Source organism: Oncorhynchus masou, chromosome 25 (genome assembly GCF_036934945.1).
Source record: "Oncorhynchus masou masou isolate Uvic2021 chromosome 25, UVic_Omas_1.1, whole genome shotgun sequence".
NCBI lineage: Eukaryota > Metazoa > Chordata > Actinopteri > Salmoniformes > Salmonidae > Oncorhynchus > Oncorhynchus masou.
The window spans coordinates 30,571,093-30,632,040 of record NC_088236.1 but is presented as its reverse complement, the minus strand read 5'-3'; the positions used below and the strand labels follow the sequence as shown (position 1 = coordinate 30,632,040).

At 33.3% G+C, this 60,948-nt stretch overlaps 1 protein-coding gene across 2 annotated transcripts; it reads right to left on the bottom strand.

Moving 5' to 3' along the window:
• Positions 1-778: 778 nt before the first annotated feature.
• Positions 779-8,554, bottom strand: LOC135514095 (ubiquitin-conjugating enzyme E2 D4). Of its 2 annotated transcripts, XM_064937293.1 has the most exons (8): positions 8,314-8,554; positions 5,331-5,389; positions 4,752-4,815; positions 4,509-4,540; positions 4,326-4,403; positions 4,121-4,226; positions 3,193-3,286; positions 779-2,183 (listed from the first exon to the last, which is right to left on the bottom strand). In XM_064937293.1, exons 4-8 carry the CDS (start codon positions 4,515-4,517, stop codon positions 2,138-2,140), a joined length of 333 nt encoding a protein of 110 aa, XP_064793365.1. In that variant the 5' UTR covers positions 4,518-4,540; positions 4,752-4,815; positions 5,331-5,389; positions 8,314-8,554; the 3' UTR covers positions 779-2,137. The 2 variants fall into 2 exon arrangements, with proteins under 2 accessions (XP_064793365.1, XP_064793363.1); XM_064937291.1 differs by lacking the exon at positions 5,331-5,389.
• Between the last annotated feature and the right edge of the window lie 52,394 nt (positions 8,555-60,948).

Sequence of the window (60,948 nt, the reverse complement as noted above, 5' to 3'; positions counted from 1 at the left end):
TAATTTAAATACTATGAGGGTGGTTGATTAAGCAAGGGGATTCAGGTTGTGGCTAATGAAGATTGGATGCAAATTGGGATGGTCACAGCTCTATGTCCATATATGGAGTTTTGGTAATGGCCTCATTCCAATGTGTGTCTGGGCCCATACGGTGTTCCTGCTTCAGGGGGTGCATTGCAATGTGTGGCATTCCTGTTCAGGGCCACATTTCAATATGAGCTCTGTACCCATATATGGAGTTCCTGTTCGAAGTCTACATTCCAATACAGAAGACAATGCCCATGTATGGAAGTTCCTGAAGTTTCTTCTGAATCTTAAAACTCCTCTTGAAATCGATGTATTAACACGTCAACGGCCAAATGTCTTATACTCCCTCCCCCCCAATACTTTTTATTCGCTTTCCCCGGCAAGACAGTTATACTTTATTTTTAACCAATCTATGGGGCAACACAGATGCAGTCTAAATAATCCAGCACCTGCACAGGATTATGTTGACGTTGAATTTGATATCACTAATGGCAAACTACAATCAAGCTTGCAGAATACTAGGTTACTAATGCATTGCACACGTACACTGTTGCAGACCCTCTGGAAAAATAAAGCAAAAGTAAGGTTCCAATGATGAGAACATCTCAAGACATCTGCTAAAACAAATATGCAGCTGCCAAGATCCAGGTTAGAGCTTATGTTACAGTTCATGTTACAATGTAAGATGTAAAAGGCACGGGAAACGTGTGAAACACCTTGTGAAACTTCACAATAAACCATGACAAATACATCTGAATTTAGTCAAACTAAAAACAAAACTAAATGTTTAATGAAAAACTGTTGCAGATTTATGAATAAAGGAAGTCTTTAAACTCCCATCTAATGGGGATTAAAAAAAATAATTTTAAACCAATGGCATATCCAAAACATTAGCATGTGCAGTCTCTCGAAGCATCAACAAAACCTGTTTGAAAACATTCACATCAGTGTTGTACAGTAAAACAATTTGATAAATTGTGAAGGGGAAAGCTAATGAATGACCCATTCAGACATCCAAAAACACAACTTCTGGATTAAAGCAGTAACTCACTGTGCAAAACAGGTCTGCTCATTTCTCTCACTACAGTGCCATTTCAGACAGGTGAGTTGGATATATACCTGAGCTACTGTATTTAGAAAGTGGCATTGTATGGCTGGGAGGAGTTAATCTCAGAGATGAGCTTTACCAGGGTTTAAGTGTCTTTACAGTTGGATGTTATATGGCAAGATGCTAGCCCTGGATGGATCTAGGACAAGGAAAAGGACATAGATGACAAGTGATAAAAGTAGTGGCAGTTTCAGAACTTTTTCCCTGGTCGCTTTCCCATGAGCAGATACCAGTCCAGCTCACCTTGATTGCACCTCTATCCAGGCTCTTCAAAGACCACCTGTCACTGCATTTGGGACCTTTCCAAATGCATTGAGTGAAAACAAAATTGGCTCAGGGGGAAGCAAAATTACTTATCTTACATTATGTCTGGGTTTGAGACCAACCCGAGACCTTATTTCAAGACTTTGTGGGCAATAGAACTACGCTGCTGGATATAGCCATGCACCATTGTGCTGAGCACTCCACCTCAATTTCACAGCTAACATCTGAGAAGAGGTTATTACAATAATACAGCAAGGCCACTGAATACATGAACAAGACATCCAGAGGGACAAAGAAAGTACCTTTGAAAGGAGGGAGAACCAAGCCGCTAACGAGTCCCCTTCAAATTCAAACCCAATGTTTCAGCATTCAGTAGAACACAATCATTATGATAATAACAACAGTGATCATAATAAGAGTATGAATAGTAACACTGATAATAGTCACAATAGAAGTAGTAATAGTTAAAGTCTGGGTGTGGTGGTTTGGAACATGAGGAGGTTCCAGTATTCCATAAGGGAGTGCTTTCAGGAGTTCCTCAGCAGATCCATACAAGTCATGAAGAACAGCAAATGGCAGCAGCTCAGCACTTAGCAGCCAGGTTGCACTGTCCCTTATTTTATCGCTTCCTTCTCCAACCCAAGTGTCTAGTTATGTTTCCCCTCTTGTTCCTTTGCCTTGGGTTAATATTGAACATGTTTATTTTCTTCTTTTAGTGTTTTAATTTAACAGGCATTTTCACATTGCATACTTCTGTGTCCATTCTCTTGCTAGTCTGTTGTACCTGTAAAACAAAATGGAAGGTTTGCACGATACCAGAAAAAAACCCAGCACACCTGTATTCTTGAATATTCCACAAATAATTTAATGCATCATTAACCAGGTTTCCATACCTTTTTTGGAAAGTAGATTTAAAAAAAAAAAAATTAAACCCAAGGCAGGCCTGATGGAACAGCCCCCAAAAATAAAACACATTCCAAATGTCAACAAAACACAAGACAAGGAGAGATCTGTCTAAAATTAATTATGCGAAAAGACGATGGTAATGCCTTTATGTGCAAATATTGATATAATAACCATCATCTTGAAGTAAACTTGGAGTCATAATATGTGTGGTCCTCCCACTACAACTCAGAAAAGCATGCAGTTCATGACGCTACAGATTAAATAAATTATAATGAACTTCACAGGGTGGTGAAAGTGCACGGTAATGAGTGATGATGCTCCTTTCCAAAAATATAGAGGATCTTATTCTGGTGACATGATGATCAATGCTTGGCTGCTCTTTTGTCCATAATCTCATGAAGGCTATCCTCCCCACACCGTATCTGCAAATTGTTGGCTAGAGCGCACGTGCCAAGACCAGCGTGGGCACACTCGCAATGTAACGCAACATTTTCTGACAAAAACATCAGTAGGGTTGAAAATGCAATGGAAACCCATTTAACTTGTGTTTTTTATTTAGTACATTATTCAGGTAATTTTATCTATCCACAACAGGTCAATTTGATGGAAACATCTTTGTTGGGAAAATTCATTGTTTTTAATGCAGATTTTAAAATATTCATATGATAATCTGTCACAAGTTGGATGGAAACCTATCTACTCATACCAATGTTATGGTGAAAAGACCTTCACCAGGGTTGACTGAAACATTGGGAGGAAATGAATGTCTATTGACCAAAACTTTGAAATTAAAGATATTTAATTATTTGTGGACTAGGCTCTATTCAAGAATACCAGTATGCTGGAGTTTCAAAGCAAGGGAATCAAATACTGTATGGCACACTCACTTTTCCCTGTCAGCTTTGTAGGTGTGTGCAATCTCTGGTACAAGCGGGTCATCTGGGTTCGGATCGCAAAGCAGAGAGCAGATTGACAAGAGAACTAATAAGGAATGGAAAATAAAAACAATCAACTTCGGATAGCTGCATCTAAACCCCCTCCAGCTGCAGACATACATGACAACAGTCAACAAAAAATATCCAATATATTTTATTATCCAAAAAGTAAACCAATTAACCATGCATGTTCTTTAAGGGGAATGATAAGCCTTTAATACACCTACCAACAGCTCACATCCATATTGCTATGACAACCATTACTGTTGACCACCTCTGAGAGCCATAAAGTGGCACATGATGATTGCCCTTTTCAAGTCAAAAATGATACATTTATTATTCTGACAACTATTTGAAGTAGAAAATAAAATGGATTTCTGAATTTGATCCCTAGTTGAGACATTGACAAGGTCAAACAATTGTTTCTTTAAAATGTTAGACCAAATCTTAAAAATATAAAATTACTGCTTTTTAACAAACCACCTAAATTTGTATGCTTAGTTTTAAAATAGGACAGAAGGATAATATTCTGTCTGGCTGTCATATGAAAACCAATGGTCCTCTGCATTATATTTAAATGTATTGTCCATTAATAATATGACTATATAGTTATATTGCATGTAATGACAGGAAATATTAAAATCAAATCAGATTTTATTTGTCACATACACATGGTTAGCAGATGTTAATGCGAGTATAGCGAAATGCTTGTGCTTCTAGTTACGACAATGCAGTAATAACCAACGAGTAATCTAACCTTACAATTCCACAACTACTACCTTATACACACACACACAAGTGTAAAGGGATAAAGAATATGTACATAAAGTTACATTCCAACCCCATGTCAGATCTTACACCAATATTCACAGTAGCTTACCTTTTGATACAGTGAGTGCAGGCGACCATTGCGATCTCAATATATCCAGACAAATACTTCCATTGCTGTTGATATTAGGGTGGTAGATCTTTGTCGTGAACGCAACCTGCAATTTAATTAAGTATTTTATAAACCAGCACTTACTTCTAGCACTATGAATTGTGTTTCCTAATGTCAACTGATCTTATGTGATTTTTTTACTCACCTTTGGTGGTTTGAAGGGGTAATCTGTAGGGAAGTGAATAGTCAAGAAGAACACTCCTCCCTGATAAGGACTGTCATTCTAAAATAAAATAAAAACATGTTTAGAAAGAGGATAAGAATACCCTTAAAGTTTATTAATGCTAAGCTATGTGCTAATAAGAGAAAGGGAAGTTAAATCACATACCGGACCCATTATTGTTGCCTGCCAGTGAAACACTAAATAAAATTACAAATGGGTTACAATTAATACCGAACAATGCAATGTCACAGCCTCGCCCATCAAAAGTTGCCTAAAATTTATGTATTGTGTATCTGTGCAAATCACAATACTGAATGTCTGACAGACTGTTCTAAAAAAAAAAACATTCCGACATGGCAAATATGACATTAATATAAAGCATTTATTCCCTAGCTCATCCCTACTTACAATCATCTCCAACTGGTCCCGCTGAGCATTGTGCAGGTGGATCCCTCTGCAAATCTGTCAGTTCCTAAAGAGATATTAGAATAATAATAAATAAAAAGCAGTGTCTAAAATTCACCTTTGTATGCTTACTTACAGGCTCTAATCAAGTGCAAATAAAAGGTATTAGGTGAACAATGGGTAAGTGAAGAAATAAAAAGTTTAAAAAAGTGAAAAACAGTAGCGAGGCTATATACAGTAGCGAGGCTATATACAGACACTGCTTAGTCAGGCTGATTGAGGTAGCATGTACATGTAGATATGGTTAAAGTGACTATGCATATATAATGAACAGAGAGTAGCAGTAGCGTAAAAGAGGGTATAACTCATTGCTATACATTTTATAAACAGATTGCATAGGGAGTCACATCTGGGTCATATTCACTAGTGCACACCGTTGCTTTGCAACAAATTCCTTATTGCACAAGTTCAGGTAGTCCCTCCCAGTTCCAGTCTATTTGTAGTGAATATAACCCTGATTCAGACACTGAGCAACAATGTGACAAAACTGACATTCAGATAGGGAAAAATAAATAGGCTAACCCTATATCAGTTTGATGACGGTTGTCTGGTTGAGCACGGAGTTGGGGTGAAGGGTGTCACTGCCAAATTAACAACCAAAGCCTCTCCTCAACTTTGACATTTAGGCTTACATGACCAGTTTTACTCAGACTGGTCTCAGACTAGACGTAATATAGTAAATGTAATTCTGGGACACTAATTAGTCTAATACAGCGCATTCGGAAAGTATTCATACCCCTCGACTTTTCCACATTTTGGTACGTTACAGCCTTATTCTAAAAATGTGTGTCCGCCCCTCCCATCAATCTACACACAATAGCCCACAACAACAAAGCAAAAAACAGGTTTTTAGAATTGTTAAAAGAAATACAACTGAAATATCACATGTAAAGTATTCAGACCCTTCACTCAGCACTTTGTTGAAGCACCTTTGGCAGCGATTAAAGACCTGAGAATGACGCTACAAGCATGGCACACCTGTATTTGGGGAGTTTCTCCCACTCTTCTCTGCAGATCCTCTAGCTCTGTCAGGTTGGATGGGGAGCGTTGCAGCACAACCATTTTCTGGTCTCTCCAGAGATGTTCGATCGGGTTCAAGCCTGGGCTCTAGCTGGGCCACTCAAGGACATTCAGTGACTTGTCCCGAAGCCACTCCTGTTTTGTCTTGGCTGAGTGCTTAGGGTAGTTGTCTTGTTGGAAGGTGAACCTTCACCCAGTCTGAGGTCCTGAGCACTCTGGAGCAGGTTCTCTGTACTCTGTTCATCTTTGCCTTGATCCTGACTAGTCTACCAATCCCTTCCGCTGAAAAACATCCCCACGTCATGATGCTGCCACCACGATGTTTCACCCTAATGATGGTGCCAGGTTTCCTCTAGACGTGGAGCTTGGCATTCAGGATAAAGTTTTCAATCTTGGTTTCATCAGACCAGAGAATCTTGTTTCTCATGGTCAGAATCTTTAGGTGCCTTTAGGCAAACTTCAAGTGGGCTTTCATGTGCCTTTTACTGAGGACTGGCTTATGTCTGGCCACTAACATAAAGGCCTGATTTGTGGAGTGCTGCAGAGACGGTTGTCCTTCTGGAAGGTCCTCTCATCTCCACAGAGGAAGTCTGACAGAGCGCCAGAGTGACCATCGGGTTCTTGGTCACCTCCCCGACCTAGGCCCTTCTCCCCAATTGCTCAATTTGGCTGGGCGGCCAGCTCTAGGAAGAGTCTTGGTGGTTCCAAACCTCTTCCATTTAAGAATGATAGAGGCAACTGTGCAGACATTTTTTTGTACCCTCCCCCAGATCTGTCCCTCGACACAATCTTGTCTCTGAGCTCTACGGACAATTCCTTCGACATCATGGCTTGGTTTTTGCAGTGACATGCACTGTCAACTGTGGGACCTTATATAGACAGATGTGTGTGCCTTTTAAAATCATGTCAAATCAATTGAATTTACCACAGGTGGATTCCAATCAAGTTGTAGAAACATCTCAAGGCTGATCATTAGAAACAGGATGCACTTAAACTCAATTTCGAGCTTCATGGCGAAGGGTCTGAATACTTATGCAAATAAAGTATTTCTGTTCTATATTTTTAATAAATTCACAAACATTTGGTCACTGTCATTATGGGGTATTGTGTCTAGATTGCTTTTTTAAAAGATGCACATTTTAGTATAAGGCTGTAATGTAACAACATGTGGAACAGTCAAAGGGTCTGAATACTTTCCGAAGGCACTGTATGTTACGTTTGAAATGGCTACATAAGACAGAAGGTGGTTGGTTGGGGTGGATGGGTGAGCATATAACGCCAGCATCTAGCAACCGAAAGGTTGCGTGTTCAAATCTCATTACGGAAAACATTAGCATTATAACTAATTAGCAACTAAACTTTTGGCTACTTTGCAACTACTTAACATGTTATGTAATCCTTCCCCTATAACCTAACCCCTAGCTAACACTAGCCACAACAAATTGGAATTCTTAACATTACATACATTTTGCAAATTTGTACAAAATGGCTGGACATCCACAAATGAATACAAACAATACAAACGGTAACACATACTAACTGGAGTCTCTCGGGCTTCATTTCACATCTATCCCCGAGTCCAGGTTGGTTTCACTACACAGGCCCTGACTTAATTGTACCATACTGTGAAGTTGTTACACCATGCCAAGTATCCCTACTCAACTTTTAATACATTGACAATACAGACAAAATACAAACAGACCACCGTTGTTTCAACTGTTCACCAAAATGACATATTTGAACTGTTATGGTCCACTAGCCGTGTACCATTTGAGGTAATATAGTATGACATAACTTATTGTTGTACATAAAGTAGTACACTTTCTCAATATTCTAGTTAGCTAACATTTTATGAAAACGCTGTCCATTCTGTTATAAATACACTTGCTTGCCACAGCGCCCCATTTGCTATTCCATATATGGCAACATTGGGGTTAAGCATTTGGCAACAAGCAAACAGCTGTCATATGTCACGCGTGCGCATTACCTTCCAGCACACTCATTCATTCAAGATGGCAAAAGATAGGTACCATTAGCAAGCTAACGTTAGCTTCAAAATTGTACTTTCTCACCCGGGTCGCCAGACACAAAAACATGACTAACTTGCTTATTTATTTTACACTCACAAGGTGGTCATATTACTTGCACCCCAACCACATGCCGCTAGGTAGGTACAGGCCCGTTACATTAGTTAGCTGCTAACGTTAAGTGACAGCTAACTAGCAAGCAAAAAAATAATGTCCTGTTAAGCTAACAGCTTAGCATAGGCAGCATGAAATGCGTCAATTGCAAAAGGCCACCATTGGTTTCTCGTCTTTGTCTGTCTATCTGCCAAGTATTTTCAAGGGGAGCACAAATAAGTGCTTGTTACATGAAATGTGGCAAACGATTTTGGAGAACCATACTTATTGTAAACATAGCTAACAATTTAGCGGACTAGTTGCAACGCAAGATGGCAGGAAGAAATAAGCAAACAAAAACTCACCTTTTGAATTCTTTTCAACGCCATTGCTAGTTTAATTAGATATGGGTCTATAATACACTTGGCACAGATACCTTGGGTTAAATTACGATGTTTTTCAAACTAGTCACGTTGTGTGTATATAAATAATGTAACAATCGTGGTGTTTTCGAATAAAACTGCAGTTTCCACGGTAGAAGGTTGCGGTTTTGTTAGGTTTCTCACCCCCCTCTCTCCTTCCACTCACTAGCAGCATCTGCTGCTGGAGAGCATTTCCAGAATATCGCGAGACAAGGAATTAATTGGGCAGCTGACAATTTTTTGTTATTTTGATTGAAATTAATTTAGGCCTAAGTACCCTATCTCCTGACAATGAAGGCAGTTACACATGACCATCGATTAATTGATTGTAATACTTTTGTTAGAAAGAACATTTATATCCATTTGATAATTTTGTAAATTATTGATTCGTAATTTATTTTGGTCAGGCGTGGTGCAGATTATTATTGTGCATAATTAGCTGGATAAGAAGAACCAAACATTAATTTAATTGTTTTCGAAGTTGTTATCCTGTTTGGACCACTATGCCAAAGACATTCAACATCAAGCCTATTCCAACAAGACTCTGATCCCCTTCCAACAAGACTCTGACTCTAAAATGTGGATGAGGTGGGTACAACATTTTCAAATTAATTTTAATGGAGGGCTCAAACAAAATAACCATACTAAGCATACATTTACAGGGGAAATCGTTTAGCAAGCAGGCGCACACACAACAACTTAATAAACCACACCTCTGTCCACAAGATGTCCCTGTTTACTTCAGGGATAATCAGGGCCAGCTGATTTAAGGGCCTCTTTTATTTTTTATTTTTTTATTTCACCTTTATTTAACCAGGTAGGCTAGTTGAGAACAAGTTCTCATTTACAACTGCGACCTGGCCAAGATAAAGCAAAGCAGTGCGACACAAACAACAACACAGAGTTACACATGGAATAAACAAACATACAGTCAATAATACAATAGAAAACATCTATATACAGTGTGTGCAAATGAGGTAGGCCAATATAGAAATTAAACACTGGAGTGATGGATGTGCAAAAAATGAGTGTGCCAGTAGAGATACTGTGGTGCAATGGAGCAAAAATAAATAACAGTATGGCGATGAGGTAGTTGGATGGGCTATTGACAGATGGACTATGTACAGGTGCAGTGATCTGTGAGCTGCTCTGACAGCTGATGCTTAAAGCTAGTGAGGGAGATATGAGTCTCCAGCTTCAGTGATTTTTGCAGTTCGTTCCAGGCATTGGCAGCAGAGAACTGGAAGGAAAGACGGCCGAAGGAGGAATCGGCTTTGTGGGTGACCAGTGAAATATACCTGCTGGAGCGCGTGCTACGGTGGGTGCTGCTATGACCAGTGAGCTGAGATAAGGCGGTGCTTTACCTAGTGAAGACTTATAGATGACCTTGGGCCAGTGTGTTTGGCGACAAATATGAAGCGAGGGCCAGCCAACGAGAGCATACAGGTCGCAGTGGTGGGTAGTATATGGGGCTATGGTGACAAAACGGATGCCACTGTGATAGACTGCATCCAATTTTCTGAGTAGAGTGTTGGAGGCTATATTGTAAATGACATTGCCGAAGTCAAGGATTGGTAGGATAGTCAGTTTTACGAGGGTATGTTTGGCAGCATGAGTGAAGGATGCTTTGTTGCGAAATAGGAAGCCGATTCTAGATTTAATTTTGGATTGGAGATGCTTAATGTGAGTCTGGAAGGAGAGTTTACAGTCTAACCAGACACCTAGGTATTTGTAGTTGTCCACATATTCTAAGTCAGAACCGTCCAGAGCAGTGAAGCTGGACGGGCGGGCAGGTGTGGGCAGTGATCGGTTGAAGAGCATGCATTTAGTTTTACTTACATTTAAGAGCAGTTGAAGGTGATGGAACGAGAGCTGTGTGGCATTGAAGCTCATCTGGAAGTTAGTTAACACAGTGTCCAAAGAATGGCCAGAAGTATACAGAATGGTATCGTCTGAGTAGAGGTGGATCGGAGAATCACCAGCAGCAAGAGCGACATTATTGATGTATACAGAGAAAAGAGTCAGCCCGAGAATTGAACCCTGTGTCACCCCCATAGAGACTGTCAGAGGTCCAGAAAACAGGCCCTCCGATTTGACACACTGAACTCTGTCTGAAAAGTAGTTGGTGAACCAGGCGAGGCAGTCATTTGAGAAACCAAGGCTCTTGAGTCTGCCGATAAGAAAGTGGTGATTGACAGAGTCGAAAACCTTGGCCAGGTCGATGAATACAGCTGCACAGTATTGTCTCTTATCGATGTCAGTTATGATATCGTTTAGGACCTTGAGCGTGGCTGAGGTGCACCCATGACCAGCTCGGAAACCAGATTGTATAGCGGAGAAAGTACGGTGGGATTCGAAATGGTCTGTGATCTGTTTGTTAACTTGGCTTTTGAAGACCTTAGAAAGGCAGGGTAGGATAGATATAGGCCTATAGCAGTTTGGGTCTAGAGTCTCACACCCTTTGAAGAGGGGTTGCAACAATTGTGGCAGATAATTTTCGAAAGAGAGGGTCCAGATTGTCTAGCCCGGCTGATTTGTAGGCGTCCAGATTTTGCAGCTCATTCAGAATATCAGCTATCTGGATTTGGGGGAAGGAGAAATGGGGGAGGCTTTGGCAAGTTGCTGTGGGGGGTAAAGGGCTGTTCACCGGGGTAGGGGTAGCCAGGTGGAAAGCAAGGCCAGCTGTAGAAAAATGCTTATTGAAATTCTCAATTATCGTCGATTTATCGGTGGTGACAGTGTTTCCTAGCCTCAGCGCAGGGCAGCTGGGAGGAGGTGCACTTATTCTCCAAGGAATTTACAGTGTCCCAGAACTTTTTGGAGTTTGTGCTACTGGATGCAAATTTCTTTTGAAAAGCTAGCTTTTGCTTTCCTCACTGCCTGTGTATATTGATTCTTAACTTCCCTGAAAAGTTACATATCGCGGGGGCTATTCTATGCTAATGCAGTACGCCACAGAATGTTTTCGTGCTGGTCAAGGGCAGTCAGGTCTGGAGTGAACCAAAGGCTATATCTGTTCCTGGTTCTATGTTTATGAATGGGTCATGCTTATTTAAGATGGTAAGGAAAGCACTACAGTTAACACAGTAAACACACATCTGACGGTTCATGCACACCAATAACATAACTGTACTCATAGCTTGAGCTTATCAGTTTGTCAACAATATTTGTTGGGAGAAAGAAACATATTTGTGGATCCAAAGTTTGTATGAATAAAAAAAATAAAATAAAATGTATAAACACCTTGAATTTATAGTTTTTCGATATAGCTCCATTTCCTATTTTATGGTGGATCTATATTCGCCATGCATTCTTGAGTAGAATAGATTCAGATGTGCATGCATTCTATACTGAACAAAAATATAAACGCAACATACAGCAACTTCAATGATTTTACCGGCTTACAGTTCATATAAGGAAATCAGTCAATTGAAATGGATTATCTTGGCAAAGGAGAAATGCTCACTAACAGGGATGTAAACAAATGTATGCAGGAAATTGGAGAGAAATAACCTTTGTGTGTATGGAACATTTCTGGGATCTTTTATTTCAACTCATGAAACATGGGATCAACACTTAACATGTTGTTTTTATATTTTTGTTCAGTGTATTATGTTTCTTTGGTATTATACAAAACAGCAGTTATGTAAGTTGTTAGGGTTTTGATGAAATGTGCAAATCATTTAGCCAATAGGCTACACTATATAGTCACGCACACTCAATTGCAGAAACCACATACATTTGCTTTATATTAGATTCTCTATATAGCTTTGTCAAGTACCATGGTGATAGACCAAGGGATTGTTCAGTCAATATCCAATCATTGTAAAGGCGTATTCATCTGTGAGTCAGCTGCATGCTCCAATTTCTGCACAGCCTTGTCTTGCAAAGCCCCATGAGTTTCCCTTTATATGTCTTAAACAAGGGTGAAAAAAGAGCTCTCATTATTTTAGTGAGTATCTATGAATGGGTGGCAGTGTTTATTCTTCTTAAATGACTGATTCAATGTCAGGTTGAGGATCCTATCGTCAATGTGACACTGAGAAGGACCATTTTCCTTTGGAAAGCTAGAGATTCCTTCAGATAATATCTTATTGTTTGCTCATCTCTGGGCACTCAATGACCCAACTGTCCTCGGGGCCTGCCTGTAATCAGATTCAGCCAGCCCAGCAGTAGAGGTGGCAGTTCCGGGCCTTGTGCAGCAGGGGCCTCGTGCGCTGACTCTGCCTACTTGCAAAGGACATTTATCAGCATGGAGTGGATTCCCCAACATTCTCTGTTGGCCTCAAGCCTCAGCTTGAAAGCTTCCCACAGTCATTCCACCACTGTCTCCTTAAATTTCAATGTGCACTGTTTGGCTACTTTGGGCTTTTAAACCAAGATAATGTGGGTGACTACCACTAGAGCAGGGGTATCGAACTCATTTTGCCTGGTGGCCGCACTCGTTCTTCAACGAGGTCCGGAGGGCTACACTGAAAATTGGTTATATTTCCTTGCTGTCAAAATTTGAACAAAATAATCCTCTATCAATCGTTTTGGGAATTTTTGATGCTCCCTGACTGTCTAGTGATTATTAGCGAGCTGAACACTCAAGAAACTGTATGAATATAGGTCCATTGGCGGTGCACAGTGATTATTAGCGAGATGGGCAGTCAAGAAACTTTGTTTTTTGTCATTTTAAAGTATATTGATTTTTTTATTTTTTTTATTTTAGGGCCATATGTTTAACACACCTGCACTAGAGAGCCCTAAGCTATCGTACCATCCAGCAATAATAGCCATCAAAGACTGTCTGTCATGGTGATATGGTAGAGAACTAACCTTCTAGATAGAGAACAAGATGTAGTTTCCTTGTTTCTTGGGTAACCCATTACCATCGGTTAGGGAAATCCCCACCTATCCCCTGCAGTGGGGAGTTTTTAGTTACACCATTGGCGTCCCCAGGATTTAAAGGGATGTATATGTCTTGCAGTGGATGCCCAGGGACAAGTATGATATGGGTGAGGTGTTGGGGTGGGGGGGTTGGCTGACCTCTGTCTCAACTGAAGACATTGGAGTATAGTGGTGTAATTAGAGATCATGGACAAGGCAGTGTGTTTCTTATGAGATGTCTCTCTCAAACCAAGAATCTTCATCAGAGGATTTCTGTCTCACTGTCAGAAACTAAGGGCTCTTGTCATTTCTTAACTTATACCCAAGCTACATTTTAACATGTTCCTTTGTTGAGCTAGTCTCCACCATCAATCCTAGGCAAACCTGCTGTGACAAGCCACTGGACATAGACGTCAGTTCAACGTCTAGTTTTGATTTACATTTGGTTGAGTTGTAAACTAAAGTGAATTCAACATGTAATCAACATAACATTTCACCATGTCATTGGATTTAGGTTAAAAGTTTGGTGAAAAAAAAATACCAAATGCCCTTACGTTTTAGACTTTTTGCGAATCCAATTAGTTTTCCACCTAGATTTTTTTAATGACGTGGAAACAACATTGATTCAATCCTTTTTTGCCCAGTGGGAATGCACATGTTCACAATCATTTTCACAATAATTTTAAATGGGTCCTGCTGATGTCTAAATTATCCAATAAAAGCTCAAAAAAGTTAAAGCTGAGCACAGCCTCTGAGAGCCCGTAGAGGTGCTCTACCTTCTCCCATTCCATGGCTGTTCTCAGTTTTTAATGGAACAAAGATCCAGTGTTCCAACTTACAGATAGATATGTGTACACTCCCTGTATCAATGTTCCTGATTTGATTATACACTCACGATTGTGTGGAGCCAATTGTCATGTTTGCAGTGAAGTCAGCATCTCTGGGCACAATCCCATGCTTCTTTAACTAGACTATTGATAAAGGCGCATTATGTGCAGTGCAATCACTGTTTCATGGCCCATTTCCTTGACTCTGATTTGATTTTGTTTGTCAACGTTTAGGTTGCAGCCGATGGCTCTTTGACCCAGTCTAAAGAAGGTCTGAATCCGTCCACAACTATTCCTCATGACAGTGTGTGGGCCCTCATGTGGATGATGTTTACCATAACCTACCAATCTGACATACCAAATCCCTCTCAGACTGACTAAACCCCCTGCTCTATAAAGGTTCTGACAGCTAGACCAGACTGACTCGCAAGAGTTCCCTGGTAACTTACCACACAAGCATTTATTTAGCCTGGTTCTGGCCTCAATAAGCCAATAGCCAGCTATGGAACCGCCTGGAATCAGACCAACAGTCAATCCATACACAGTTTCTTTGACCAAGCAGGTATATTAATAAGACCATGGGATATGATACCACACATTAGTGTGAAGTATGGAAAATGAAAATGACAAAAAAATGGTTCTACTACTAAGCTAACATGTGGAATTGTTTTAAGATGGTCATACCAATGATCATTTAGCTATTTGATGTAGAATTTTAGGACCACTTTAGGTATACAAAAAAACTATTAACAAATTAATTTGCCCTTACTGCTATTAGCCCATAGAAACGCATTGAATAACAGATTCATACATGGAAAAACAGATCAAAATTCTGTTTGTTTTTAGGTGTCTGTCCTATCTCCGAAAGATATAAGAAAATCATGGAATTATAATTATACATTTTTTACCCATATTTAACCAATTTGTTTTTGGCACTAAACTACTTCCATATACTGTATATTTCCATTCATTTTTTTAACTGGTACCGGGCTACCTTCAGATGAGTCTTGTGGAGCTTGTGGGCTTCCTAGAGTAAAACAACTGACATGTACAGTACCAGTAAAAAGTTTGGACACAATCATTCAAGGGTTTTTCTTTATTTTTTATTTTTTCTACATTGTAGAATAATAGTGAAGACATCAAAACTATGAAATAATACATATGGAATCATGTATTAACCAAAAAAGTGTTAAACAAATCAAAATATATTTTTTGATTGTAGATTCTTCAAAGTAGCAATCCTGTGCCTTGATGACAGACTTGCACACTCTTGGCATTCTCTCAACCAGCATCATGAGGTAGTCACCTGGAATGCATTTCAATTAACAGGTGTGCCTTGTTAAAAGTACATTTGTGGAATTTCTTTCCTTCTTAACTTAATGCATTTGAGCCAATCAGTAGTGTTGTGGCAAGTTAGGGGTGGTATACAGAAGATAGCCCTATTTGGTAAAAGACCAAGTCCATATTATGGCAAGAACAGCTCAAATACACAAAGAGAAACGACAGTCCATCAATACTTTAAGACATGAAGGTTAGTCAATCCAACCACTGTGTCTTTGTGAGATGCAGAGTAGGTGAATGGATGATCTCTGCATGTGTGGTTTCCACCGTGAAGCAGGGAGGAGGTGTGATGGTGTAGGGTGCTTTGCTGGTGACACTGTCAGTGATTTATTTAGAATTCAAGACACACTTAACCAGCATGGCTACCACAGCATTCTGCATCGATACACCATCCCATCTGGTTTGAGCTTAGTGGCACTATGATTTTGTTTTTAAACAAGACAATGACCCAACACACCTCCAGGCTGTGTAAGGGCAATTTGACCAAGAAGGAGAGTGATGGAGTGCTGCATCAGATGACCTGACCTCCACAATCACCCGACCTCAACCCAATGGAGATGGTTTGGGATGAGTTGGACCGCAGAGTGAAGGAAAAGAAGCCCAACAACTGCTCAGCATATGTGGGAACTCCTTCAAGACTGTTGGAAAAGCATTCCAGGTGACTACCTCATGATATATATATATATATAATATATATATATATAATATTATTATTTCTATATATATATATATATTCTGGACTTTGATATTTCATTCTTTTTGCTTTTTGGATTCTGTGTGTATTCTTTTGTATTGCTAGGTATAATTATTTCACTGTTGGAGCTGGAAACACAAGCATTTCACTGCACCTGTGATAACATCTGTAAATCTGTATACATGACCAATAAACTTTGATTTGATTTATATTGTTTGTTGCCACATGCCATGCTACATAGCCACTGTTCATGTAGCCTGCTCTTGCTTTGGCCTAACATGCCGTGTGCTATCACACCCCATCGTTCTGCCATTTGTTGTTAACTGCTGCTATACCTATTCATATGCTTATTGCATTTGCATATTGATATTTCAATTGGTTCTCATCTGTTATACTAATTAACAGACAGTGAATTATGCCTGTTTGCATTTATTGCCTGTTATTATTTATATCCTTTGGTTCTCCTCTGTAGAAAAAAACATACTTCATACAAACATACTCTACAGAGCTCCCGGCTGGTCCATCTGATTCAAGACAGTTTCATGTCAACTGTCTGTCAATCATTCCATGCCATATACAGTCCTGGCCAAAAATATTGGCACCCTTGCACTTTTTTCAAGTAACTCACAATTTCCCCCCAAAATAAGTTGATATTAAACAAGATATTTGGTCTCCACAATTCTTTATTTCACTTTTAATATTACAGAACCTTTGTTTTTGATCCAGATCTTAATATATTAATTTAAATCTGAAAATAAATAGAAATGGCATTGACAAAATGATTGACACCCAAAACTTAATATTTGGTAGCACCACCTTTGTTCAAAAGTACTAAAATCAAGCGCTTCCTATAGCCATCGATGAGCTTCCTGTACCTCTGTGCTGGCAGTGTGGCCCACTCCTTTTGTGCAAATTGCTCAAGTTCACTGAGATTTGAAGGGTGCCTTCTCCCAACTGCTGTATTCAGATATCTCCACAAGTTTTCAATGGGATTTAGATCTGAACTCATTCCTGGTTGCTTTTTGAAGTGTGTTTAGGGTTATTGTCCTGCTGGAAGACCCATGACCTTCGACGGAGACCCATCTTTCTGACACTGGGTCCGACAATGCTCTCCAAAATGTCTTGGTATTCTCCTGATTTCATGATGCCATGCACACATTCAGTGCCAGAGTCGGCAACACTGAACCTCCTCCATGTTTGACTTTAGGGAAGGTGTTCTTTTCATTGAAGACTTCATTTTCTTTTCTGTTAACAGAGATGGTGTGCTTTACCAAAAAGCTCTAATTTGGCCTCATCTCTCCACATGACATTCTCCCAGAAGGATTTTGCATGTTCATGTATGTGTTGGCAAATTGCAGTTGGGCTTTCTTGTGTCTTTCTCTCAGCAGTGGGGTCCTCCTGGGTCTCCTGCCATGGCAGTTGACCGAGGTGCTTTCTCCACCGTTCAAACAATCCTTAGCTGCAATCTTCCATCAAGTTTTCTCTTGTGGCCACGTCCATGGAGGTTGGCTACAGTGGCATGGGCCTTAAACTTCTTGATAACATTACGTACGGCAGAAACATAAACATCAAGGCCTCTGGAGATGGACATGTAGCCTTGAGGTGGTCCATGCTTGGCAACAATCTTGTGTCTGACTTTGACATCCTCAGATAATTCTCTGGTTTTCTTTCTTTTCTCCATGCTCAATTCGGTACACACAGTGACACAAAACTGGTTGAAGTAGTGATTTTTCTATGGTAGGCACCTGCAACTCACCACAGGTGAGTTCAAATCGAAAGTAATGGAGAATCACCTGCTTGAAATTGAATTGTTTCTCACGACTTCTAGATGGTGCCAATAATATTCTCTGGGCCATTTTAGGATTTCTTTGTCGAATAAGCTAAGATTCAGATATTTTTTTTAAACATTTTGTTTTGTTTTGTTCCCCTGCACACCGAAGACATACATATGTGGACACCAAAATATATGTTTAAATTTCAACAGGTGTATGGAAGAAATTGTGCATTATTTGAAAAAAGTGCAAGGGTGCCAATATATTTGGCCACAACTGTCATTTCCATTACCCGAAAAATGTATAAAGACTCTTAAACTGAAGTACATTTCTGCCTCCCCCTGGTCTCTAATCAGATTCCCAGAGTAGATGGGCATCATGATAATCCTCACCTTAAACTTTCAGTTACAGGATATCAGCTACATGACCAAAAGTATGTGGATACCTGCTCGTCGAACATATCATTCCAAAATCATGGACATTAATATAGAGTTGGTCCCCACTTTGCTGCTATATCAGCCTCCACCCTTCTGGGAAGGCTTTCCACTAGATGTTGGAACATTGCTGCAGGGACATGCTTCCATTCAGCCACAAGAACATAAATGAGGTCGGGCACTCGTAATGGGCGATTGGGCCTGGCTCGCAGTAGGTGTTACAATTTATCCCAAAGCTTTTCGATGGGGTTGAGGTCAGTGCTCTGTGCAGGCCAGTCAAGTTCTTCCACACCGATCTTGACAAAACATTTCTGTAAGGACATCACTTTTTGCACGGGGGCATTGTCATGCTGAAACAGGAAAAGGCCTTCCCCACACTGTTGCCACAAAGTTGGAATCACAGAATCATCTAGAATGTCATTGTATGCTGTAGCGTTAAGATTTCCCTTCACTGGAACTAAGAGGCCTAGCCCGAACCATGAAAACAGCCCCAGACCATTATTTCTCATCCACCAAACTTTACAGTTGGCACTGTGCATTGGGGCAGGTAGCGTTGTCCTGGCATCTGCCAAAGCCAGATTCGTTCGGCGGACAGCCAGATAGTGAAGTATGATTCATCACTCCTTTCCACTGCTCCAGAGTCCAAAGGCGGCGAGCTTTACACCACTTCAACGATGCTTGGCATTGCGCATGGTGATCTTAGGCTTGAGTACAGCTGCTTGGCTATGGAAACCCATTTCATGAAACTCCTGACAAACAATTATTGTGCTGATGTTGCTTCCAGAGGCAGTTTGCAACAGAGGACAGAATTTTTACACACTACGCGTTTCAGCATTTGGCGGTCCCGTTCTGTGAGCTTGTGTGCTCTACCACTTTGGGCTGAGCCCTTGTTGCTCCACTTCACAATAACAGAACTTACAGTTGACCTGTGCAGCTCTAGCAGGGCAGACATTTGACAAACTGACTTGTTGGAAAAGTGGCATCTGATGATGGTGTCACGTTGAAAGTCACTGAGCTCTTCAGTAAGGTCATTCTACTGCCAATGTTTGTCTATGGAGAATGCATGGTCGTGTGCTCGAACTTTTCAACAAAAAAAATGTATTTACACCTGTCAGCAACAGGTGTGGCTGAAATAGCCAAATCCAATCATTTGAAGGGGTGTCCACATACTTTTGTATATATAGTGTATTTTCTTCTAAACATTTTCATGGTGCAGTATAAAGGTCTACAGTAGCTACTCCTTATCTTAGTCATTGGAAATTCCAACCAACTAGTGCAGGACTAAGCATTGGCCTGCATGGTTTTGTTTTGTTGTGTGAGGGGCATGTTCAGATTTGCAAAACTTGTTACGATAAAGTGGTGTAAACATTTATTACCTTAGGGTTTCCCGAGTGGCGCAACTGCATCTCAGTGTTAGGCATCACTACAGACCCTGGTTCAATTCCAGGCTATATCACAACCAGCTGTGATTGGGATTCCCAAAGGGCGACGCACAATTGGCCCTGTGTTAGGGTTTGGCCGGGGTAGGCCGTCATTGTAAATAAGAATTTGTTCTAAACTGACTTGCCTAGTTAAATTGATTTTAAAAATATATAAAAGGGACTTTCTCATTAAATGGCATTATTGTCTTTAACAGTTACCAAAGTGAACTCTGAAAGTGAACTCTGTTGTGTTCAATTAGCTTAATTGGTGAGGGGGCATCTAATTTAGAAGCAGGGATCCTTGCCCAATAATGCCTCATTTATTTATTGATTTACATGATTAACAAAGTTAAAAGCTCAGGATCCCAGACATGCCATTTATAGACACAGCTCAGGGCTGAGACCCGCTATCGGCCACTGGTATTTTCAATTTCAGTGGGAGTGATCCACCAGTAGGAGAGGGGGTAGATAATTTACTTTGGGGATTCCAATATGGAAATATGTTAAAGGCCCAGTTCAGTCAAACATGTGATTTCCTGTGTTTTATATACACTGAGTGTACAAAACATTAAGAAATGCTCTTTCCATGGCAATGACTGACCAGGTGAAAGCTACAGTGCATTTGGAAAATATTCAGACTCCTTCACTTTTTTCACATTTTGTTACATTACAGCCTTGTTCTAAAATTGATGAGAATTTTTTTATTTAATCAATCTACACACAATACACCATAATGACAAAGTGAAAGCAGGTTTTTAGAAATGTTTTCAAATGTATAAAAAATGCAAAACAGAATTACCTTATTCACATAAGCATTCAGACCCTTTGCTATGAGACTCGAAATTGAGCTCCGTTTCATGTTTCCATTGATCATGCTTGAGATATTTCTAGAGTTTGATTGGAGTCCACCTGTGGTAAATTCAATTGATTGGACATGATTCAGAAATGCACACACCTGTCTATATAAAGTCCCACAGTTGGCAGTGCATGTCAATGCAAAAACCAAGCAATGAGGTTGAAGGAATTGTCCCTTGAGCCCTGAGACAGGATTGTGTCGAGCCACAGCTGTGGCGAAGGGTACCAAAAAACGTCTGCAGCATTGAAGGTCCCCAAGAACACAAAGGCACCTAAAGGACACTCAAACCATGAGAAACAAGATTCTCTGGTCTGATGAAACCAAGTTGGAGCTTTTTGGCCTGAATGCCAATCGTCACGTTAGGAGGAAACCTGGTACCATCCCTACGGTGAAGCATAGTGGCGGCAGCATCATGCTGTTGCGAGTGCTCAGGACCTCAGACTTGGGCGAAGGTCCACCTTCCAAAAGGACAACGACCCTAAGCAGACAGGCAAGACAACGCAGGAGTGGCTTCGGGACAAGTCTCTGAATGTCCTTGAGTGGCCCAGCCAGAACCTGGACTTGAACCCGATCAAACATCTCTGGAGAGACCTAAAAATAGCTGTGCAGCGATGCTCCCCATCCAACCTGACAGAAATTGAGAGGATCTGCAGAGAAGAATGGGAGAAACTCCCCAAATACAGGTGTACCATGCTTGTAGCGTCATACCCAAGAAGACTCTAGGCTGTAATCGCTGCCAAAGGTGCTTCATCAAAGTACTGAGTAAAGGGTCTGAATACTTATGTAAATTTGATAATCCAGTTTTGTATTTTTAATAGATTTACAAAAATGTCAACCTGTTTCTGCTTTGTTATTATGAGGTATTGCGTGTAGAACGATTAGGGGGAAAAAGATTTAATCAATTTTAGCATAAGGCTGTAATGCAACAAAATGTAGGATAGGTGAAGGGGTCTGAATTTTTTCTGAATGCACTGTATGATGTCCCTTGTTAAATCCACTTCAATCAGTGTAGATGAAGAGGAGGGGACAGGTTAAAGAAGGATTTTTAAGCCTTGAGACATGAATTGTTTATGCGCCATTCAGAGGGTGAATGGGCAAGACAAAATATTTAGTACCTTTTGAACAGGGTATGGTAGTAGATGCCAGGCACACCCATTTGTGTCAAGAATGCTGCTGGGTTGTTCACACTCAACAGTTTCCCGTGTATATCAAGAATGGTCCACCACCCAAAGTACATTCAGCCAACTTGACACAACAGTGGGAAGCATTGGAGTCAACATGGGCCAGCATCCTTTCGACAACTTGTAGAGTCCATGTCCTGACTAATTCAGGCTCTTCTGGGGGCAAAAGAGGGCGTACAACTCAATATTAAGAAGATGTCCCTAATGTTAAGTATACTCAGTGTATATTACCACACTATGAAGTTGGAATAAATTGTTAAAATTACAATGCATTTGTCTTGCATCTCAACAAACCACAGCACAGCATCACCACATAAGTGCATTCCTACAGTTGAAGTTAGAAGTTTACATACACCTTAGCCAAATACATTTAAACTCAGTTTTTCACAATTCCTGACATTTAATCCTAGTAAAAATTCACTGTCTTAGGTCAGTTAGGATCACCACTTTATTTTAAGAATGTGAAATGTCCGAATAATAGTAGGGAGGATTTATTTCAGCTTTTATTTCTTTCATCACATTCCCAGTGGGTCAAAAGTTTACATACACTCAAAATGGCTTAAGGACAACAAAGTCAAGGTATTGGAGTGGTCATCACAAAGCCCTGACCTCAATCCTATGGAAAATGTGTGGGCAGAACTGAAAAAACATGTGCGAGCAAGGAGGCCTCCAAACCTGACTCAGTTACACCAGCTCTGTCAGGAGGAATGGGCCAAAATACAACCAACTTATTGTGGCAAGCTTGTGGAAGGCTACCCAAAACGTTTGACCCAAGTTAAACAATTTAAAGGCAATGCTACCAAGTACTAATTGAGTGTAACCTTCTGACCCACTGGGAATGTGATGAAAGAACTAAAAGCTGAAATAAATCCTTCTCTCTACTATTATTCTGACATTTCACAATCTTAAAATAAAGTGTGATCCTAACTAACCTAAGACAGAGAATGTTTACTTTAAGTGTCAGCAATTGAAATAAACTGAGTTTAAATGTATTTTTGGTTAAGGTGTTGGTAAACTTCCGACTTCAAATGTATGTACAACACCCCTGTAACTGACTAATATAAAGTAAAGGTATAACACCTCTGTAACTGACTAATATAAAGTAAAGGTATAACACCTCTGTAATGGACTAATATAAAGTAAAGGTATAACACCTCTAACTGACTAATATAAAGTATAGGTATAACACCTCTGTAACTGACTAATATAAAGTACAGGTATAACACCTCTGTAACTGACTAATATAAAGTAAATGTATAACATCTCTGTAACTGACTAATATAAAGTAATTGTATAACACCTCTGTAACTGACTAATATAAAGTAAAGGTATAACACCTCTAACTGACTAATATAAAGTATAGGTATAACACCTCTGTAACTGACTAATATAAAGTACAGGTATAACACCTCTGTAACTGACTAATATAAAGTAAATGTATAACATCTCTGTAACTGACTAATATAAAGTAAAGGTATAACATCTCTGTAACTGACTAATATAAAGGAAAGGTATAACACCTCTGTAACTGACTAATATAAAGTAAAGGTATAACACCTCTGTAACTGACTAATATAAAGTAAAGGTATAACACCTCTGTAACTGACTAATATAAAGTAAAGGTATAACATCTCTGTAACTGACTAATATAAAGTAAAGGTATAACATCTCTGTAACTGACTAATATAAAGTAAAGGTATAACATCTCTGTAACTGACTAATATAAAGTAAAGGTATAACATCTCTGTAACTGACTAATATAAAGTAAAGGTATAACACCTCTGTAACTGACTAATATAAAGTAAAGGTATAACATCTCTGTAACTGACTAATATAAAGTAAATGTATAACACCTCTGTAACTGACTAATATAAAGTAAAGGTATTCTGTATAACACCTCTGTAACTGACTAATATAAAGTAAAGGTATAACATCTCTGTAACTGACTAATATAAAGTAAAGGTATAACATCTCTGTAACTGACTAATATAAAGTAAAGGTATAACATCTCTGTAACTGACTAATATAAAGTAAAGGTATAACATCTCTGTAACTGACTAATATAAAGTAAAGGTATAACACCTCTGTAACTGACTAATATAAAGTAAAGGTATAACATCTCTGTAACTGACTAATATAAAGTAAATGTATAACACCTCTGTAACTGACTAATATAAAGTAAAGGTATTCTGTATAACACCTCTGTAACTGACTAATATAAAGTAAAGGTATAACACCTCTGTAACTGACTAATATAAAGTAAAGGTATTCTGTATAACACCTCTGTAACTGACTAATATAAAGTAAAGGTATAACACCTCTGTAACTGACTAATATAAAGTAAAGGTATAACATCTCTGTAACTGACTAATATAAAGTAAATGTATAACACCTCTGTAACTGACTAATATAAAGTAAAGGTATTCTGTATAACACCCCTGTAACTGACTAATATAAAGTAAAGGTATAACATCTCTGTAACTGACTAATATAAAGTAAATGTATAACACCTCTGTAACTGACTAATATAAAGTAAAGGTATAACACCTCTGTAACTGACTAATATAAAGTAAAGGTATTCTGTATAACACCTCTGTAACTGACTAATATAAAGTACAGGTATTCTGTATAACACCTCTGTAACTGACTAATATAAAGTAAAGGTATAACACCTCTGTAACTGAATAATATAAAGTAAAGGTATAACACCTCTGTAACTGACTAATATAAAGTAAATGTATAACACCTCTGTAACTGACTAATATAAAGTAAAGGTATTCTGTATAACACCTCTGTAACGGACTAATATAAAGTAAATGTATAACACCTCTGTAACTGACTAATATAAAGTAAAGGTATAACACCTCTGTAACTGACTAATATAAAGTAAAGGTATAACACCTCTGTAACTGACTAATATAAAGTACAGGTATAACACCTCTGTAACTGACTACTATAAAGTAAATGTATAACACCTCTGTAACTGACTAATATAAAGTACAGGTATTCTGTATAACACCTCTGTAACTGACTAATATAAAGTAAAGGTATAACACCTCTGTAACTGACTAATATAAAGTAAAGGTATAACACCTCTGTAACTGACTAATATAAAGTAAAGGTATAACACCTCTGTAACTGACTAATATAAAGTAAAGGTATAACATCTCTGTAACTGATTAATATAAAGTAAAGGTATAACACCCCTGTAACTGATTAATATAAAGTAAAGGTATAACACCCCTGTAACTGATTAATATAAAGTAAAGGTATAACACCCCTGTAACTGATTAATATAAAGTAAAGGTATAACACCTCTGTAACTGACTAATATAAAGTAAAGGTATAACACCTCTGTAACTGACTAATATAAAGTACAATTCTGTATAACACCTCTGTAACTGACTAATATAAAGTAAATGTATAACACCTCTGTAACTGACTAATATAAAGTAAAGGTATAACACCTCTGTAACTGACTAATATAAAGTAAAGGTATAACATCTCTGTAACTGACTAATATAAAGTAAATGTATAACACCTCTGTAACTGACTAATATAAAGTAAAGGTATAACACCTCTGTAACTGACTAATATAAAGTAAAGGTATTCTGTATAACACCTCTGTAACTGACTAATATAAAGTACAGGTATTCTGTATAACACCTCTGTAACTGACTAATATAAAGTAAAGGTATAACACCTCTGTAACTGAATAATATAAAGTAAAGGTATAACACCTCTGTAACTGACTAATATAAAGTAAATGTATAACACCTCTGTAACTGACTAATATAAAGTAAAGGTATTCTGTATAACACCTCTGTAACTGACTAATATAAAGTAAAGGTATAACACCTCTGTAACTGACTAATATAAAGTAAAGGTATAACACCTCTGTAACTGACTAATATAAAGTAAAGGTATAACACCTCTGTAACTGACTAATATAAAGTAAAGGTATAACACCTCTGTAACTGACTAATATAAAGTAAAGGTATAACACCTCTGTAACTGACTAATATAAAGTAAAGGTATTCTGTATAACACCTCTGTAACTGACTAATATAAAGTAAATGTATAACACCTCTGTAACTGACTAATATAAAGTAAAGGTATAACATCTCTGTAACTGACTAATATAAAGTAAAGGTATAACACCTCTGTAACTGACTAATATAAAGTAAAGGTATAACATCTCTGTAACTGATTAATATAAAGTAAAGGTATAACACCCCTGTAACTGATTAATATAAAGTAAAGGTATAACACCTCTAACTGATTAATATAAAGTAAAGGTATAACACCCCTGTAACTGATTAATATAAAGTAAAGGTATAACACCTCTGTAACTGACTAATATAAAGTAAAGGTATAACACCTCTGTAACTGACTAATATAAAGTACAGGTATTCTGTATAACACCTCTGTAACTGACTAATATAAAGTAAATGTATAACATCTCTGTAACTGACTAATATAAAGTAAAGGTATAACACCTCTGTAACTGACTAATATAAAGTAAATGTATAACATCGCTGTAACTGACTAATATAAAGTAAAGGTATAACACCTCTGTAACTGACTAATATAAAGTAAAGGTATAACACCTCTGTAACTGACTAATATAAAGTACAGGTATAACACCTCTGTAACTGACTAATATAAAGTACAGGTATAACATCTCTGTAACTGACTAATATAAAGTAAATGTATAACATCTCTGTAACTGACTAATATAAAGTACAGGTATAACACCTCTGTAACTGACTAATATAAAGTAAATGTATAACACCTCTGTAACTGACTAATATAAAGTAAAGGTATAACACCTCTGTAACTGACTAATTTAAAGTACAGGTATAACACCTCTGTAACTGACTAATATAAAGTAAATGTATAACACCTCTGTAACTGACTAATATAAAGTAAAGGTATAACACCTCTGTAACTGACTAATATAAAGTAAAGGTATAACACCTCTGTAACTGACTAATATAAAGTACAGGTATAACACCTCTGTAACTGACTAATATAAAGTAAAGGTATAACATCTCTGTAACTGATTAATATAAAGTAAAGGTATAACACCCCTGTAACTGATTAATATAAAGTAAAGGTATAACACCTCTAACTGATTAATATAAAGTAAAGGTATAACACCCCTGTAACTGATTAATATAAAGTAAAGGTATAACACCTCTGTAACTGACTAATATAAAGTAAATGTATAACATCTCTGTAACTGACTAATATAAAGTACAGGTATAACACCTCTGTAACTGACTAATATAAAGTAAATGTATAACACCTCTGTAACTGACTAATATAAAGTAAAGGTATAACACCTCTGTAACTGACTAATATAAAGTACAGGTATAACACCTCTGTAACTGACTAATATAAAGTACAGGTATAACACCTCTGTAACTGACTAATATAAAGTAAAGGTATAACACCTCTGTAACTGACTAATATAAAGTAAAGGTATAACATCTCTGTAACTGACTAATATAAAGTAAAGGTATAACATCTCTGTAACTGACTAATATAAAGTAAAGGTATAACACCTCTGTAACTGACTAATATAAAGTAAAGGTATAACATCTCTGTAACTGACTAATATAAAGTAAATGTATAACACCTCTGTAACTGACTAATATAAAGTAAAGGTATTCTGTATAACACCTCTGTAACTGACTAATATAAAGTAAAGGTATAACATCTCTGTAACTGACTAATATAAAGTAAAGGTATAACATCTCTGTAACTGACTAATATAAAGTAAAGGTATAACATCTCTGTAACTGACTAATATAAAGTAAAGGTATAACATCTCTGTAACTGACTAATATAAAGTAAAGGTATAACACCTCTGTAACTGACTAATATAAAGTAAAGGTATAACATCTCTGTAACTGACTAATATAAAGTAAATGTATAACACCTCTGTAACTGACTAATATAAAGTAAAGGTATTCTGTATAACACCTCTGTAACTGACTAATATAAAGTAAAGGTATAACACCTCTGTAACTGACTAATATAAAGTAAAGGTATTCTGTATAACACCTCTGTAACTGACTAATATAAAGTAAAGGTATAACACCTCTGTAACTGACTAATATAAAGTAAAGGTATAACATCTCTGTAACTGACTAATATAAAGTAAATGTATAACACCTCTGTAACTGACTAATATAAAGTAAAGGTATTCTGTATAACACCCCTGTAACTGACTAATATAAAGTAAAGGTATAACATCTCTGTAACTGACTAATATAAAGTAAATGTATAACACCTCTGTAACTGACTAATATAAAGTAAAGGTATAACACCTCTGTAACTGACTAATATAAAGTAAAGGTATTCTGTATAACACCTCTGTAACTGACTAATATAAAGTACAGGTATTCTGTATAACACCTCTGTAACTGACTAATATAAAGTAAAGGTATAACACCTCTGTAACTGAATAATATAAAGTAAAGGTATAACACCTCTGTAACTGACTAATATAAAGTAAATGTATAACACCTCTGTAACTGACTAATATAAAGTAAAGGTAGTCTGTATAACACCTCTGTAACTGACTAATATAAAGTAAATGTATAACACCTCTGTAACTGACTAATATAAAGTAAAGGTATAACACCTCTGTAACTGACTAATATAAAGTAAAGGTATAACACCTCTGTAACTGACTAATATAAAGTAAAGGTATAACACCTCTGTAACTGACTAATATAAAGTAAACGTATAACACCTCTGTAACTGACTAATATAAAGTAAAGGTATTCTGTATAACACCTCTGTAACTGACTAATATAAAGTAAATGTATAACACCTCTGTAACTGACTAATATAAAGTAAAGGTATAACATCTCTGTAACTGACTAATATAAAGTAAAGGTATAACACCTCTGTAACTGACTAATATAAAGTAAAGGTATAACATCTCTGTAACTGATTAATATAAAGTAAAGGTATAACACCCCTGTAACTGATTAATATAAAGTAAAGGTATAACACCTCTAACTGATTAATATAAAGTAAAGGTATAACACCCCTGTAACTGATTAATATAAAGTAAAGGTATAACACCTCTGTAACTGACTAATATAAAGTAAAGGTATAACACCTCTGTAACTGACTAATATAAAGTACAGGTATTCTGTATAACACCTCTGTAACTGACTAATATAAAGTAAATGTATAACATCTCTGTAACTGACTAATATAAAGTAAAGGTATAACACCTCTGTAACTGACTAATATAAAGTAAATGTATAACATCGCTGTAACTGACTAATATAAAGTAAAGGTATAACACCTCTGTAACTGACTAATATAAAGTAAAGGTATAACACCTCTGTAACTGACTAATATAAAGTACAGGTATAACACCTCTGTAACTGACTAATATAAAGTACAGGTATAACATCTCTGTAACTGACTAATATAAAGTAAATGTATAACATCTCTGTAACTGACTAATATAAAGTACAGGTATAACACCTCTGTAACTGACTAATATAAAGTAAATGTATAACACCTCTGTAACTGACTAATATAAAGTAAAGGTATAACACCTCTGTAACTGACTAATTTAAAGTACAGGTATAACACCTCTGTAACTGACTAATATAAAGTAAATGTATAACACCTCTGTAACTGACTAATATAAAGTAAAGGTATAACACCTCTGTAACTGACTAATATAAAGTAAAGGTATAACACCTCTGTAACTGACTAATATAAAGTACAGGTATAACACCTCTGTAACTGACTAATATAAAGTAAAGGTATAACATCTCTGTAACTGATTAATATAAAGTAAAGGTATAACACCCCTGTAACTGATTAATATAAAGTAAAGGTATAACACCTCTAACTGATTAATATAAAGTAAAGGTATAACACCCCTGTAACTGATTAATATAAAGTAAAGGTATAACACCTCTGTAACTGACTAATATAAAGTAAATGTATAACATCTCTGTAACTGACTAATATAAAGTACAGGTATAACACCTCTGTAACTGACTAATATAAAGTAAATGTATAACACCTCTGTAACTGACTAATATAAAGTAAAGGTATAACACCTCTGTAACTGACTAATATAAAGTACAGGTATAACACCTCTGTAACTGACTAATATAAAGTACAGGTATAACACCTCTGTAACTGACTAATATAAAGTAAAGGTATAACATCTCTGTAACTGACTAATATAAAGTAAAGGTATAACATCTCTGTAACTGACTAATATAAAGTAAAGGTATAACATCTCTGTAACTGACTAATATAAAGTAAAGGTATAACATCTCTGTAACTGACTAATATAAAGTAAAGGTATAACACCTCTGTAACTGACTAATATAAAGTAAAGGTATAACATCTCTGTAACTGACTAATATAAAGTAAATGTATAACACCTCTGTAACTGACTAATATAAAGTAAAGGTATTCTGTATAACACCTCTGTAACTGACTAATATAAAGTAAAGGTATAACATCTCTGTAACTGACTAATATAAAGTAAAGGTATAACATCTCTGTAACTGACTAATATAAAGTAAAGGTATAACATCTCTGTAACTGACTAATATAAAGTAAAGGTATAACATCTCTGTAACTGACTAATATAAAGTAAAGGTATAACACCTCTGTAACTGACTAATATAAAGTAAAGGTATAACATCTCTGTAACTGACTAATATAAAGTAAATGTATAACACCTCTGTAACTGACTAATATAAAGTAAAGGTATTCTGTATAACACCTCTGTAACTGACTAATATAAAGTAAAGGTATAACACCTCTGTAACTGACTAATATAAAGTAAAGGTATTCTGTATAACACCTCTGTAACTGACTAATATAAAGTAAAGGTATAACACCTCTGTAACTGACTAATATAAAGTAAAGGTATAACATCTCTGTAACTGACTAATATAAAGTAAATGTATAACACCTCTGTAACTGACTAATATAAAGTAAAGTATTCTGTATAACACCCCTGTAACTGACTAATATAAAGTAAAGGTATAACATCTCTGTAACTGACTAATATAAAGTAAATGTATAACACCTCTGTAACTGACTAATATAAAGTAAAGGTATAACACCTCTGTAACTGACTAATATAAAGTAAAGGTATTCTGTATAACACCTCTGTAACTGACTAATATAAAGTACAGGTATTCTGTATAACACCTCTGTAACTGACTAATATAAAGTAAAGGTATAACACCTCTGTAACTGAATAATATAAAGTAAAGGTATAACACCTCTGTAACTGACTAATATAAAGTAAATGTATAACACCTCTGTAACTGACTAATATAAAGTAAAGGTATTCTGTATAACACCGCTGTAACTGACTAATATAAAGTAAATGTATAACACCTCTGTAACTGACTAATATAAAGTAAAGGTATAACACCTCTGTAACTGACTAATATAAAGTAAAGGTATAACACCTCTGTAACTGACTAATATAAAGTAAAGGTATAACACCTCTGTAACTGACTAATATAAAGTAAACGTATAACACCTCTGTAACTGACTAATATAAAGTAAAGGTATTCTGTATAACACCTCTGTAACTGACTAATATAAAGTAAATGTATAACACCTCTGTAACTGACTAATATAAAGTAAAGGTATAACATCTCTGTAACTGACTAATATAAAGTAAAGGTATAACACCTCTGTAACTGACTAATATAAAGTAAAGGTATAACATCTCTGTAACTGATTAATATAAAGTAAAGGTATAACACCCCTGTAACTGATTAATATAAAGTAAAGGTATAACACCTCTAACTGATTAATATAAAGTAAAGGTATAACACCCCTGTAACTGATTAATATAAAGTAAAGGTATAACACCTCTGTAACTGACTAATATAAAGTAAAGGTATAACACCTCTGTAACTGACTAATATAAAGTACAGGTATTCTGTATAACACCTCTGTAACTGACTAATATAAAGTAAATGTATAACATCTCTGTAACTGACTAATATAAAGTAAAGGTATAACACCTCTGTAACTGACTAATATAAAGTAAATGTATAACATCGCTGTAACTGACTAATATAAAGTAAAGGTATAACACCTCTGTAACTGACTAATATAAAGTAAAGGTATAACACCTCTGTAACTGACTAATATAAAGTACAGGTATAACACCTCTGTAACTGACTAATATAAAGTACAGGTATAACATCTCTGTAACTGACTAATATAAAGTAAATGTATAACATCTCTGTAACTGACTAATATAAAGTACAGGTATAACACCTCTGTAACTGACTAATATAAAGTAAATGTATAACACCTCTGTAACTGACTAATATAAAGTAAAGGTATAACACCTCTGTAACTGACTAATTTAAAGTACAGGTATAACACCTCTGTAACTGACTAATATAAAGTAAATGTATAACACCTCTGTAACTGACTAATATAAAGTAAAGGTATAACACCTCTGTAACTGACTAATATAAAGTAAAGGTATAACACCTCTGTAACTGACTAATATAAAGTACAGGTATAACACCTCTGTAACTGACTAATATAAAGTAAAGGTATAACATCTCTGTAACTGATTAATATAAAGTAAAGGTATAACACCCCTGTAACTGATTAATATAAAGTAAAGGTATAACACCTCTAACTGATTAATATAAATTAAAGGTATAACACCCTGTAACTGATTAATATAAAGTAAAGGTATAACACCTCTGTAACTGACTAATATAAAGTAAAGGTATAACATCTCTGTAACTGACTAATATAAAGTAAAGGTATAACACCTCTGTAACTGACTAATATAAAGTAAATGTATAACACCTCTGTAACTGACTAATATAAAGTAAAGGTATAACACCTCTGTAACTGACTAATATAAAGTACAGGTATAACACCTCTGTAACTGACTAATATAAAGTAAAGGTATAACACCTCTGTAACTGACTAATATAAAGTAAAGGTATAACACCTCTGTAACTGACTAATATAAAGTAAAGGTATAACATCTCTGTAACTGACTAATATAAAGTAAAGGTATAACATCTCTGTAACTGACTAATATAAAGTAAAGGTATAACACCTCTGTAACTGACTAATATAAAGTAAAGGTATAACATCTCTGTAACTGACTAATATAAAGTAAATGTATAACACCTCTGTAACTGACTAATATAAAGTAAAGGTATTCTGTATAACACCTCTGTAACTGACTAATATAAAGTAAAGGTATAACATCTCTGTAACTGACTAATATAAAGTAAAGGTATAACATCTCTGTAACTGACTAATATAAAGTAAAGGTATAACATCTCTGTAACTGACTAATATAAAGTAAAGGTATAACATCTCTGTAACTGACTAATATAAAGTAAAGGTATAACACCTCTGTAACTGACTAATATAAAGTAAAGGTATAACATCTCTGTAACTGACTAATATAAAGTAAATGTATAACACCTCTGTAACTGACTAATATAAAGTAAAGGTATATAACACCTCTGTAACTGACTAATATAAAGTAAAGGTATAACACCTCTGTAACTGACTAATATAAAGTAAAGTATTCTGTATAACACCTCTGTAACTGACTAATATAAAGTAAAGGTATAACACCTCTGTAACTGACTAATATAAAGTAAAGGTATAACATCTCTGTAACTGACTAATATAAAGTAAATGTATAACACCTCTGTAACTGACTAATATAAAGTAAAGGTATTCTGTATAACACCCCTGTAACTGACTAATATAAAGTAAAGGTATAACATCTCTGTAACTGACTAATATAAAGTAAATGTATAACACCTCTGTAACTGACTAATATAAAGTAAAGGTATAACACCTCTGTAACTGACTAATATAAAGTAAAGGTATTCTGTATAACACCTCTGTAACTGACTAATATAAAGTACAGGTATTCTGTATAACACCTCTGTAACTGACTAATATAAAGTAAAGGTATAACACCTCTGTAACTGAATAATATAAAGTAAAGGTATAACACCTCTGTAACTGACTAATATAAAGTAAATGTATAACACCTCTGTAACTGACTAATATAAAGTAAAGGTAGTCTGTATAACACCGCTGTAACGGACTAATATAAAGTAAATGTATAACACCTCTGTAACTGACTAATATAAAGTAAAGGTATAACACCTCTGTAACTGACTAATATAAAGTAAAGGTATAACACCTCTGTAACTGACTAATATAAAGTAAAGGTATAACACCTCTGTAACTGACTAATATAAAGTAAACGTATAACACCTCTGTAACTGACTAATATAAAGTAAAGGTATTCTGTATAACACCTCTGTAACTGACTAATATAAAGTAAATGTATAACACCTCTGTAACTGACTAATATAAAGTAAAGGTATAACATCTCTGTAACTGACTAATATAAAGTAAAGGTATAACACCTCTGTAACTGACTAATATAAAGTAAAGGTATAACATCTCTGTAACTGATTAATATAAAGTAAAGGTATAACACCCCTGTAACTGATTAATATAAAGTAAAGGTATAACACCTCTAACTGATTAATATAAAGTAAAGGTATAACACCCCTGTAACTGATTAATATAAAGTAAAGGTATAACACCTCTGTAACTGACTAATATAAAGTAAAGGTATAACACCTCTGTAACTGACTAATATAAAGTACAGGTATTCTGTATAACACCTCTGTAACTGACTAATATAAAGTAAATGTATAACATCTCTGTAACTGACTAATATAAAGTAAAGGTATAACACCTCTGTAACTGACTAATATAAAGTAAATGTATAACATCGCTGTAACTGACTAATATAAAGTAAAGGTATAACACCTCTGTAACTGACTAATATAAAGTAAAGGTATAACACCTCTGTAACTGACTAATATAAAGTACAGGTATAACACCTCTGTAACTGACTAATATAAAGTACAGGTATAACATCTCTGTAACTGACTAATATAAAGTAAATGTATAACATCTCTGTAACTGACTAATATAAAGTACAGGTATAACACCTCTGTAACTGACTAATATAAAGTAAATGTATAACACCTCTGTAACTGACTAATATAAAGTAAAGGTATAACACCTCTGTAACTGACTAATTTAAAGTACAGGTATAACACCTCTGTAACTGACTAATATAAAGTAAATGTATAACACCTCTGTAACTGACTAATATAAAGTAAAGGTATAACACCTCTGTAACTGACTAATATAAAGTAAAGGTATAACACCTCTGTAACTGACTAATATAAAGTACAGGTATAACACCTCTGTAACTGACTAATATAAAGTAAAGGTATAACATCTCTGTAACTGATTAATATAAAGTAAAGGTATAACACCTCTGTAACTGATTAATATAAAGTAAAGGTATAACACCTCTAACTAAAGGTATAACACCCCTGTAACTGATTAATATAAAGTAAAGGTATAACACCTCTGTAACTGACTAATATAAAGTAAATGTATAACATCTCTGTAACTGACTAATATAAAGTACAGGTATAACACCTCTGTAACTGACTAATATAAAGTAAATGTATAACACCTCTGTAACTGACTAATATAAAGTAAAGGTATAACACCTCTGTAACTGACTAATATAAAGTACAGGTATAACACCTCTGTAACTGACTAATATAAAGTACAGGTATAACACCTCTGTAACTGACTAATATAAAGTAAAGGTATAACACCTCTGTAACTGACTAATATAAAGTAAAGGTATAACACCTCTGTAACTGACTAATATAAAGTAAAGGTATAACACCTCTGTAACTGACTAATATAAAGTAAACGTATAACACCTCTGTAACTGACTAATATAAAGTAAAGGTATAACACCTCTGTAACTGACTAATATAAAGTAAAGGTATAACACCTCTAACTGATTAATATAAAGTAAAGGTATAACACCCCTGTAACTGATTAATATAAAGTAAAGGTATAACACCTCTGTAACTGACTAATATAAAGTAAAGGTATAACACCTCTGTAACTGACTAATATAAAGTACAGGTATTCTGTATAACACCTCTGTAACTGACTAATATAAAGTAAATGTATAACATCTCTGTAACTGACTAATATAAAGTAAGGTATAACACCTCTGTAATAACTAATATAAAGTAAAGGTATAACTCCTCTGTAACTGACTAATATAAAGTACAGGTATAACACCCCTGTAACTGATTAATATAAAGTAAAGGTATAACACCTCTAACTGATTAATATAAAGTAAAGGTATAACACCCCTGTAACTGATTAATATAAAGTAAAGGTATAACACCTCTGTAACTGACTAATATAAAATAAAGGTATAACACCTCTGTAACTGACTAATATAAAGTAAAGGTATAACACCTCTGTAACTGACTAATATAAAGTACAGGTATTCTGTATAACACCTCTGTAACTGACTAATATAAAGTAAATGTATAACATCTCTGTAACTGACTAATATAAAGTAAAGGTATAACACCTCTAACTGATTAATATAAAGTAAAGGTATAACACCCCTGTAACTGATTAATATAAAGTAAAGGTATAACACCTCTGTAACTGACTAATATAAAGTAAATGTATAACATCTCTGTAACTGACTAATATAAAGTACAGGTATAACACCTCTGTAACTGACTAATATAAAGTAAATGTATAACACCTCTGTAACTGACTAATATAAAGTAAAGGTATAACACCTCTGTAACTGACTAATATAAAGTACAGGTATAACACCTCTGTAACTGACTAATATAAAGTACAGGTATAACACCTCTGTAACTGACTAATATAAAGTAAAGGTATAACACCTCTGTAACTGACTAATATAAAGTAAAGGTATAACACCTCTGTAACTGACTAATATAAAGTAAAGGTATAACACCTCTGTAACTGACTAATATAAAGTAAACGTATAACACCTCTGTAACTGACTAATATAAAGTAAAGGTATAACACCTCTGTAACTGACTAATATAAAGTAAAGGTATAACACCTCTAACTGATTAATATAAAGTAAAGGTATAACACCCCTGTAACTGATTAATATAAAGTAAAGGTATAACACCTCTGTAACTGACTAATATAAAGTAAAGGTATAACACCTCTGTAACTGACTAATATAAAGTACAGGTATTCTGTATAACACCTCTGTAACTGACTAATATAAAGTAAATGTATAACATCTCTGTAACTGACTAATATAAAGTAAAGGTATAACACCTCTGTAACTGACTAATATAAAGTAAAGGTATAACTCCTCTGTAACTGACTAATATAAAGTACAGGTATAACACCTCTGTAACTGACTAATATAAAGTAAATGTATAACACCTCTGTAACTGACTAATATAAAGTAAAGGTATAACACCCCTGTAACTGATTAATATAAAGTAAAGGTATAACACCTCTGTAACTGACTAATATAAAGTAAAGGTATAACACCTCTGTAACTGACTAATATAAAGTACAGGTATAACACCTCTGTAACTGACTAATATAAAGTACAGGTATTCTGTATAACACCTCTGTAACTGACTAATATAAAGTAAATGTATAACATCTCTGTAACTGACTAATATAAAGTAAAGGTATAACACCTCTGTAACTGACTAATATAAAGTAAAGGTATAACACCTCTGTAACTGACTAATATAAAGTAAAGGTATAACATCTCTGTAACTGACTAATATAAAGTACAGGTATAACACCTCTGTAACTGACTAATATAAAGTAAATGTATAACACCTCTGTAACTGACTAATATAAAGTAAAGGTATAACACCTCTGTAACTGACTAATATAAAGTACAGGTATTCTGTATAACACCTCTGTAACAGATTAATATAAAGTAAAGGTATAACACCTCTGTAACTGATTAATATAAAGTACAGGTATTCTGTATAACACCTCTGTAACAGATTAATATAAAGTAAAGGTATAACACCTCTGTAACTGACTAATATAAAGTACAGGTATTCTGTATAACACCTCTGTAACAGATTAATATAAAGTAAAGGTATAACACCTCTGTAACTGACTAATATAAAGTAAAGGTATAACACCTCTGTAACTGACTAATATAAAGTAAATGTATAACATCTCTGTAACTGACTAATATAAAGTACATGTATAACACCTCTGTAACTGACTAATATAAAGTACAGGTATAACACCTCTGTAACTGACTAATATAAAGTAAATGTATAACACCTCTGTAACTGACTAATATAAAGTAAAGGTATAACACCTCTGTAACTGACTAATATAAAGTAAAGGTATAACACCTCTGTAACTGACTAATATAAAGTAAAGGTATAACACCTCTGTAACTGACTAATATAAAGTAAAGGTATAACACCCCTGTAACTGATTAATATAAAGTAAAGGTATAACACCTCTAACTGATTAATATAAAGTAAAGGTATAACACCCCTGTAACTGATTAATATAAAGTAAAGGTATAACACCCCTGTAACTGATTAATATAAAGTAAAGGTATAACACCTCTGTAACTGACTAATATAAAGTACATGTATAACACCTCTGTAACTGACTAATATAAAGTACATGTATAACACCTCTGTAACTGACTAATATAAAGTACAGGTATAACACCTCTGTAACTGACTAATATAAAGTAAATGTATAACACCTCTGTAACTGACTAATATAAAGTAAAGGTATAACACCTCTGTAACTGACTAATATAAAGTAAAGGTTTAACACCCCTGTAACTGACTAATATAAAGTAAAGGTATAACACCTCTGTAACTGACTAATATAAAGTAAAGGTATTCTGTATAACACCTCTGTAACTGACTAATATAAAGTACAGGTATTCTGTATAACACCTCTGTAACTGACTAATATAAAGTAAAGGTATAACACCTCTGTAACTGACTAATATAAAGTAAAGGTATAACACCTCTGTAACTGACTAATATAAAGTAAAGGTATAACACCCCTGTAACTGATTAATATAAAGTAAAGGTATAACACCTCTAACTGATTAATATAAAGTAAAGGTATAACACCCCTGTAACTGATTAATATAAAGTAAAGGTATAACACCCCTGTAACTGATTAATATAAAGTAAAGGTATAACACCTCTGTAACTGACTAATATAAAGTAAAGGCAAAACACCCCTGTAACTGATTAATATAAAGTAAAGGTATAACACCTCTGTAACTGACTAATATAAAGTAAAGGTATAACACCTCTGTAACTGACTAATATAAAGTAAAGGTATAACACCTCTGTAACTGACTAATATAAAGTAAAGGTATAACACCTCTGTAACTGACTAATATAAAGTACAGGTATTCTGTATAACACCTCTGTAACTGACTAATATAAAGTAAATGTATAACATCTCTGTAACTGACTAATATAAAGTAAAGGTATAACACCCCTGTAACTGATTAATATAAAGTAAAGGTATAACACCTCTAACTGACTAATATAAAGTACATGTATAACATCTCTGTAACTGACTAATATAAAGTAAAGGTATAACACCTCTGTAACTGACTAATATAAAGTACAGGTATAACACCTCTGTAACTGACTAATATAAAGTACAGGTATTCTGTATAACACCTCTGTAACTGACTAATATAAAGTAAATGTATAACATCTCTGTAACTGACTAATATAAAGTAAAGGTATAACACCTCTGTAACTGACTAATATAAAGTAAAGGTATAACACCTCTGTAACTGACTAATATAAAGTAAAGGTATAACATCTCTGTAACTGACTAATATAAAGTACAGGTATAACACCTCTGTAACTGACTAATATAAAGTAAATGTATAACACCTCTGTAACTGACTAATATAAAGTAAAGGTATAACACCTCTGTAACTGACTAATATAAAGTACAGGTATTCTGTATAACACCTCTGTAACAGATTAATATAAAGTAAAGGTATAACACCTCTGTAACTGATTAATATAAAGTACAGGTATTCTGTATAACACCTCTGTAACAGATTAATATAAAGTAAAGGTATAACACCTCTGTAACTGACTAATATAAAGTACAGGTATTCTGTATAACACCTCTGTAACAGATTAATATAAAGTAAAGGTATAACACCTCTGTAACTGACTAATATAAAGTAAAGGTATAACACCTCTGTAACTGACTAATATAAAGTAAATGTATAACATCTCTGTAACTGACTAATATAAAGTACATGTATAACACCTCTGTAACTGACTAATATAAAGTACAGGTATAACACCTCTGTAACTGACTAATATAAAGTAAATGTATAACACCTCTGTAACTGACTAATATAAAGTAAAGGTATAACACCTCTGTAACTGACTAATATAAAGTAAAGGTATAACACCTCTGTAACTGACTAATATAAAGTAAAGGTATAACACCTCTGTAACTGACTAATATAAAGTAAAGGTATAACACCCCTGTAACTGATTAATATAAAGTAAAGGTATAACACCTCTAACTGATTAATATAAAGTAAAGGTATAACACCCCTGTAACTGATTAATATAAAGTAAAGGTATAACACCCTGTAACTGATTAATATAAAGTAAAGGTATAACACCTCTGTAACTGACTAATATAAAGTACATGTATAACACCTCTGTAACTGACTAATATAAAGTACATGTATAACACCTCTGTAACTGACTAATATAAAGTACAGGTATAACACCTCTGTAACTGACTAATATAAAGTAAATGTATAACACCTCTGTAACTGACTAATATAAAGTAAAGGTATAACACCTCTGTAACTGACTAATATAAAGTAAAGGTTTAACACCCCTGTAACTGACTAATATAAAGTAAAGGTATAACACCTCTGTAACTGACTAATATAAAGTAAAGGTATTCTGTATAACACCTCTGTAACTGACTAATATAAAGTACAGGTATTCTGTATAACACCTCTGTAACTGACTAATATAAAGTAAAGGTATAACACCTCTGTAACTGACTAATATAAAGTAAAGGTATAACACCTCTGTAACTGACTAATATAAAGTAAAGGTATAACACCCCTGTAACTGATTAATATAAAGTAAAGGTATAACACCTCTAACTGATTAATATAAAGTAAAGGTATAACACCTCTGTAACTGATTAATATAAAGTAAAGGTATAACACCCCTGTAACTGATTAATATAAAGTAAAGGTATAACACCTCTGTAACTGACTAATATAAAGTAAAGGCAAAACACCCCTGTAACTGATTAATATAAAGTAAAGGTATAACACCTCTGTAACTGACTAATATAAAGTAAAGGTATAACACCTCTGTAACTGACTAATATAAAGTAAAGGTATAACACCTCTGTAACTGACTAATATAAAGTAAAGGTATAACACCTCTGTAACTGACTAATATAAAGTACAGGTATTCTGTATAACACCTCTGTAACTGACTAATATAAAGTAAATGTATAACATCTCTGTAACTGACTAATATAAAGTAAAGGTATAACACCCCTGTAACTGATTAATATAAAGTAAAGGTATAACACCTCTGTAACTGACTAATATAAAGTACATGTATAACATCTCTGTAACTGACTAATATAAAGTAAAGGTATAACACCTCTGTAACTGACTAATATAAAGTACATGTATAACACCTCTGTAACTGACTAATATAAAGTAAAGGTATAACACCTCTGTAACTGACTAATATAAAGTAAATGTATAACACCTCTGTAACTGATTAATATAAAGTAAAGGTATAACACCTCTGTAACTGACTAATATAAAGTAAAGGTATAACACCTCTGTAACTGACTAATATAAAGTAAAGGTTTAACACCCCTGTAACTGACTAATATAAAGTAAAGGTATAACACCTCTGTAACTGACTAATATAAAGTAAAGGTATTCTGTATAACACCTCTGTAACAGATTAATATAAAGTAAAGGTATAACACCTCTGTAACTGACTAATATAAAGTAAAGGTATTCTGTATAACACCTCTGTAACTGATTAATATAAAGTAAAGGTATAACTGACTAATATAAAGTAAATGTATAACCTCTGTAACTGACTAATATAAAGTAAAGGTATAACACCTCTGTAACTGACTAATATAAAGTAAAGGTATAACACCTCTGTAACTGACTAATATAAAGTACATGTATAACACCTCTGTAACTGACTAATATAAAGTACATGTATAACACCTCTGTAACTGACTAATATAAAGTACAGGTATAACACCTCTGTAACTGACTAATATAAAGTAAATGTATAACACCTCTGTAACTGACTAATATAAAGTAAAGGTATAACACCTCTGTAACTGACTAATATAAAGTAAAGGTATAACACCTCTGTAACTGACTAATATAAAGTAAAGGTATAACACCTCTGTAACTGACTAATATAAAGTAAAGGTATAACACCCCTGTAACTGACTAATATAAAGTAAAGGTATAACACCTCTGTAACTGACTAATATAAAGTACAGGTATAACACCTCTGTAACTGACTAATATAAAGTAAATGTATAACACCTCTGTAACTGACTAATATAAAGTAAAGGTATAACACCTCTGTAACTGACTAATATAAAGTAAAGGTATAACACCTCTGTAACTGACTAATATAAAGTACAGGTATAACACCTCTGTAACTGACTAATATAAAGTAAAGGTATAACACCTCTGTAACTGACTAATATAAAGTAAAGGTATAACACCTCTGTAACTGACTAATATAAAGTAAGGTATAACACCTCTGTAACTGACTAATATAAAGTAAATGTATAACACCTCTGTAACTGACTAATATAAAGTAAAGGTATAACACCTCTGTAACTGACTAATATAAAGTACAGGTATAACACCTCTGTAACTGACTAATATAAAGTAAATGTATAACACCTCTGTAACTGACTAATATAAAGTAAAGGTATAACACCTCTGTAACTGACTAATATAAAGTAAAGGTATAACACCTCTGTAACTGACTAATATAAAGTACAGGTATAACACCTCTGTAACTGACTAATATAAAGTAAAGGTATAACACCTCTGTAACTGATTAATATAAAGTAAAGGTATAACACCTCTGTAACTGATTAATATAAAGTAAAGGTATAACACCTCTGTAACTGACTAATATAAAGTAAAGGTATAACATCCCTGTAACTGATTAATATAAAGTAAAGGTATAACACCCCTGTAACTGATTAATATAAAGTAAAGGTATAACACCTCTGTAACTGACTAATATAAAGTAAAGGTATAACACCTCTGTAACTGACTAATATAAAGTACAGGTATTCTGTATAACACCTCTGTAACTGACTAATATAAAGTAAATGTATAACACCTCTGTAACTGACTAATATAAAGTAAAGGTATTCTGTATAACACCCCTGTAACTGACTAATATAAAGTAAAGGTATAACATCTCTGTAACTGACTAATATAAAGTAAATGTATAACACCTCTGTAACTGACTAATATAAAGTACAGGTATAACACCTCTGTAACTGACTAATATAAAGTAAATGTATAACACCTCTGTAACTGACTAATATAAAGTAAAGGTATAACACCTCTGTAACTGACTAATATAAAGTAAAGGTATAACACCTCTGTAACAGATTAATATAAAGTAAAGGTATAACACCTCTGTAACTGATTAATATAAAGTACAGGTATTCTGTATAACACCTCTGTAACTGACTAATATAAAGTAAAGGTATAACACCTCTGTAACTGACTAATATAAAGTACAGGTATTCTGTATAACACCTCTGTAACAGATTAATATAAAGTAAAGGTATAACACCCCTGTAACTGACTAATATAAAGTAAAGGTATAACACCTCTGTAACTGACTAATATAAAGTAAAGGTATAACACCTCTGTAACTGACTAATATAAAGTAATGTATAACACCTCTGTAACTGACTAATATAAAGTAAGGTATAACACCTCTGTAACTGACTAATATAAAGTAAATGTATAACACCTCTGTAACTGACTAATATAAAGTAAAGGTATAACACCTCTGTAACTGACTAATATAAAGTAAAGGTATAACACCTCTGTAACTGACTAATATAAAGTAAAGGTATAACACCTCTGTAACTGACTAATATAAAGTAAAGGTATAACACCTCTGTAACTGACTAATATAAAGTAAAGGTATAACACCTCTGTAACTGACTAATATAAAGTAAAGGTATAACACCCCTGTAACTGATTAATATAAAGTAAAGGTATAACACCCCTGTAACTGATTAATATAAAGTAAAGGTATAACACCTCTGTAACTGACTAATATAAAGTACATGTATAACACCTCTGTAACTGACTAATATAAAGTACATGTATAACACCTCTGTAACTGACTAATATAAAGTAAAGGTATAACACCTCTGTAACTGACTAATATAAAGTAAATGTATAACACCTCTGTAACTGACTAATATAAAGTAAAGGTATAACACCTCTGTAACTGACTAATATAAAGTAAAGGTTTAACACCCCTGTAACTGACTAATATAAAGTAAAGGTATAACACCTCTGTAACTGACTAATATAAAGTAAGGTATTCTGTATAACACCTCTGTAACTGACTAATATAAAGTACAGGTATTCTGTATAACACCTCTGTAACTGACTAATATAAAGTAAAGGTATAACACCTCTGTAACTGACTAATATAAAGTAAAGGTATAACACCTCTGTAACTGACTAATATAAAGTAAAGGTATAACACCCTGTAACTGATTAATATAAAGTAAAGGTATAACACCTCTAACTGATTAATATAAAGTAAAGGTATAACACCCCTGTAACTGATTAATATAAAGTAAAGGTATAACACCCTGTAACTGATTAATATAAAGTAAAGGTATAACACCTCTGTAACTGACTAATATAAAGTAAAGGCAAAACACCTCTGTAACTGATTAATATAAAGTAAAGGTATAACACCTCTGTAACTGACTAATATAAAGTAAAGGTATAACACCTCTGTAACTGACTAATATAAAGTAAAGGTATAACACCTCTGTAACTGACTAATATAAAGTAAAGGTATAACACCTCTGTAACTGACTAATATAAAGTACAGGTATTCTGTATAACACCTCTGTAACTGACTAATATAAAGTAAATGTATAACATCTCTGTAACTGACTAATATAAAGTAAAGGTATAACACCTCTGTAACTGACTAATATAAAGTAAAGGTATAACACCTCTGTAACTGACTAATATAAAGTACAGGTATAACATCTCTGTAACTGACTAATATAAAGTAAAGGTATAACACCTCTGTAACTGACTAATATAAAGTAAAGGTATAACACCTCTGTAACTGACTAATATAAAGTAAAGGTATAACACCTCTGTAACTGACTAATATAAAGTAAATGTATAACACCTCTGTAACTGACTAATATAAAGTAAAGGTATAACACCTCTGTAACTGATTAATATAAAGTAAAGGTATAACACCTCTGTAACTGATTAATATAAAGTAAAGGTATAACACCCCTGTAACTGACTAATATAAAGTAAAGGTATAACACCCCTGTAACTGATTAATATAAAGTAAAGGTATAACACCTCTGTAACTGACTAATATAAAGTAATGTATAACACCTCTGTAACTGACTAATATAAAGTACATGTATAACACCTCTGTAACTGACTAATATAAAGTACAGGTATAACACCTCTGTAACTGACTAATATAAAGTAAATGTATAACACCTCTGTAACTGACTAATATAAAGTAAAGGTATAACACCTCTGTAACTGACTAATATAAAGTAAAGGTTTAACACCCCTGTAACTGACTAATATAAAGTAAAGGTATAACACCTCTGTAACTGACTAATATAAAGTAAAGGTATTCTGTATAACACCTCTGTAACTGACTAATATAAAGTACAGGTATTCTGTATAACACCTCTGTAACTGACTAATATAAAGTAAAGGTATAACACCTCTGTAACTGACTAATATAAAGTAAAGGTATAACACCTCTGTAACTGACTAATATAAAGTAAAGGTATAACACCCCTGTAACTGATTAATATAAAGTAAAGGTATAACACCTCTAACTGATTAATATAAAGTAAAGGTATAACACCCCTGTAACTGATTAATATAAAGTAAAGGTATAACACCCCTGTAACTGATTAATATAAAGTAAAGGTATAACACCTCTGTAACTGACTAATATAAAGTAAAGGCAAAACACCCCTGTAACTGATTAATATAAAGTAAAGGTATAACACCTCTGTAACTGACTAATATAAAGTAAAGGTATAACACCTCTGTAACTGACTAATATAAAGTAAAGGTATAACACCTCTGTAACTGACTAATATAAAGTAAAGGTATAACACCTCTGTAACTGACTAATATAAAGTACAGGTATTCTGTATAACACCTCTGTAACTGACTAATATAAAGTAAATGTATAACATCTCTGTAACTGACTAATATAAAGTAAAGGTATAACACCTCTGTAACTGATTAATATAAAGTAAAGGTATAACACCTCTGTAACTGACTAATATAAAGTACATGTATAACATCTCTGTAACTGACTAATATAAAGTAAAGGTATAACACCTCTGTAACTGACTAATATAAAGTACATGTATAACACCTCTGTAACTGACTAATATAAAGTAAAGGTATAACACCTCTGTAACTGACTAATATAAAGTAAATGTATAACACCTCTGTAACTGACTAATATAAAGTAAAGGTATAACACCTCTGTAACTGACTAATATAAAGTAAAGGTATAACACCTCTGTAACTGACTAATATAAAGTAAAGGTATAACACCTCTGTAACTGACTAATATAAAGTAAAGGTATAACACCTCTGTAACTGACTAATATAAAGTAAAGGTATAACATCTCTGTAACTGACTAATATAAAGTACAGGTATAACACCTCTGTAACTGACTAATATAAAGTAAATGTATAACACCTCTGTAACTGACTAATATAAAGTAAAGGTATAACACCTCTGTAACTGACTAATATAAAGTACAGGTATTCTGTATAACACCTCTGTAACAGATTAATATAAAGTAAAGGTATAACACCTCTGTAACTGATTAATATAAAGTACAGGTATTCTGTATAACACCTCTGTAACAGATTAATATAAAGTAAAGGTATAACACCTCTGTAACTGACTAATATAAAGTACAGGTATTCTGTATAACACCTCTGTAACAGATTAATATAAAGTAAAGGTATAACACCTCTGTAACTGACTAATATAAAGTAAAGGTATAACACCTCTGTAACTGACTAATATAAAGTAAATGTATAACATCTCTGTAACTGACTAATATAAAGTACATGTATAACACCTCTGTAACTGACTAATATAAAGTACAGGTATAACACCTCTGTAACTGACTAATATAAAGTAAATGTATAACACCTCTGTAACTGACTAATATAAAGTAAAGGTATAACACCTCTGTAACTGACTAATATAAAGTAAAGGTATAACACCTCTGTAACTGACTAATATAAAGTAAAGGTATAACACCTCTGTAACTGACTAATATAAAGTAAAGGTATAACACCCCTGTAACTGATTAATATAAAGTAAAGGTATAACACCTCTAACTGATTAATATAAAGTAAAGGTATAACACCCTGTAACTGATTAATATAAAGTAAAGGTATAACACCCCTGTAACTGATTAATATAAAGTAAAGGTATAACACCTCTGTAACTGACTAATATAAAGTACATGTATAACACCTCTGTAACTGACTAATATAAAGTACATGTATAACACCTCTGTAACTGACTAATATAAAGTACAGGTATAACACCTCTGTAACTGACTAATATAAAGTAAATGTATAACACCTCTGTAACTGACTAATATAAAGTAAAGGTATAACACCTCTGTAACTGACTAATATAAAGTAAAGGTTTAACACCCCTGTAACTGACTAATATAAAGTAAAGGTATAACACCTCTGTAACTGACTAATATAAAGTAAAGGTATTCTGTATAACACCTCTGTAACTGACTAATATAAAGTACAGGTATTCTGTATAACACCTCTGTAACTGACTAATATAAAGTAAAGGTATAACACCTCTGTAACTGACTAATATAAAGTAAAGGTATAACACCTCTGTAACTGACTAATATAAAGTAAAGGTATAACACCCCTGTAACTGATTAATATAAAGTAAAGGTATAACACCTCTAACTGATTAATATAAAGTAAAGGTATAACACCCCTGTAACTGATTAATATAAAGTAAAGGTATAACACCCCTGTAACTGATTAATATAAAGTAAAGGTATAACACCTCTGTAACTGACTAATATAAAGTAAAGGCAAAACACCCCTGTAACTGATTAATATAAAGTAAAGGTATAACACCTCTGTAACTGACTAATATAAAGTAAAGGTATAACACCTCTGTAACTGACTAATATAAAGTAAAGGTATAACACCTCTGTAACTGACTAATATAAAGTAAAGGTATAACACCTCTGTAACTGACTAATATAAAGTACAGGTATTCTGTATAACACCTCTGTAACTGACTAATATAAAGTAAATGTATAACATCTCTGTAACTGACTAATATAAAGTAAAGGTATAACACCTCTGTAACTGACTAATATAAAGTAAAGGTATAACACCTCTGTAACTGACTAATATAAAGTAAATGTATAACATCTCTGTAACTGACTAATATAAAGTAAAGGTATAACACCTCTGTAACTGACTAATATAAAGTACATGTATAACACCTCTGTAACTGACTAATATAAAGTAAAGGTATAACACCTCTGTAACTGACTAATATAAAGTAAATGTATAACACCTCTGTAACTGACTAATATAAAGTAAAGGTATAACACCTCTGTAACTGACTAATATAAAGTAAAGGTATAACACCTCTGTAACTGACTAATATAAAGTAAAGGTTTAACACCCCTGTAACTGACTAATATAAAGTAAAGGTATAAAACCTCTGTAACTGACTAATATAAAGTAAAGGTATTCTGTATAACACCTCTGTAACAGATTAATATAAAGTAAAGGTATAACACCTCTGTAACTGACTAATATAAAGTACAGGTATAACACCTCTGTAACTGACTAATATAAAGTACAGGTATAACATCTCTGTAACTGACTAATATAAAGTAAATGTATAACATCTCTGTAACTGACTAATATAAAGTACAGGTATAACACCTCTGTAACTGACTAATATAAAGTAAATGTATAACACCTCTGTAACTGACTAATATAAAGTAAAGGTATAACACCTCTGTAACTGACTAATATAAAGTACAGGTATAACACCTCTGTAACTGACTAATATAAAGTAAATGTATAACACCTCTGTAACTGACTAATATAAAGTAAAGGTATAACACCTCTGTAACTGACTAATATAAAGTAAAGGTATAACACCTCTGTAACTGACTAATATAAAGTACAGGTATTCTGTATAACACCTCTGTAACAGATTAATATAAAGTAAAGGTATAACACCTCTGTAACTGATTAATATAAAGTACAGGTATTCTGTATAACACCTCTGTAACAGATTAATATAAAGTAAAGGTATAACACCTCTGTAACTGACTAATATAAAGTACAGGTATTCTGTATAACACCTCTGTAACTGATTAATATAAAGTAAAGGTATAACACCTCTGTAACTGACTAATATAAAGTAAAGGTATAACACCTCTGTAACTGACTAATATAAAGTAAATGTATAACATCTCTGTAACTGACTAATATAAAGTACATGTATAACACCTCTGTAACTGACTAATATAAAGTACAGGTATAACACCTCTGTAACTGACTAATATAAAGTAAATGTATAACACCTCTGTAACTGACTAATATAAAGTAAAGGTATAACACCTCTGTAACTGACTAATATAAAGTAAAGGTATAACACCTCTGTAACTGACTAATATAAAGTAAAGGTATAACACCTCTGTAACTGACTAATATAAAGTAAAGGTATAACACCCCTGTAACTGATTAATATAAAGTAAAGGTATAACACCTCTAACTGATTAATATAAAGTAAAGGTATAACACCCCTGTAACTGATTAATATAAAGTAAAGGTATAACACCCCTGTAACTGATTAATATAAAGTAAAGGTATAACACCTCTGTAACTGACTAATATAAAGTACATGTATAACACCTCTGTAACTGACTAATATAAAGTACATGTATAACACCTCTGTAACTGACTAATATAAAGTACAGGTATAACACCTCTGTAACTGACTAATATAAAGTAAATGTATAACACCTCTGTAACTGACTAATATAAAGTAAAGGTATAACACCTCTGTAACTGACTAATATAAAGTAAAGGTTTAACACCCCTGTAACTGACTAATATAAAGTAAAGGTATAACACCTCTGTAACTGACTAATATAAAGTAAAGGTATTCTGTATAACACCTCTGTAACTGACTAATATAAAGTACAGGTATTCTGTATAACACCTCTGTAACTGACTAATATAAAGTAAAGGTATAACACCTCTGTAACTGACTAATATAAAGTAAAGGTATAACACCTCTGTAACTGACTAATATAAAGTAAAGGTATAACACCCCTGTAACTGATTAATATAAAGTAAAGGTATAACACCTCTAACTGATTAATATAAAGTAAAGGTATAACACCCCTGTAACTGATTAATATAAAGTAAAGGTATAACACCCTGTAACTGATTAATATAAAGTAAAGGTATAACACCTCTGTAACTGACTAATATAAAGTAAAGGCAAAACACCCCTGTAACTGATTAATATAAAGTAAAGGTATAACACCTCTGTAACTGACTAATATAAAGTAAAGGTATAACACCTCTGTAACTGACTAATATAAAGTAAAGGTATAACACCTCTGTAACTGACTAATATAAAGTAAAGGTATAACACCTCTGTAACTGACTAATATAAAGTACAGGTATTCTGTATAACACCTCTGTAACTGACTAATATAAAGTAAATGTATAACATCTCTGTAACTGACTAATATAAAGTAAAGGTATAACACCCCTGTAACTGATTAATATAAAGTAAAGGTATAACACCTCTGTAACTGACTAATATAAAGTACATGTATAACATCTCTGTAACTGACTAATATAAAGTAAAGGTATAACACCTCTGTAACTGACTAATATAAAGTACATGTATAACACCTCTGTAACTGACTAATATAAAGTAAAGGTATAACACCTCTGTAACTGACTAATATAAAGTAAATGTATAACACCTCTGTAACTGACTAATATAAAGTAAAGGTATAACACCTCTGTAACTGACTAATATAAAGTAAAGGTATAACACCTCTGTAACTGACTAATATAAAGTAAAGGTTTAACACCCCTGTAACTGACTAATATAAAGTAAAGGTATAAAACCTCTGTAACTGACTAATATAAAGTAAAGGTATTCTGTATAACACCTCTGTAACAGATTAATATAAAGTAAAGGTATAACACCTCTGTAACTGACTAATATAAAGTAAATGTATAACATCTCTGTAACTGACTAATATAAAGTAAAGGTATAACACCTCTGTAACTGACTAATATAAAGTAAAGGTATAACACCTCTGTAACTGACTAATATAAAGTACATGTATAACACCTCTGTAACTGACTAATATAAAGTACATGTATAACACCTCTGTAACTGACTAATATAAAGTACAGGTATAACACCTCTGTAACTGACTAATATAAAGTAAAGGTATAACACCTCTGTAACTGACTAATATAAAGTAAAGGTATAACACCCCTGTAACTGATTAATATAAAGTAAAGGTATAACACCTCTAACTGATTAATATAAAGTAAAGGTATAACACCTCTGTAACTGACTAATATAAAGTAAAGGTATAACACCTCTGTAACTGACTAATATAAAGTAAAGGTATAACACCTCTGTAACTGACTAATATAAAGTACAGGTATTCTGTATAACACCTCTGTAACTGACTAATATAAAGTAAAGGTATAACACCTCTGTAACTGACTAATATAAAGTAAAGGTATAACACCTCTGTAACTGACTAATATAAAGTAAAGGTATAACACCCCTGTAACTGATTAATATAAAGTAAAGGTATAACACCCCTGTAACTGATTAATATAAAGTAAAGGTATAACACCTCTGTAACTGACTAATATAAAGTAAGGTATAACACCCTGTAACTGATTAATATAAAGTAAAGGTATAACACCTCTGTAACTGACTAATATAAAGTAAAGGTATAACACCTCTGTAACTGACTAATATAAAGTAAAGGTATAACACCTCTGTAACTGACTAATATAAAGTAAAGGTATAACACCTCTGTAACTGACTAATATAAAGTAAAGGGTATAACACCTCTGTAACTGACTAATATAAAGTAAAGGTATAACATCTCTGTAACTGACTAATATAAAGTAAAGGTATAACACCTCTGTAACTGATTAATATAAAGTAAAGGTATAACACCTCTGTAACTGACTAATATAAAGTAAATGTATAACATCTCTGTAACTGACTAATATAAAGTAAAGGTATAACACCTCTGTAACTGACTAATATAAAGTACATGTATAACACCTCTGTAACTGACTAATATAAAGTAAAGGTATAACTCCTCTGTAACTGACTAATATAAAGTAAAGGTATAACACCTCTGTAACTGACTAATATAAAGTAAAGGTATAACACCTCTGTAACTGACTAATATAAAGTAAAGGTATAACACCTCTGTAACTGACTAATATAAAGTAAAGGTTTAACACCCCTGTAACTGACTAATATAAAGTAAAGGTATAACACCTCTGTAACTGACTAATATAAAGTAAATGTATTCTGTATAACACCTCTGTAACTGACTAATATAAAGTAAAGGTATAACACCTCTGTAACTGACTAATATAAAGTAAATGTATAACATCTCTGTAACTGACTAATATAAAGTAAAGGTATAACACCTCTGTAACTGACTAATATAAAGTAAAGGTATAACACCTCTGTAACTGACTAATATAAAGTACATGTATAACACCTCTGTAACTGACTAATATAAAGTACAGGTATAACACCTCTGTAACTGACTAATATAAAGTACAGGTATAACACCTCTGTAACTGACTAATATAAAGTAAAGGTATAACACCTCTGTAACTGACTAATATAAAGTAAAGGTATAACACCCCTGTAACTGATTAATATAAAGTAAAGGTATAACACCTCTAACTGATTAATATAAAGTAAAGGTATAACACCTCTGTAACTGACTAATATAAAGTAAAGGTATAACACCTCTGTAACTGACTAATATAAAGTAAAGGTATAACACCTCTGTAACTGACTAATATAAAGTACAGGTATTCTGTATAACACCTCTGTAACTGACTAATATAAAGTAAAGGTATAACACCTCTGTAACTGACTAATATAAAGTAAAGGTATAACACCTCTGTAACTGACTAATATAAAGTAAAGGTATAACACCTCTGTAACTGATTAATATAAAGTAAAGGTATAACACCCCTGTAACTGATTAATATAAAGTAAAGGTATAACACCTCTGTAACTGACTAATATAAAGTAATGTATAACACCTCTGTAACTGACTAATATAAAGTAATGTATAACACCTCTGTAACTGACTAATATAAAGTAAAGGTATAACACCTCTGTAACTGACTAATATAAAGTACAGGTATAACACCTCTGTAACTGACTAATATAAAGTAAAGGTATAACACCTCTGTAACTGACTAATATAAAGTAAAGGTTTAACACCCCTGTAACTGACTAATATAAAGTAAAGGTATAACACCTCTGTAACTGACTAATATAAAGTAAAGGTATTCTGTATAACACCTCTGTAACTGACTAATATAAAGTACAGGTATTCTGTATAACACCTCTGTAACTGACTAATATAAAGTAAAGGTATAACACCTCTGTAACTGACTAATATAAAGTAAAGGTATAACACCCCTGTAACTGATTAATATAAAGTAAAGGTATAACACCTCTAACTGATTAATATAAAGTAAAGGTATAACACCTCTGTAACTGACTAATATAAAGTAAAGGTATAACACCTCTGTAACTGATTAATATAAAGTAAAGGTATAACACCTCTGTAACTGACTAATATAAAGTAAAGGTATAACACCTCTGTAACTGATTAATATAAAGTAAAGGTATAACACCTCTGTAACTGACTAATATAAAGTAAAGGTATAACACCTCTGTAACTGACTAATATAAAGTAAAGGTATAACACCTCTGTAACTGACTAATATAAAGTAAAGGTATAACACCTCTGTAACTGACTAATATAAAGTACAGGTATTCTGTATAACACCTCTGTAACTGACTAATATAAAGTAAAGGTATAACACCCCTGTAACTGATTAATATAAAGTAAAGGTATAACACCTCTGTAACTGACTAATATAAAGTACATGTATAACACCTCTGTAACTGACTAATATAAAGTACATGTATAACACCTCTGTAACTGACTAATATAAAGTACAGGTATAACACCTCTGTAACTGACTAATATAAAGTAAATGTATAACACCTCTGTAACTGACTAATATAAAGTAAAGGTATAACACCTCTGTAACTGACTAATATAAAGTAAAGGTTTAACACCCCTGTAACTGACTAATATAAAGTAAAGGTATAACACCTCTGTAACTGACTAATATAAAGTAAAGTATTCTGTATAACACCTCTGTAACTGACTAATATAAAGTACAGGTATTCTGTATAACACCTCTGTAACTGACTAATATAAAGTAAAGGTATAACACCTCTGTAACTGACTAATATAAAGTAAAGGTATAACACCTCTGTAACTGACTAATATAAAGTAAAGGTATAACACCCTGTAACTGATTAATATAAAGTAAAGGTATAACACCTCTAACTGATTAATATAAAGTAAAGGTATAACACCTCTGTAACTGATTAATATAAAGTAAAGGTATAACACCTCTGTAACTGATTAATATAAAGTAAAGGTATAACACCTCTGTAACTGACTAATATAAATAACAAAACACCTCTGTAACTGATTAATATAAAGTAAAGGTATAACACCTCTGTAACTGACTAATATAAAGTAAAGGTATAACACCTCTGTAACTGATTAATATAAAGTAAAGGTATAACACCTCTGTAACTGATTAATATAAAGTAAAGGTATAACACCCCTGTAACTGATTAATATAAAGTAAAGGTATAACACCTCTGTAACTGATTAATATAAAGTAAAGGTATAACACCTCTGTAACTGACTAATATAAAGTAAAGGCAAAACACCACTGTAACTGATTAATATAAAGTAAAGGTATAACACCTCTGTAACTGACTAATATAAAGTAAAGGTATAACACCCCTGTAACTGATTAATATAAAGTAAAGGTATAACACCTCTAACTGATTAATATAAAGTAAAGGTATAACACCCCTGTAACTGATTAATATAAAGTAAAGGTATAACACCCCTGTAACTGATTAATATAAAGTAAAGGTATAACACCTCTGTAACTGACTAATATAAAGTACAGGTATAACACCTCTGTAACTGACTAATATAAAGTAAATGTATAACACCTCTGTAACTGACTAATATAAAGTAAAGGTATAACACCTCTGTAACTGACTAATATAAAGTAAAGGTATAACACCTCTGTAACTGACTAATATAAAGTACAGGTATAACACCTCTGTAACTGACTAATATAAAGTAAAGGTATAACATCTCTGTAACTGATTAATATAAAGTAAAGGTATAACACCCCTGTAACTGATTAATATAAAGTAAAGGTATAACACCTCTAACTGATTAATATAAAGTAAAGGTATAACACCCCTGTAACTGATTAATATAAAGTAAAGGTATAACACCTCTGTAACTGACTAATATAAAGTAAAGGTATAACACCTCTGTAACTGACTAATATAAAGTAAAGGTATAACACCTCTGTAACTGACTAATATAAAGTACAGGTATTCTGTATAACACCTCTGTAACTGACTAATATAAAGTAAATGTATAACATCTCTGTAACTGACTAATATAAAGTAAAGGTATAACACCTCTGTAACTGACTAATATAAAGTAAAGGTATAACACCTCTGTAACTGACTAATATAAAGTAAAGGTATAACACCTCTGTAACTGACTAATATAAAGTACAGGTATAACACCTCTGTAACTGACTACTATAAAGTAAATGTATAACACCTCTGTAACTGACTAATATAAAGTAAAGGTATAACACCTCTGTAACTGACTAATATAAAGTACAGGTATTCTGTATAACACCTCTGTAACTGACTAATATAAAGTAAAGGTATAACACCTCTGTAACTGATTAATATAAAGTAGGTATTCTGTATAACACCTCTGTAACAGATTAATATAAAGTAAAGGTATAACACCTCTGTAACTGACTAATATAAAGTACAGGTATTCTGTATAACACCTCTGTAACTGACTAATATAAAGTAAAGGTATAACACCTCTGTAACTGACTAATATAAAGTAAAGGTATAACACCTCTGTAACTGACTAATATAAAGTAAATGTATAACATCTCTGTAACTGACTAATATAAAGTACATGTATAACACCTCTGTAACTGACTAATATAAAGTACAGGTATAACACCTCTGTAACTGACTAATATAAAGTAAATGTATAACACCTCTGTAACTGACTAATATAAAGTAAAGGTATAACACCTCTGTAACTGACTAATATAAAGTAAAGGTATAACACCTCTGTAACTGACTAATATAAAGTAAAGGTATAACACCTCTGTAACTGACTAATATAAAGTAAAGGTATAACACCCCTGTAACTGATTAATATAAAGTAAAGGTATAACACCTCTAACTGATTAATATAAAGTAAAGGTATAACACCCCTGTAACTGATTAATATAAAGTAAAGGTATAACACCCCTGTAACTGATTAATATAAAGTAAAGGTATAACACCTCTGTAACTGACTAATATAAAGTAAAGGTATAACACCTCTGTAACTGACTAATATAAAGTACATGTATAACACCTCTGTAACTGACTAATATAAAGTAAAGGTATAACACCTCTGTAACTGACTAATATAAAGTAAATGTATAACACCTCTGTAACTGACTAATATAAAGTAAAGGTATAACACCTCTGTAACTGACTAATATAAAGTAAAGGTTTAACACCCCTGTAACTGACTAATATAAAGTAAAGGTATAACACCTCTGTAACTGACTAATATAAAGTAAAGGTATTCTGTATAACACCTCTGTAACTGACTAATATAAAGTACAGGTATTCTGTATAACACCTCTGTAACTGACTAATATAAAGTAAAGGTATAACACCTCTGTAACTGACTAATATAAAGTAAAGGTATAACACCTCTGTAACTGACTAATATAAAGTAAAGGTATAACACCCCTGTAACTGATTAATATAAAGTAAAGGTATAACACCTCTAACTGATTAATATAAAGTAAAGGTATAACACCCCTGTAACTGATTAATATAAAGTAAAGGTATAACACCCTGTAACTGATTAATATAAAGTAAAGGTATAACACCTCTGTAACTGACTAATATAAAGTAAAGGCAAAACACCCCTGTAACTGATTAATATAAAGTAAAGGTATAACACCTCTGTAACTGACTAATATAAAGTAAAGGTATAACACCTCTGTAACTGACTAATATAAAGTAAAGGTATAACACCTCTGTAACTGACTAATATAAAGTAAAGGTATAACACCTCTGTAACTGACTAATATAAAGTAAGGTATTCTGTATAACACCTCTGTAACTGACTAATATAAAGTAAATGTATAACATCTCTGTAACTGACTAATATAAAGTAAAGGTATAACACCCCTGTAACTGATTAATATAAAGTAAAGGTATAACACCTCTGTAACTGACTAATATAAAGTAAGGTATAACACCTCTGTAACTGACTAATATAAAGTAAAGGTATAACACCTCTGTAACTGACTAATATAAAGTAAATGTATAACACCTCTGTAACTGACTAATATAAAGTAAAGGTATAACACCTCTGTAACTGACTAATATAAAGTAAATGTATAACACCTCTGTAACTGACTAATATAAAGTAAAGGTATAACACCTCTGTAACTGACTAATATAAAGTAAAGGTATAACACCTCTGTAACTGACTAATATAAAGTAAAGGTATAACACCTCTGTAACTGACTAATATAAAGTAAAGGTATAACACCTCTGTAACTGACTAATATAAAGTAAAGGTATAACACCTCTGTAACTGACTAATATAAAGTAAAGGTATAACACCTCTGTAACTGACTAATATAAAGTAAAGGTATAACACCTCTGTAACTGACTAATATAAAGTAAAGGTATAACACCTCTGTAACTGACTAATATAAAGTACAGGTATTCTGTATAACACCTCTGTAACAGATTAATATAAAGTAAAGGTATAACACCTCTGTAACTGATTAATATAAAGTAAGGTATTCTGTATAACACCTCTGTAACTGATTAATATAAAGTAAAGGTATAACACCTCTGTAACTGACTAATATAAAGTACAGGTATTCTGTATAACACCTCTGTAACTGACTAATATAAAGTAAAGGTATAACACCTCTGTAACTGACTAATATAAAGTAAAGGTATAACACCTCTGTAACTGACTAATATAAAGTAAAGGTATAACACCTCTGTAACTGACTAATATAAAGTACATGTATAACACCTCTGTAACTGACTAATATAAAGTACAGGTATAACACCTCTGTAACTGACTAATATAAAGTAAATGTATAACACCTCTGTAACTGACTAATATAAAGTAAAGGTATAACACCTCTGTAACTGACTAATATAAAGTAAAGGTATAACACCTCTGTAACTGACTAATATAAAGTAAAGGTATAACACCTCTGTAACTGACTAATATAAAGTAAAGGTATAACACCCCTGTAACTGATTAATATAAAGTAAAGGTATAACACCTCTAACTGATTAATATAAAGTAAAGGTATAACACCCCTGTAACTGATTAATATAAAGTAAAGGTATAACACCCCTGTAACTGATTAATATAAAGTAAAGGTATAACACCTCTGTAACTGACTAATATAAAGTACATGTATAACACCTCTGTAACTGACTAATATAAAGTAAAGGTATAACACCTCTGTAACTGACTAATATAAAGTAAAGGTATAACACCTCTGTAACTGACTAATATAAAGTAAATGTATAACACCTCTGTAACTGACTAATATAAAGTAAAGGTATAACACCTCTGTAACTGACTAATATAAAGTAAAGGTATAACACCCCTGTAACTGACTAATATAAAGTAAAGGTATAACACCTCTGTAACTGACTAATATAAAGTAAAGGTATTCTGTATAACACCTCTGTAACTGACTAATATAAAGTACAGGTATTCTGTATAACACCTCTGTAACTGACTAATATAAAGTAAAGGTATAACACCTCTGTAACTGACTAATATAAAGTAAAGGTATAACACCTCTGTAACTGACTAATATAAAGTAAAGGTATAACACCTCTGTAACTGACTAATATAAAGTAAAGGTATAACACCTCTGTAACTGATTAATATAAAGTAAAGGTATAACACCCTGTAACTGACTAATATAAAGTAAAGGTATAACACCCCTGTAACTGATTAATATAAAGTAAAGGTATAACACCTCTGTAACTGACTAATATAAAGTAAAGGTATAACACCCCTGTAACTGATTAATATAAAGTAAAGGTATAACACCTCTGTAACTGACTAATATAAAGTAAAGGTATAACACCTCTGTAACTGACTAATATAAAGTAAAGGTATAACACCTCTGTAACTGACTAATATAAAGTAAAGGTATAACACCTCTGTAACTGACTAATATAAAGTAAAGGTATAACACCTCTGTAACTGACTAATATAAAGTAAAGGTATAACACCTCTGTAACTGACTAATATAAAGTAAAGGTATAACACCCCTGTAACTGATTAATATAAAGTAAAGGTATAACACCTCTGTAACTGACTAATATAAAGTAAAGGTATAACACCTCTGTAACTGACTAATATAAAGTAAAGGTATAACACCTCTGTAACTGACTAATATAAAGTACATGTATAACACCTCTGTAACTGACTAATATAAAGTAAAGGTATAACACCTCTGTAACTGACTAATATAAATAAAGTATAACACCTCTGTAACTGACTAATATAAAGTAAAGGTATAACACCTCTGTAACTGACTAATATAAAGTAAAGGTATAACACCTCTGTAACTGACTAATATAAAGTAAAGGTATAACACCTCTGTAACTGACTAATATAAAGTAAAGGTATAACACCTCTGTAACTGACTAATATAAAGTAGGTATTCTGTATAACACCTCTGTAACTGATTAATATAAAGTAAAGGTATAACACCTCTGTAACTGACTAATATAAAGTAAAGGTATAACACCTCTGTAACTGACTAATATAAAGTAAAGGTATAACACCTCTGTAACTGACTAATATAAAGTAAAGGTATAACACCTCTGTAACTGACTAATATAAAGTAAAGGTATAACACCTCTGTAACTGACTAATATAAAGTAAATGTATAACACCTCTGTAACTGACTAATATAAAGTAAAGGTATAACACCTCTGTAACTGACTAATATAAAGTAAAGGTATAACACCCCTGTAACTGACTAATATAAAGTAAAGGTATAACACCTCTGTAACTGACTAATATAAAGTAAAGGTATAACACCTCTGTAACTGACTAATATAAAGTAAAGGTATAACACCTCTGTAACTGACTAATATAAAGTACAGGTATTCTGTATAACACCTCTGTAACAGATTAATATAAAGTAAAGGTATAACACCTCTGTAACTGATTAATATAAAGTACAGGTATTCTGTATAACACCTCTGTAACTGATTAATATAAAGTAAAGGTATAACACCTCTGTAA

Bases quoted from the DNA above. Each gene is read 5' to 3' on its own strand.
- LOC135514095 (XM_064937291.1), bottom strand. From the start codon at position 8,337: ATGGCGTTGAAAAGAATTCAAAAG. The intron at 4,227-4,325 runs GTGAGTAAAAAA...ATTAAATTGCAG, and splicing joins ACCCCTTCAAACCACCAAAG to GTTGCGTTCACGACAAAGAT. The intron at 2,184-3,192 runs GTGAGTGTGCCA...TTTGTTTTACAG, and splicing joins TACAAAGCTGACAGGGAAAA to GTACAACAGACTAGCAAGAG.